Below are 53,084 nucleotides of genomic sequence, written 5' to 3'. Positions count from 1 at the left end.
ACCATTACGTTGTTTCTATCTTTATCTATAAATGTTACTATGGTGTGAACAGATATACTATTGGTTTTGATTGAAATAATACACCGAAGACGAGGTTATTAAGGAAAATAGTACATAGTGCTGCCTACAACATACTGCAACCTTGTACTAAATGTTTTTTGAGTCATTTATGTGAATTCAGGAAATCTACTATAGATTAAGTGCACTTAAATTGTGTAGCCTGATTTAAAGTGTATACTTTGTCTAATGTGAATTAATTCATGTTTTGTTGTCAATGTTTAGCTACCAGATCTATTGAAATGAGATCAGTGCTTGACTTGGACAGGAGCTCACCGGAGCTGAGTACCGGCACCTCAAATGTCTACTGTTTGAGCTCATGTTCCTCTTATAGAATATTAGCTCAACAGTATTGTGGTGCTCCTGCACCTAAATTGAAACAATATTTTTAGAGAATAAAGAAAGTGCCAGAACTGTCAAGACTAACTTTTGTATCCGTTTCTCTTTATTACTTCAGGCCAACTCAGATTAAGTCTGAGGGCGGAAACATCAACAGTGAGGACAAACCCAGCCTGCCTCTCTCCTTCCACACGGAGTCCAAGCATACAGTCACTGGGTCCTGATTGTGACCGCGAGGCCCAGTTTGCACCGCAGGATCCAGAGATGGCATCAGTGAAGCTGGAAGACTGCAGTCAAACACTGGAGCTGAATGTCAACATTAAAGATGAAGAAGAGGAGGAGAAGATTGGGAAATCTGTTTCTCATGGTAAGAGCAGGTTTTATCTCACTAAGTTTGTGCTATTCATTCCAAATTCCCACTGTGTATGAAAGTTGCAGTAGAAACTGTTTCATGATGAACTGTTTCAATGAGAAGGTAGATGTTATTTCATGCTACTGACACTTGCATGGTTTGACACCAGTATTGCCAGAATTCGTTTTACTCACTGGGCTATCTGGAGTGATCACTAAGTAATTGAAGTAGTGTTTAAAGTTATATGAAATGAGCCTGTGGAGTTACTAACCCTTGTGATAGTGAGTGGTAGGATGACACTCCCCATCTTACCCACTTTTAGAAAATATTTATTCCCCTTTTGTATTGCACAGCCTTCTGATATGAATACACACAGTGCATTCGGAAAGTATTCAGACCCCTTGGCTTTTTCCACATTTTGTTACGTTACAGCCTTATTCTAAAATTGATTAATAAAAAAATATTAATCAATGTTCCTCACAAAGGAAACAGTTTTTTTAGAAATGTTTGTACATGTATTAAAAATTCAAAACAGAAATACCTTTATTTACATAAGTATTCAGGCCCTTTGCTATGAGACTTGACATTGAGCTCAGGTGCATCCTGTTTCCATTAGATATGTTTCTACAGCTTGGTTGTTGTCAACCTGTGGTAAATTCAATTGATTGGACATGATTTAGAAAGGCACACACCTGTCTATATAAGGTCCCACATTTGTCAGTGCATGTCAGAGTAAAAACCAAGCCATGAGGTGGAAGGAATTGTCCGTAGAGCTCCATGAAAGGATTATGTTGAGGCACAGATCTGGGGAAGGAAACCAAAACATTTCCAAATAAAACGTGTAATATGCAGATAAAGCAGATACCTCTAAGAACTAGAGCCAATAAAAATCGAGGATTTACAGTTCCAATGATTCTAGAATATCACCGGTTTGGAAAAACTCACAAAACGGATCTCAAATATTATGAAACTCTGGGGCTTTCTTTTTCACTATATAAATAGATTATTCAAGAGTCAGACTTGATGTTAATTATTTTTACCAATGACCAAGTGAGGGGGAACTGACATACTTCCAGTGGAGAGCAATTGAACGTCTAGCTTGTAATAGCCAGAGGTCAAACATTTTCTTTTCGCTCCTATGTAAAGAGATATTCTCTGGGTAAAGATTTAGGAGGCATAGTTTAGGGATTAGTGGTATTGGGGTAGAGGTCATCTCAGAGATATAGCGCAGTACTGAGCTCCAAAACGTTTGTATCTCAGCACATTCCTCCAGGCAATGATACAAGGTGCCTAAATGCGTGTTACATTTAACACACAGGTCTGAGGTATTGGGGTCAAATTTGTGGGGCTTAACAAGGGTGATACATGTTCTCATTATCCAATTGTATTGCAACAATCTCAGGGGGATGTTTATTGTCTGTGTCTGAGCTCGAGAGCATATCATACCCCAATACACTGTACATATCCAAAAGTGGACCTAGAAGTTTGTCCTTAAATATATATTGGGAGCCCATCTGGACATGCTTAGGGGGCTTTCAATCTGGTACTCACTGACGTTTGATTAGTGTTCAATACATGACAAGATCCTGAGGGCCATTGTCCTGCCATTCATCCGCCGCCATCACCTCATGTTTCATCATGACAATGCACAGCCCCATGTCGCAAGACTCTGTACACAATTGAAAATGCTGAACATGTCCCAATTCCATGGCCTGCGTACTCACCAGACATGTCACCCTTTGAGCATGTTCGGGATGGTCTGGAGCGACGTGTACGACAGCTTATTCCAGTTCCCTCCTATATCCAGGAATTTCACACAGCCTTTGAAGAGGAGTGGGACAACATTCCAGATGCCACAATCAACAGCATGAATAACTCTATGTAAAGGAGATGTGTCCTGGAGGAGGCAGCGGCAGCTACCCACTTCTCCAGTGCTTCATTTGTAAATTGGGAGGTGATGGAACCAGAAGTGAATCCAAGAGGGTGGTGACCTGGGGGGCTCTGAGGTACCAGAACACATGAAATAAAATACCTTTTTAATAAAGCATTGCATGCATTATCATGGCTTTAGCGTACTGGCATAGAGCAGTGGTGTGGAGCCGCTTGCAGAATTTGCACACATGGAGTACATTTATTGTAGCCTGGAGTCCTGGAAAAATGTGGCCTTTTATAAACGGATTTCATGCAGTTCTACATAATTTTAGATGACTGGAGACTTTTGCAGAATCTTTTTTAATACCTCACAAATGACCAAAATGACAGACTGCTTTGACACTGACAAACTGAGACTCTGAGGTCAATAAAAATGACCGTGTCGCTAATCCATCAATAGCCTAGGGCAGGTGTGAGGAGAAACACATTGTACAATATGAGGAGGAAGTTATAGTCCTAACTTCTTGTCAATAGGGGGGGCCATTTCGACTTTGTAAAAATTTCGTTCCCAAATTAAACTGCCTCGTACTCAATTCTTGCTCGTACAATATGCATATTATTATTACTATTGGACAGAAAACACTCTAGTTTCTAAAACCGTTTGAATTATATCTGTGAGTAAAACAGAACTCGAGTTGGAGCAATCTTCCTGTCAGGAAGTGAGAAATCTGAAATTGGGAACTCTGTTCCTGGGTCAGTTAAATAATTTGCAATTATTCTATTGGTCGACAAGCACTGCATACGATTTCCCCTAGATGTCAGCAAGCGTTGAGAATTGAAATGGTGTTGCTAGGTAGATCTGAGGCAGTATAAATAGGCTTGGCACGAGGGGTGCACCCTTTTCATCGTTCGCCATGACGCAAGACAGACCTCAGGATGGCATTCTGAGAAGCTCACGTTATCGGCGTTAGATATATCCGGCTCTGATTTTATTCGATATAGGTGTTAGAAACATCATAACGTAGTTATTTTAAACCGAGTTATATCAGTTTATATGAGTATATTGCGATTTTCGGAATTTTCTTTGTCCTGCGTTTTGAAGAGTTGGGCATGTCTGGGCCACATAGCTAATGTTTGCTGCTAATTACACGGTTGAAGACGACATTCTACAGCCGAGCAACGATTATTATGGACAAAGGACACCTTGCCCAAGATTCTGATGGAAGCTCAACAAATAGTAAGAAGTCTTTATGCTGTTAATTCGTATTTATGTTGAAAAATGTTAAACAATAATTCCGCCATTAATTTCGGCACGGTCTCGCTGTAACGCACGCTGTATGTCGTAGTAACGTTAATTTTAAAAATCTAACACAGCGGTTGCATTAAGAACTAATGTATCTTTCATTTGCTGTCCAACCTGTATTTTTTTTGTCAAGTTTACGATTAGTTATTGATTAGATTAGGTGCCTCTCCAAGATGGCGCCGGACAGATTGCTTGAAGTTTGGCTACTATTGACATTGTATAACCACGATTTGTGCCGCTACATATGCACATTTTCGAACAAACCCTATATGCATTGTGTAATATGATGTTACAGGACTGTCATCTGATGAAGTTTATGAAGGTTAGTCAAAAATTATATATCTTTTGCTGGTTTGTTACGATCGCTAACCTTTGCTGCTGGTAAATGGCTTGTGTTTCTGGCTATTGTGGTAAGCTAATATAATGCTATATTGTGTTTTCGCTGTAAAACACTTAAAAAATCGGAAATATTGGCTGGATTCACAAGATGTTTGTCTTTCATTTGCTGTACACCATATATTTTTCAGAAATGTTTTATGATGAGTATTTAGGTATTTGACGTTGGTCTCTGTAATTATTCTGGCTGCTTCGGCGCTATTTCAGATTGCAGCTGCAATGTAGAACTGTGATTTATACCTGAAATATGCACATTTTTCTAACAAAACATATGCTATACAATAAATCTGTTATCAGACTCATCTGATGAAGTTGTTTCTTGGTTAGTGACTATTTATATCTTTATTTCGTCGAATTTGTGATAGCTACCTATGCAGGGGAAAAATGGTGGGGAAAAAAAGTTGTGTCTTTTGCTATGGTGGTTAGCTAATAGAAATACATATTGTGTCTTCCCTGTAAAACATTTTAAAAATCAGAAATGATGGCTGGATTCACAAGATGTGTATCTTTCATTTGGTGTCTTGGACTTGTGATTTCATGAACATTTTATTATATGATATCCCTGTGGCTTTAGGCTAGGCTATGCTAGTCAGCTTTTTTGATGGGGGGGATCCCGGATCCGGGTTTGTGACTCGTTAGAGGCTAAACAAGCTTTCCAGTTTCACTGACTCACCCAATAATGTGCAGCTCACTCACCAGCCAAAAGCTTCTCTCTCTTCCTTTACTTTGTAAAACTATGCTGTTCGCTCAATAGGCCTATTTGGAAGTTGATAACTTGGTAACAGACAGATTAGTATGTTCTATTCAGCAGGATCTATTTGCTTTACAACCTGTGTTTTCTAGCGATTTGTATTAGAAATATTGTAGGAAATAAATGATGAAGTGCAATGCTGGAGAGATGAGTTGCCGGCTCATGTCTATAACAGCACAGAGAGGGAGAGAGATCATAGAAAGTGAATCTCATTTTAGTTCTGTGAGAGATACAGGCGTGCTTCTCTCTCACCACAGTAATGGTCACGCCTTGGTCTAAATAGGCTACAATGTTGCATAAACCCGGGACGGCCCAACATGAATCAATTCTTAGAATATCAGGCACGTTTTCACATTACGTTTTTTAGGAGGCATGACAATTACAGAGGAATCCAAATGTAATTACTCTGATTGCTTTTATTAGGATTTTTACATTGCAAATAGTGGAAATTTATTTTTAAAGTACCGCTCTTCTCATATAATGGGGTAGGGACATAATAATTCCTGAAAGCACAGAGGGTTGCACCTTATTTTTTATAACTAAACCGGTCGTTTCCAATGGGAAGAGATGAGTCATAGTGGGCAGAGCCAAGCACAAGCTAGCGAGATCCTATTGGCACGTCCTAGCACACATCTGCATATTTCTATTAGGGAACGCCTCCTCTGTGAATATTTATTATGGATCCCCATTAGCTGCTGCTGTTTTTTTAAATCAAATTTTTCTGAATACTTGTGGAATAGAGTTCCATGTAGTCATGGCTCTATGTAGTACTGTGCGCCTCCCATAGTCTGTTCTGGGGCATAGCGGGCAGAGCCAAGCACAAGGTAACGAGATCCTATTAGTGTGTTCTAGCACACATCTGCATATTTCTGTTAGGGAACACCACCTCTGTGAAGCGCCCGTGTGCAATAACTCAAGTCACCTTTGCGTTCCTTCTAAACAAAGCAATTTATTTAAATAATATATAAAAAATAAACTTCTGCAAAGGGTAATGTCTACAAAACGTAGTCCACTCAGTTCATAACAGAATTTAGTTTGGCAGTGAGTGGAAACGCTAAGCGGATGCTTCACATTTATACATCCGGTGAAATATCTGTCTCATTGTTCTACCTGTGGATGCACTGTGGTAGTGGGGGAACAGGAAGTTCCAGACAGGCACGCACCAGTCTTCAGAATCAAGAAAGTGCAAGAACTGTTATGTTAATAAGATAACCCTTGTGTCCGTTTCTATGTATTACTACAGGTATGTAATAGCACGTTTAAACTTTTTAATTTCGAAAGAACATGTCATTCCATGCTAGGTAACATCCGTTAAGGTATTATCACGTTTGGTAAAGGGTTGTTATTTTTGTGTCAAACCGAGTGAACGTGATACACATAGATATTCACATAGCTAGACACTTTGGGTTTGTCTGAATGGATGTACATAATTTCCTCAAGGTCATTTAATAAAGAATCCATTTATTTGAGATTTCTGAGTTCGTTTAGCATGTTATTGGTTTTGTGTAAAATTCACGAGCTGGTAAAATGGCGGCGCCGACTCGGTCTGCGTCAACGAACTAAAATGCGCGTGCAGATAGACAATTTCACGGTCGCAATACAGTTTTGAAGCTTAAAACTTCTTAGGGCTGCAACAGCCAGTGAAAGTGCAGGGCGCCAAATTCAAACAACAGAAATCTCATAATTAAAATTCCTCAAACATACAAGTATTTTACACCATTTTAAAGATAAACTTGTTGTTAATCCCACCACAGTGTCCGATTTCAAAAAGGCTTTACAGCGAAAGCACCACAAACGATTATGTTAGGTCACTGCCAAAACACAGCCATTTTTCCAGCCAAAGACAGGAGTCACAATAAGCAGAAATAGAGAGAAGATTAATCACTAACCTTTGATGATCTTCATCAGATGACACTCATAGGACTTCATGTTACACAATACATGTATGTTTTGTACGGTAAAGTTCATATTTATATTAAAAAATCTCGGTATACATTGGCGCTTTATGTTCAGTAGTTCCAAAAAGTCTGGTGATTTTGCAGAGAGCCACATCAATTTCCAGAAATACTCATAATAAACTTTGATCAAAGATCAAGTGTAATACATGGACTTTTAGATCCACTTCTCCTTAATGCAACCGCTGTGTCAGATTTCAAAAAGGCAAACCATGCAATAATCTGAGGTCGGCGCTCAGAGCCCAATCAATCCATACAGGTACCCGCCATATTGTGCAGTCAACAGAAGTCAGAAATAACATTATAAATATTCACTTACCTTTAATGATCTTCATCAGAATGCACTCCCAGGAATTGTTCTGTAATATCCATAATTTATGTCCAAATAGCTACTTTTGTTAGCGCGTTTGGTAAACAAATCCAAAGTCACAAAGTGCGTTCACTAAAAGCAGACGAAATGTCAAAGAGTTCCGTAACAGTCAGTAGAAACATGTCAAACGATGTATTGAATCAATCTTTAGGATGTTTTTAACATAAATCTTCAATAATGTTCCAACCGGAGAATTCCTTTGTCTTCAGAAATGCGATAGAACAGAGCTCGCTCTCACATGAACGCACATGTTCAGGTCATCGTAGACCTTACTCAATCCCCTCTCATTCGGCCCCACTTCACAGTAGAAGCATCAGACAAGGTTCTAAAGACTGTTGACATCTAGTGTAAGCGTTATGAAGTGCAATATGACCACATTTCCACTGTATCTTGGTTAGGCAAAGAGTTGAAAAACTACAAACCTCAGATTTCCCACTTCCTGGTTGGATTTTTTCTCAGGTTTTTGCCTGCCATATGAGTTCTGTTATACTCACAGACATCATTCAACTGTTTTAGAAACTTCAGAGTGTTTTCTATCCAAATAGACTAATAATATGCATATATTAGCAACTGGGACTGAGGAGCAGGCAGTTTACTCTGGGCACCTTTTCATCCAAGCTAATCAAAACTGCCCCTGCAGCCATAAGAATGTAATGATTATCAGTTTTCTACATGTGTACTAATATTCAGACACATTAAGCTATTTCTATCTTTATCTATAAATGTTACTATGGTGTGAACAGAAATACTATTAGTTTTTTATTTGAAATGATAGTGAAGACAAGGTTATTCAGGAAAATAGTATAGTGCCATAAACATACTGTAACCTTGTACTAAACGCTTTGTTGTCATTTATGCATTTATGTGAATTTAATCTACTATAGATTAATTGCATTTACGTTGTGTAGCCTATTTTTGAAGTGTGTACTTTGTCTAATTTGAATTAATTAATGTTTTGTCAATTCTTAGCTACCTGATCTATTGAAATGAGATCAGTGCTTGACTTGGACAGGAGCTCAACGGAGCTGAGTACCAGTACCTCAAATTTCTACTGCTTCTGCTCGTTTCTTTTATAGAATATTAGCTCAAAAGTATTGTGGAGCTCCTGTACCTAAATATAAACAGTGCCGTCACCCAAAATGAGTATCGGCACCTATTTCAGTTCAAGTCGAGCACTAAATTCGATAATTGAACAAGAAGAAATATAATATATTTTTAGAGAATAAAGAAAGTGCCGGAACTGTAAAGATTAACTTTTGGTGTCTGTTTCTCATTGTTACTACAGGCAGACTATAATGAAGTATGAGAATAGTGAGGACAAACTTAGCCTGCCTTTCTCCTTCCACAGTGAGTCCAAACCTACAGTCACTGGGTCCTGATTGTGACAGTGGAGCCCAGTTTGCACTGCAGGATCCAGAGATGGCAGCAGTGAAGCTGGAAGACTGCAGTCAAACACTGGAGCTGGATGTCAACATTAAAGATGAAGAAGAGGAGGAGAAGATTGGGACATCTGTTTCTCATGGTAAGAGCAGGTTTTATCTCACTAAGTTTGTGTTATTCATTCCAACTTCCCACTGTGTATGAAAAATTGCAGTAGAACTGTTTCAATGAGAAGGTAGATGTTATTTCATGCTACTCAGACTTGCATGGTTTGACACCAGTATTGCCAACATGTGTTTTATTCACTGGTCTATCTGGAGTGATCAGAGAGCAGACTAAAGAAGTGAAGTAGGCAAACTGCAGTGTTTTTTTATTTATTTATGAAATGTGTCTGTGTAGTTACTGTCGTGGAAATATTGAATAAAATATTTCTCAGATACCGGAGCTTGTGAATTCAAATAGACTTTACTACAAAAGTAACAAAGCCGAGCAATTCCATGGAATAACTGATTCTCCATTCTCAGTACTCAGCTTTTATACAGTTTTACCCTTACATAACATTGTCACTACACTTTATCTAAATAATTAATACCTTCTAGCCTTGGCCTCCCCAATATTGCTGCCTTTCTTATTGGCTCAGACATTAGGGCATAGATTCTATTGGTTGCGTGACACACAGACATGCACACTCGTACTGCAGGTCTAATGGTGCCTATAACTGATTAGCTAATGTTCCTTTCCAAAGTTCTTCACAAGTTCAGGCCGATGTTGTCTATGTATGATTAACCCATGTGCATGTCCAGTAGCCTTCACAAGATCAGATATGGCCCAGACCAGTCTGTGTTGGTCTACCTTGCCTCATCCACACGGATTCTGCTTACGTTCTGTTTTTTACATGTCTAATGGTTAACTCGATGTTGATTCAGCTCTGTACATTCACATGGGCTCAGCCTTCATTCTGCTTACACATGTCTAATATTTAACCTCATATCGATTCTTTCTACTTCAAAGAGAACAGTATAGGTACTGAAAATCACCAGATGACTGGAAATTGTCTAACATTACTAACCCTTGTGATAGTGAGTGGAGGATGACACGCCCCCTTTTAGCTTTCAACTCTTACCCACTTAGAGTAGTTTTATTCCCCTTTTGTGTTGTTCAGCCTACTGATATGAATACATACACTACCGTTCAAAAGTTTGGGATCACTTAGAAATGTCCTTGTTTTGAAAGAAAATATAAAGTTTATCAGAAATACAGTGTAGACATATTGTTAATGTTGCAAATGACTATTGTAGCTGGAAACTGCTTTTTTTGGAAATTATTTTTTTTCATGGAATATCTACATAGGTGTACAGAGTAGAGGTCGACCGATTATGATTTTTCAATACCGATTATTGGAGGACCAAAAAAGGCCGATAACGATTAAAAAAAAAATAATAATAATAATACATAAAAATATATATAAAATAATTTTTTGTAATGACAATTACAACAATACTGAATTAACACTTATTTTAACTTAATATAGTACATAAATAAAATCAATTTAGCCTCAAATAAAATGAAACATGTTCAATTTGGTTTAAATAATGGAAAAACAAAGTGTTGGAGAAGAAAGTAAAAGTGCAATATGTGCCATGTAAAAAAGCTAACGTTTATGTTCCTTGCTTAGAACATGAGAACATATGAAAGCTGGTGGTTCCTTTTAACACGAGTCTTCAATATTCCCAGGTAAGAAGTTTTAGGTTGTAGGTATTATAGGAATTATAGGACTATTTCTCTCTATACCATTTGTATTTCATATACCTTTGACTATTGGATGTTCTTATAGGCACTTTAGTATTGCCAGTGTAACAGTATAGCTTCCGTCCCTCTCCTCGCTCCTACCTGGGCTCGAACCAGGAACACATCGACAACAGCAGTGTTACCCATGCAGAGCAAGGGGAACAACTACTCCAAGTCTCAGAGCGAGTGACGTTTGAAACGCTATTAGCGCGCACCCCGCTAACTAGCTAGCCATTTCACATCGGTTACACCAGCCTAATCTCGGGAGTTGATATGTTTGAAGTCATAAACAGCTCAATGCTTGAAGCATTGCAAAGAGCTGCTGGCAAACGCACGAAAGTGCTGTTTGAATGAATGCTTACGAGCCTGCTGGAGCCTACCATCGCTCAGTCAGACTGCTCTATCAAATCATAGACTTAATTATAACAAGTTAACACACAGAAATACGAGCCTTTGGTCATTTAAAATGGTCGAATCCGGAAACTATCATTTCGAAAACAAGACGTTTTTTCTTTCAGTGAAATACGGAACCGTTCCTTATTTTATCTAACGGATGGCATCCCTAAGTCTAAATATTGCTGTTACATTGTACAACCTTCAATGTTATGTCATAGTTATGTACAGTTCTGGCAAATTAATTACGGCCTTTGTTAGGAATAAATGGACTTCACACAGTTCTCAATGAGCCAGGCGGCCCAAACTGCTGCATATACCCTGACTGCTTGCACGGAACGCAAGAGAAGTGACACAATTTCACTAGTTATAAGAAATTCATGTTAGCAGGCAATATTAACTAAATATGCAGGTTAAAAAATCTATACTTGAGTATTGATTTTAAAGAAATGCATTGATTGATGGTTAGGTACACGACAGTGCTTTTTTTGCAAATGCGCTTGTTAAATTATCACCCGTTTGTCGAAGTAGGCTGTGATTCAATGAGAAATTAACAGGCACCGCATCGATTATATGCAACGCAGGACACACTAGATAAACTAGTAATATCATCAACCATGTGTTTTTAACTAGTGATTATGTGAAGATTGATTGTTTTTATAAGATAAGTTTAATGCTAGCTAGCAACTTACCTTGGCTTCTTGCTGCCCTCGCATAACAGGTAGTCAGCCTGCTACGCAGGCTCCTCGTGGAGTGCAATGTAAGGCAGGTGGTTAGAGCATTGGACTAGTAACCGGAAGGTTGCAAACATGAATCCCCGAGCTGACAAGGTAAAAATATGTCGTTCTGCCCCTGAACAAGGCAGTTAACCCACCGTTCCTAGGCCGTCATTGAAAATAAGAATGTGTTCTTAACTGACTTGCCTAGTTAAATATAGGTGTAAAAAAAAAAAAAAATACAGATTACCGATTGTTATGAAAACTTGAAATCGGCCCTAATTAATTGGCCATTGCGATTAATCGGTCGACCTCTAGTACAGAGGCCCATTATCAGCAACCATCACTCCTGTGTTCCAATGGAATGTTGTGTGAGCTGTCAAGGCAAGTGGTGGCTACTTTGAAGAATCTAAAATACAAGCTATTTTGATTTAACACTTTTTTTTGGTTACTACATGATTCCATATGTGTTATTCCATAGTTTTGATGTTTTCACTTATTATTCCATGTAGAAAATAGTAAAAAAATTAAGAAAACCCTTGAGTAGGTGTGTTCAAACGTTTAACTGGTACTGTATATCACACCAACTGACTGGTTCTTCTGATGTTCACTCAGGAGATCATGTTGAGACATTCTCTACATCCAGAAAGCAACAGCAGGAAGATCACAGAGCTAAGAGGTCTCACCACTGCCCACATTGTGAGGAGATTTTCCCAATTCTATCAAAGCTGAAAATACACCTAAAAATACATACAGGAGAGAATCTGCATTTCTGCACTGACTGTGGGAAGAATTTCACAACATCAAGGGCTATGACAGTTCATCAGAGAGTACACACAGGAGAGAAGCCTTACTCCTGCTCTGACTGTAGGAAGAGTTTCTCTCAATCGAGCCACCTAAAACAACATGAACATATACACACAGGAGAGAAGCCTTACTCCTGCTCTGTCTGTGGAAATAGTTTCTCTGTACGAGGACATCTAAAACAACATGAACGTATACACACAGGGGAGAAGCCTTACTCCTGCTCTGACTGCTGGAAGAGTTTCGCTCACTCAAGCCACCTAAAACAACATGAACGTATACACACAGGAGAGAAGCCTTACTCATGCTCTGTCTGTGGAAAATGCTTCACACAATCGTCTCAGCTAAAAGTTCACCAGAGAACACACACAGGAGAGAAGCCTTACTCCTGCTCTGAGTGTGGAAATAGTTTCTCTCACCTGGGCCACTTTAAAACACACAAACGTATACATACAGGAGAGAAGCCATACTCCTGCTCTGACTGTGGAAAATGCTTCACAACATCAACTGAGCTAAAAGTTCATCAGAGAACACACACCGGAGAGAAGCCTTGCTCCTGCTCTGACTGTGGAAAATGCTTCACAACATCAACTGAACTAAAAGTTCATCAGAGAACACACACAGGAGAGAAGCCTTACTTCTGCTCTGACTGTAGGGCGAGTTTCTCTCAATCGAGCCACCTAAAACGACATGAACGTATACACACAGGAGAGAAGCCTTACTACTGCTCTGACTGTGGAAAATGTTTTAAATCATCAGCTGAGCTAAATGGTCATCAGAGAACACACACAGGAGAGAAGCCTTTCTTCTGCTCTTACTGTGGCAAGAGCTTCTCCCGATTGGGCAATGTAAAAATACACCAACGTCTACACACTTGAGAGAAGACTTATCAGTTTTCTCAGACCAGCTGAGATTAGTCACTCCACTTAATTCTCATCTCATAAAATAATTGGCAATGTTGAATTGGATCAAATGAAGAAAGTGTAGAACACTCTATTGTAATCCTATTGTTTCTCACTGTGAGAGAACTGTGCAGAGGAAAGGGAGCGTCATAGAATGTTAGCCTCTCTTTACTGATCAGTGTACATCTTGTCAGTTTTGCTGTGTTTTTTTAGCCTGCGTCAATAGAGACACATACCAGCTCTACTGGTACTACCAGCAGTACTGCACCTGTCGACGGCACAAGCTGTTCTGCTTCCACGAGCACATCCAATGCTAATTCTACGTTTGTTGTTAGCCCAGCTAGCATGGACACTGACAGTTGTGATTCTGATGCAGCCGAAGAGCTACTGCCCCTTTACCCGGGAAAGCACCGAGCAACAGACGGATGTTGGACCATCGAAGAGGTGCAAATATGAGAACTACATTGATTTGGGGTTCACTTATATTGGGAATAGTGCCTTTCCTCATCCACAGTGTGTTTATATCTCACAACTCGATGAAACCTTCACTCTTGCGCAGACATTTAGAAACAAAACATGCCAATTTGAAAAATAAGCCACAGGAGTTTTTTGAGCGAGAGTTGAGACTACTTTCGAGTAGTAAGACATGTATAAAAGCAGCAGATACCATTAATAAGAAGGGGCTAGAAGGGTCTTATATGGTGAGCTACCGAGTGGCTAGGACAGGCAAGCTCCATACTATGGTGGAGTACTTAATTTTTCCTGCTTCCGCAGATATGGCTGGGACAATGCTGGTGGAAAATGCCCCAAAAAGTATACCGTTTCATGACGCATCAGTGACATGGCAGATGTTTTGAAACAATTACTGCTTCGCATACAAGCCAGTGAATTCAGCTGGATGAGTCAACAGACGTGGCGGGCCTGGCACAGCTCCTGGTATATGTCTGTTACGTTTTTGGCGGGTCAATTAAGGAAGACATCCTCTTCTGCAAACCACTGGAAACCAGAACAACAGGATATCTTTAAAAAGTACTGGACAACTTTGTGACATCAAATGGACTTTAGTGGTCAAGATGTGTTGGTATCTGTACTGATGGCGCGAAAGCCATGACAGGGAGACATAGTGGAGTGGTAACGCGCGTGCAAGCAGTTGCTCCCGACACTACTTGGGTACACTGCAGCATCCACCGAGAGGCTCTTGCTGCCAAGGGAATGCCTAACAGCTTGAAAGACGTTTTGGGCACTACAGTGAAAATTGTGAACTTTGTTAACATGGACAACACACAGGTCTTTTCATCATTGTATGATTTTTTTGTGTGCAAATGAACTCAAGCTTACGGACAAATGTAAAATGTGATCTAGCGACGCACCTGAGTGAGTTTGGTGTGCAAATACGCAGGTACTTTCCTGAAACGGATGACACAAACTGGAGTTGTTATCCCTTTCATGCCCTGCCTCCAGTCCACTTACCGATATCTGAACAAGAGAGCCTCATCAAAATTGCAACAAGCGGTTCTGTGAAAATTTCTGGATTGGGCTGCGCTCAGAGTATCCTGCCTTGGCAAATCGCGCTGTTAAGACACTGATGCCCTTTGCAACCACATACCTATGTGAGAGTGGATTTTTGGCCCTCACTAGTATACAAACTAAATACAGGCACAGACTGTGTGTGGAAAAGGATTTAAGACCGAGACTCTCTCCAATACAACCCAACATTGCAGAGTTATGTGCATCCTTTCAAGCACACCCTTCTCATTAACCTGTGGTGAGTTATTCACAATTTTCAATGAGCAAGTAAGGTTTTATATGTAAGATGGCTAAATAAAGAGCCAAATTGATTATTATTATTTGTGCCCTGGTCCTATAAGAGCTCTTTGTCACAACCAGGCTCGTGGGAAGTGACAAACTCACACTCATTCTTATGTTTAATAAATGTATAGTGTGTGTGTGTGTGACAGGCTTACAATATTTGAGAGCACGCTGACCCTGTTGCTAGAGGGGGTACGCAGCTGGAGGTTGAATGTTTGAAGGGTTACGGGACTATAAACATTTTGGGAACCACTGGTCTAGATAATCCCAGTTCCTGCTGTGTCATGCTGATGGGAAGACTAGGGTATGGAGAACCACGAGTGCATGCATCCATGCCGTGTGTCAGCATTGCAGGCTGGTGGTGATGGCATGGGGTGTGTTTTCATGGCACATATTGGGCCCCTTGATAAAAGTGGAGCAACGTTTTAATGCCACAGGATGTCTAAACATCATTGCCAATCAGGTGCATCCCTTTATGGCAGCAATGTATCCAGCTGCAAATTGATGTTTTCAGCAGGATTATGCCCCATGCCACAAGGCTTGTCCAGGAATGGTTCCATGGGAACCATGACAGGGAATTCAGTTTACTGCAGTGGCCTGCCAAGTCACCAGATCTCAATCCAATTGTGCATCTGTGGGAGGAGATGGAACGAGCTATTCGGAGTAGATATCCACTCCCAGCCAACCCGACCCAACTGTGGGAAGCATTGGAGTCATCATGGCCCAGCATCCCTGCGGGTTTCTTTCCACACCAGGTGGAGTCCATGGCCTGACGAATTGAGGCTGTTCTGAGGACAAAGGGGATTGCAACTCAATATTAAGATGGCGTTCCTAATGTTTTGTACAATCAGTGCAAAAGAAATGAATTCAGACCCCTGGACTTTTTCCACATTTTGTTACAAAAATTCCTCAATCTACACACAAAGCCCATAATGACAAATTTAAAACAGTTTTTGATTTTTTTGGTGCAAATAATAAATAAGTATTCATACCGTTTACTATGGAGACTCAATTGTTCTCAGGTGCATCCTGTTTCCATTAAGTATCCTTGTGATGTTTCAACAACTTGATTGGAGTCCACTTGGTAAATTCAATTCAAACAGGCACACACCAGTCTATATAAGGTCCCACAGTTGACAGTGCATGTCAGAGCATAGTGAAGCATGGTGGTGACAGCATCATGCTGTGGGTATGTTTTTCAACAGCAGGGACTGGGAGACTAGTCAGGATCGAGGGAAAAGTTGAACGGAGCAAAGTACAGAGAGATCTTTGATGAAAACCTGCTCCACAGTTCTCAGGACCTCACACTGGTCCACTTTCCAACAGGACAACGACCCTAAGCACACAGCTAAGACAATGTTTGCAAAAAAAAACTGGTTTTACATTGTAATTTTGGGGTGTTTTGTGTAGATTGATGAGGGGAAAAACGATTTAATACATTTTATAAAAATGCTGTAACGTAACAAAATGTGGAAAAAGTCAAGGGGGTTGAATACTTTTTGAATGCACTGTATCAGATCAGTTTTCAGCATTAGTTTCGGTGGATTATTTTTATATTACCAAACACATTTTGTTTAATGATAGACAGGCTATGAATTGACTAGTGTTTATTAAATTGTCTTTTAATGCTAGATTCATTGTTTTAGTCATTGATGATTTAATTTAGTAACTGGTGAAGTTAATTGATATGTTTGTACATTAATTTGTTCTGGGTAACATCTTCTCTTGTGTATAGTTTTAAATTAAACAAACTCTTTTAAATGATATGGTGTCTATATATGAACCAAATTTGATCACATTCTCACAAACAAATGGCCTACACAGTGTATATACAATTGTTGACATCCGATGGTCATTCTTATGGTGGGTTGCAAAATGCAGGATCCTTCCTAGTTGAACCCACCAGAGGGGGACTGTCATGACGGTCCTGTGAGAATCAGGTTACAGAGGATCACGGTTCTACAGAGAGATCTCTCCCTCCCGAAGACGGGGAGAAGTATAGAGGGATTGATGGGGGGGTTTATGACCTCACGTCCATCGTAAGGCAACAGCCCAACTCCATTCTGTTCTCTAATGTGAGAGACTGGAATGTCTGTTTGCCTTAGGAAGAGGTTACAGCCCAAAACTACAGAACATCAAATAAATGGACTTTGAGACATGTATATTTGATCAGCCAAATGGTGGAAACAATGATGGATGGAATATGAAAATGAATGTCTATTTTATGATGTTCTTAAAAGTTAGTTGAGGATGTTATAACGAAAACATTAACTTGAAGAGTTTTCATAATGTATATGTGATGTTGACATACTTTGTGTACAAAATATGCAGATGAAAGAGAATGTTTTGGTGATAAGAGTGATTTTAGTTGTCTAAACGAGATCATAGTAAATCCTAATACCTTGCATTGTAACTAGCTACGCCCCAGGGAACCCAGAGAGTGTGTCATAAAGATGGAAACGCCCCTTTCTAGGGTATAAAACATGCGTTAAGAATTTACATATCAGACTAAGTTGACCACACGCTGCAGCCAAGCCCGAAACGCAACACGAGGTTGAAGATAAAGTAAATCTCTGAACAATCAAGTTTGTGGTGGAGTAGCTATTCTAAGTACTGTATCTAGGAAGTTGAATTTAAGCAGGACCATCCGGCTATTCTTTTCAAGTTACCGGTTGTCTACACGGCCCTCTTACCCACGTCGGGAGCATCGACACGGTTGATTAGCCTCCTCAGAAGCCCACTCTCACAGAACGAGTGCAAGGAAACTGACAACTAAGAGAAAGGACATTGTGACATCGTTTGGAAAATCAGAGACTAACACCTGAAGACGAATGAACAAGGTGTTGGCCAAACCTTTCCCACTAAGCGGAACTCGACCCACAAAGAGATACCCAACGGAGACCTTCAACACGTAAATACATGCATTACACTTTTTACCCATAACATGGGCAGTTCAGGGCAAGGTGTTAGTGCTGAAACTAAGCATAGTTTACAAATATATCCAAGTGTTGAATTTCTCTCTTTCTCTCTCTCTGTCTCTCTCTCTGTCTGTCTCTCTGTCTCTCTCTCTGTCTGTCTGTGTGTAAAACTCCATCTTGTGTTGGTCCACTAGGGACCTGTTGCCATTGTATGAAGTTTTAACCAATAACCTAGACTGTTTTTGTATATTTATCTTATGTTATCATTTAACTGGTTAGTAAAAAAAATTATCAACTCAATTTGTGTGGTACGGAATAATTAGTGAGACCCGGGTTTGTGCAGATTTACTAATTATGCGACATTCAGAATGAGACAGAAATGAATTAATTGGTGACTGCTGGGAAATCTATATAATCTTTGAGTTAATTTGGGAAACGGTAACTCATTAAACAAACTTTTCCCGTGGTGCTTCAGGTTACTGAGTTAATTGTTACAGGATTTATTTAATCACGTAATAATAAACAGTTAATTATTCGATAATTAGCATGTCATCACATTAACAATAACGTCACGTCATATTGATGCCCCCGTGCGAGGAATCTAAGATAAAACTAGGCCTCACTGTTGAATTCAGTCCATAGGAATTGTGTAGCAAGTTACTCACACACCAATCAGGATTATTGTTGAGAATGGTGTGTGTGTGGTTTTTCTTTTTCACCCAGATACTAGTGTAGCGAGATTGACTCGTGTTGTATATCTGACACAAATCAGTGTGTAGGGGATTTACTGAATGCTATGAGCTAGGGCGTTTGTACCAGCCGATGCAGACATTCTGAGAAAAATACTAGTTGGGCCCAATGTAGTGTTATTTCTGTCTATCGCATTCAGGAGCGAGTAGACTTGGTCATAATTAATTTCTCGAGTGTGGACATAGGGCCAGCCGATTTTAAAATTTGAGTAGATATTGGCTTGACCAAGCTAGTAATTATCTCTGTCTCGCGTTTTCATTGGTGCGAGTAGACCAACGGTGTATTTGTGTTTTCCGCATGTTCCGGTTAATCGCAAAAAAATATTGCTGAAAGGTTGAACGTGAGACGTCACTTAGTAAACCCGTTCTCTTGTTGGAAGGGACTTTTGTTGTGCAGAGTCTCACTTTCCAGCACAAGTGAAGCTAAGCATTGCACCAAATGCTAAGCTAACAAGGGGGAGCAGCCATTTTTGTTTTCCCCTTTGTTCAGAGTGAAATTCCGCGCCGTGCGGAAATCCCATGTGATTTCAGCTTGTGCTATCAGTGACCTCTGGTGGTGAAGAATCGCCAGTAATTGTTTTTAAATTTTTCAGGTTACACTGTATGATATGATTTTCAACTTTCTACATAAACTTAGATTAAGCAGCGTTTTTAGGTTAATTTCAAGTTTAATTTTCAAATAGCCTAGACAGGTATGCTTCATCAATAACATTATTTAAATTGAACAATTACATTTGCGAGCTCATTAGAGCCAACTCCCACATTATTGATCTGGTATTGTTGGAAGTCCCGCCTTTGCTAGAATCCAGTGGGATTTCAGCTTTCAGGGATAAGTAGTGGTGATGAATAGCAAGTAATTACATATATTTTTTTAAATAATTTCTTGTGACAGCAACCATATGCTCAAATCAAATGTTATTGGGTCACATACACATGCTTAGCAGATGTTAATGCGAGTGTAGCGACATGCTTGTGCTTCACGTCCGACAGCTGCAGTAATATCTAACAAGTAATCTAACAATTCCACAACTAGCTAATACAGACAAATCTAAAGAGATGGAATAAGACTATGTACATATAAATATATGGATGAGCGGCATAGGCAAGATGCAATAGATGGTATAAGATACAGCATAAACATATGAGATGAGTATTGTAAGATATGTAAACATTATTAAAGTGGCATTATTTAAAGTGACTAGTGATCCATTTATTAAAAGCACGATGTTGGTGAGGGCCTTCAATATGTCCACATATCTGTATCTCAGGGCGGCAAGGGACTCCTATCTAGATGACCAGCGGGTGGGACACAATCGTTTTAGAGTTACATTTTCTGATGCAAAATCAAATATACCACTCAACACTGACCATCTCTTCATGTTATACCCGAAGAAGGTGTAAAACAGTTCAACAGTATCATACTGTTAAACTGTTTAATCTCTGGCACATGTTTGATAGTCGTTGAGAGCCAGGTTAAGATTATGCTCTGCGCAATGCACATAAACAGCAAGCGGCTCCTTTTTGGATATTCTGGCCTGCACACCCGAATACACCCCACTCATGTTAGCAGCTCCATCATACCCCTGCCCACGACATGTTGAAATATCCAGCCCCTTATCCTCTATGCTGCCGAAGGTTTTTATGTTGAAGTCTCCAGAAATCCCCAAAACAACTCTGTGATGGTCAGATCTGTGGCGACATTATTTGCATCCCTTATCATTCTCTCATAGCGATTAACTTGGCTTAACTGGTTTACTTTGGATACATCCGGTGTGGTGTCCATAATAATAGAAGAAAATGGGGCTTCCTGCATCTCTCCCTGAATGTCACACTTCACTCGCTCGGCTAAGATATAAATCAGCTCATTTTGGATTTGAGGACTGAGATGGTTAACGGATCCTGCGGGGCGTTCTAAAAGTTATTTCAGAACTGGGTCGTAAAATGACAGCAGTTCAATTATACTGAGACAATTCCCACTGTTGACCTGTTACAGCTTTTCACAGTGCCCCAGCTGAACGCCAAATTACATGATGCAAGTGTGAGAGTTACATTAACTATGCGCTCCAACACCTGTCGCCAGAAATTTGCTGCGTTACGCACGCCTCTCTCCATTTCTGCGTCAATAGTGTCATTGAGCTTCCATTGCTCATATACCAAACAGGCACCCATGTGAATCTGGGATGTCTCATGACATGCTATTTTGGGTGTTAGATGGCGCCAATCTCTCACTCCATTCACCCACGCATCAGAGAAGAAAGGGGCTCTCTGATCTCTGAACAGCCAGCAAGACTCACAATACGTACAATCTATCTTGGCCGAATAACATAGCCATGTACGTGGTCATTTGATTCCAGCCTTGGTTGTAGTGGTGTAATACGACTCGGAAAAACACCGCCTTTGGATCCACATTTGTTGCATAATGCCCCTGTCAGTTGGATAGGTAAAAAGGTTGTCTGTCCCACTTCCACCTGTTTCCTCAGCCACCACGATTTTAGCCTCGCCCTGCTCCTCTTCCTCCCCGCCCGGCCTGGGGATAGCTTGTCCGGCCTGGCTTATGCTCAGGGTCGTATCCGCCGATACCTGACAACCTGTATCCTCCTCTGTCAAAGTTGCTTCTTCTGGTATGATGGAACAGCTCGGCCTTGGCTCACTTGACACGCTAAAAGCTGCTGCTGGCGATGATAAACCTACATCCTCTTCTGCTCCCACTACATTGCTTGTGTTAGCAATGGCTTCACTTGAACTGCATTTGAAAAAGGAATCTAATTTAACTACTTTGATACCTCCTTTGCTTTCTCATTTCTGGCCTTGCTCTTTTGCGTTCCCCTTTTGTGTTGATACATTGCTGATTTTTAAATCCGTAATTTTCTATTCTCGGCATTCTCTCTTTATTTTTATTTTGCCCGTTGTCTCTTGATAGCTAGCTCAACTGTTGCTTTAAACAATGACAGAAACAACAACGCTTTGGACAGTATTTGCACAATGAATCCCAGAATGCATTTCATTATCTTAACATGGTATTGAATAATATGATTTATTTAGCAAATTAATTAGATTTATTGTCATCAATACACTAAAATATCATGCTGACATGTAGTGACAAAAAACATTTTGTTGGTGAAACCATCAGTGGGATCATTTATCATATAGCCTAAATTTAAAGAAAGATCTACTTGTTAAATCATCGGTGTGATGGACTCGCGTCAACAATTAATAATTGGCCATGGTAGGGTGGAATTAAAATTACATAGGGGGCCTGTGGCTCCGCAGATCCGGGCCCGTCACCGGGCTCATGTACGACGTGGGCCCTGGTGCAACCGCACCGGCTGAAGCTACGCCACTGGGTGGTATACAGAAGATTTGGTAAAATACCAAGTCCATATTATGGCAAAAACAGCTCAAATAAACCATTTGTTACAGAATTTTAGTCCAGCATAATGATTGAACTTTCCTTTCAGCACCATGGAGTGAATCCTTACCACCGCTGCACCTGGCTATCAGCCACAGTAGCCTCGTCTGGCAGTTAATTCGGCCTCATTTACTTCCTTTTTAAAAAACATAGCTGATATGGCTGACTTGCTTAAACAAATATGGTTTCTACTGAAATTAATGTTAGATAACAATAAAATATGTACATGCTAAAATTGCCACTGTAAAGCACATAGGGTGTGTTCACTACTTAGGCCCACCTTCCTATCTGCATCAGACTTCAGCTTCATGTCTGGGGTGGAACATCTACTTCTGAACGTACCATGCTTAGATTCATAATGACATCTCAGATTGAACTCTTTGCAAACAGCGAGAGTCTCATTACAAACAAGACACACTGGTTTGAAATTGGAGAAGTACGATGAATATGGGTGATCAAATCCAATTTTATGTCACATGCGCCGAATACAACAGGTGTAGACATTATAGTGAAATGCTTACTTATGTAACGGATGTGAAATGGCTAGCTAGTTAGCGGTGGTGCGCGCTAATAGCCTTTCACTCAGTGACGTCACTTGCTCTGAGACCTTGAAGTAGTGGTTCCCCTTGCTCTGCAAGGGCCGCGGCTTTTGTGGAGCGATGGGTAACGATGCTTCGTGGGTGACTGTTGTTGATGTGTGCAGAGGGTCCCTGGTTCGCGCCCGGGTCGGGGCGAGGGGACGGACTAAAGTTAAACTGTTACATTGGTGCCGTGACCCGGATCACTGGTTGCTGCAGAAAAGGAGGAGGTCGAAAGTCAAGGTAATTGAGGTAATATGTACATGTAGGTGGCGTTATTAAAGTGACTATGCATAGATAATAACAGAGAGGTAGCAGCAGCATAAAAGAGAGGGGGCCCGGAGAGGGGGCAATGCAAATAGTCTGGGTAGCCATTTGATTAGCTGTTCAGGAGTCTTATGACTTGGGCGTAGAAGCTGTTTAGAAGCCTTTTGGACCTTGACTTGGTGTAACAGTATAACTTTAAACCGTCCCCTCGCACCGACACGGGCGCGAACCAGGGACCCTCTGCACACATCAACAACTGACACCCACGAAGCGTCGTTACCCATCGCTCCACAAAAGCCGCGGCCCTTGCAGAGTAAGGGGCAACACTACTTCTAGGTTTCAGAGCAAGTGACGTAACTGATTGAAACGCTACTAGCGCGTACCCGCTAACTAGCTAGCCATTTCACATCCGTTACACTGGCGCTCCGGTACTGCTTGCCGTGCAGTAGCAGAGAGAACAGTCTATGACTAGGGTGGCTGGAGTATGTGGTGGAAAATCGTCTAGAAATATAACACTTACAAGAACTTGTGAATTCAATAAAGGCTTTTAATACAAAATATCATAAGCCGTGCTGGTCCGCGGAACAACCAACTTCCCTGAGCACTGGCTCTGCCTTTATACACATACAGCATATGAGTCCATCCCACATGCAAATGAAGTTACTTCCCTCAGTCCATCTGCCACCATTATCTTTTAGTTTAAGCTTCCTGTTTGTTCACGCCCAATAACGCCCATATCTGCTTTCGGTTAGGTTATAATGGTGGCGGGACCCTTTCATGTCCTAAAAATAATATATGTCCAGCTGTCCTATGGGTCTATGTCTTTGGCCTTTGTACTTATGTTTAGCTTGGTGTGCTCTTTGGTATGTTGCCCTTATTAGGACTAGTAGATTGTGTGTCCCTCTGACATTGGTATGTCCAGCTTATCCTAAGCACTTATGGCCTTGGCCATTATACTTATGTTTGTTCCGCTCCATCTAATCTTTGGTATGCTGCCCTTTCCAGAATAGCAAATGCACTTAAGTGTCGCCTTCTCCTCCTGTGGTCTGATGTACACATGTCCTTGCTACTTTTAGTATTACATCTGTCCCTATATGTAACATTAACTCCCACAAGTCTTTGACCATTTTTAGGGCCTTCCTCTGACACCGCCTGATATAGAGGTCCTGGATGGCGTGAAGCTTGGCCCTAGTGATGTACTGGGCCATACGCACAACCCTCTGTAGTGCCTTTGTGTCTCAGGGTTCGATTTTTAAGATAAAATGCTAATTTAGATTTGTTTATTTCACATCCATTAAGTAGATACTAAAATAACCTTCAACTCTTTTTTTTCAGCTTACTTTTTTTCTTCAGCATGTCATGTCTGTTTTTGTTCTGTCTCACATGACTTTTGACATTCTTCTTTGTATTACACTTTAAAAAAAAGTCTTGATAATTACAAAATATTTAATGCACCTGTTTAAAAAGAGTCAAATACATGGAAACTATATACATACTAGATGTGCATAAGCCATTTGATACTTTCTTTACACAAAATACAGTCGTCTCTTAGTATTGTGTCATTAACACCACAACAAGCAAATTACATGACAATAACCTTTTTTTCAAAAGTTTGTACTTGGTTACCATGGATATGAATAGTGACAGTGGAGCACATGGATGTCATGGAGTCTATTTGGTCATTACCAAATAGGCTATAATTTCATCAAATTATGTTATTTTTTGAAATTATGTTTTAATTATGTGTATTTCGGGTACATTGTATGCTAGCTGTTCAACTGGAGTTAGCATGCTAGAATCCCTGCTATTTATGACCAAATATCGTAAAATTGTCACCACATAATGAACTGTGATGGTAAAGGCGGAATGTGGTGGTAAAGACAGAATGTATTAGTTCATACATTTTTATTTGCCGTAAGACCTGAAAAGACAAACAAATGACATATATGATCATGGTTCAGTTGAAATTGAACACTAAATAAGACCATTACATGTTGTATTATGTTAGGATGGTTGAGTGATTTTGATGTCTATTCATGTGACTTACTATGGTTATTACTGGGTTAGGGTTAAATATCAACATTTAGACATGACAACTCACTACCGAGTTACTGGGTTATTACAGGCTGACTAAACCGCTCGCGTGCGCGCACCCCGCTAATGTGGGAGTTAATGTAATGTATGCTGAGAAAACATAGGAACAATAATTACATTAACAGGAAGTAGAGATGATGTCATCTAGTGTATTTGTTGCTTCTGTGCAATACAACATGCCAATGATTACATTAAGTTAATGTACATGACTACATTAGCTGAGGTCATAATTACATTTGTTACATCTGGACATACTAATGACAGGAGTAAGCGGAGAGAGGATGGTAGCAAAAATGACCAACATATGAAACATGGAGTATACAAACATTAGCTATATTTGGATCAAAACAGACGGACAATTTTGGGCGAAATAAAGTCCATGATGGATGGACCTGATATAGCTGAAAATTCACCGTCCGTGGACGTCGCCACTGATGCCATGGCAAAGCCACGGTGAAATTCCCCTTTAACCTGTAGTTGTTGCCTTTTTTCAATGCAGGATTCTACATGCAGGAGTTAGTCCGTAGCGTGGTGTCTGGTTTGGGGTAGGGAAATATGGCGAAGCGAAAGTGCTGTTCGAGTCTGATGGCTCCAAGTTGAGTGAAGTTGGTAAGAATTGAATGGAAGACGGAGACAACGAAAAATGGAGCAAACAGACCAAAAGTTGTAAATGAACATCGGTTTCTTATGGAGCGCGATTCATCAACAATTATGTATTGTTAGGAGATCATCTGAGGTCAGGAAGATGGTAAAGGAGGCATTAGGAAAGGTAGAGTCAGTCAGAGTGACCAGTAGTGGTTTTGGTTTGATGCGTCTCAGAAGAGCTGAAGGAGAGAGCATTGTTTTTCGGAGCAGGGCACCGATAAAATGTGTTATATCTGGAGTTTCGTTGGAAGAGTGAAGAGTGTCTGCCTACTCATGTGATGCTGCGATATGTAAGATACGCAGTGAGAGCGATTGTGAATAAACCACTGCAGTTATGAAATTGATAAAAGAATGGCCATGTTTCAAAGTGTGTGCCCACTGAATATTTTTGGTATTTATTAGGATCCCCATTAACCACTGCAAAAGTATCAGAATTGTTCACTTCTCTCATTGACTTCTCAAACCCCGGCTTGGTCCGCTTCACAAGTTCTCTGAAGTCTCGCGTTGTTTGCGTCTCTGGGTTTAGAAACTGGTAGTGGGGGAACAGGAAGTTCCGCGCGGGCGCACATCATTCTTCACAATAAAGGATACGCCAGAATTGTGCAGTCGAGATGACAACTTCTGTGTCCGTTTCAAATGTATTACTACTGGTATGTAATAGCACGTTTTAATATCGAAAGAACATGTCATAACATGCTAGGTAACAAATACGTCAAGTTATCACGTTTGGTAAAAAAAAAATGGTCCAAACCGCGTGAGTGAACGTGATCACTTTATTTTTTATTTTTACAAGTGACATAGATACTCTGGGTTAGTCTGAGTGGATGTATATCATTTCGTCAAGGTAATTTCATAAAGGATCAAATAATTTGAGATTTCTGGGTTCGTTTTACATGTCGTTGTTGGTTTTGTGTAACGTTAAAATTCACGAGCTGGTAAAATGGCGGCTCCCACTTGGTCTGCATCAACGGACTTCAGTCCAGGCAGTGAGGGTGCCGCAGAGAGAGACCATTTTACGGTTGCACTACCATTTTGGAGCTAAATGTAATGATTAGCAGTTTTCAACATGTGTACTAATATTGAAACATTCAGTTGTTTCTGTCTATCTATAAATGTTACTATGGTGTGAACGGAAATACTATTGGTTTTTGATTGAAATAATACAGTGAAGACAAGTTTATTCAGGAAAATAGTACATAGTGATGCCTAAAACATACTGCAACCTTGTACTAAATGTTTTTTTGAGTCATTTATGTGAATTCAGAAATCTACTATAGATTAAGTTCTGTAGCCTAATTTAAAGTGTATACTTTGTCTAATGTGAATGAATTCATGTTTTGTTGTCAATGCTTAGCTATCAGATCTATTGAAATTAGATCAGTGCTTGAATTGGGCAGAAGCTCACCGGAGCTGAGTACCAGCACCTCAAATTTCTACTGCTTGAGCTCATGTTCCTCTTATAGAGAATAAAGAAAGTGCCAGAACTGTCAAGAGTAACTTTTGTATCCGTTTCTATTTATTACTACAGACCGACTCAGATTAAGCCTGAGGCTGGTAACATCAACAGTGAGGACAAACCCAACCTGCCTCTTATTGGGAATTTTCCAGTAAATGTGTGCACATTATACATCTTAGAGTAGTCAGCAGAATAAGTGCACTCTATATGTGTGTCTAGGTCATTAGGCACCATTAAACATGCACCTGTCTTGAGAGTGGGTGTGTCTGTTTATTTTTGTACCATTGCTATGAATGGAATCTATGTTCTAATGTGAAACCAAGCTAAAGTTAGTGCAAGGCAAAAAGATAAGGGTGGCTAAATGCCAGAGGGGATGAATCATTAACATAAAGAGGAGTCACTTATATGTGTGACGTAAGGAGGAAAACTATAAAAAAAAAAAAAAAAAAAAGTGTATGCCAAGGCTGGAAAGACACTTGCTTCATGAACCAGCTCGGGTTCTATTACTTTGTAATAAAGTCTTTTTGAACTCACAGGCTCCGGTATTTCCACGACACTCTCCTTCCACACTGAGTCAAAACCTACAGTCACTGGGTCCTGATTGTGACAGTGGAGCCCATTTTGAACTGCAGGATCAAGAGATAGCATCAGTGAAGCTGGAGGACTGCAGTCAAACACTGGAACTGAATGCCAAAATTAAAACAGAAAATCTGTTTCTCATGGTAAGAGCACGTTCTAAGTTTGTGTGTGTTTTTCATTCCAACTTCCCACTGTGTATGAAAAGTTGCTGTAGAACTGTTTCATGATGAACTGTTTCAATGAGAAGGTAGATGTTATTTCATGCTACTGACTAGGGATACACAATATATCGGTGAACATATCAGATGTCTAGTTTAACGCTGATGTGCAAAACCGATGTCAAAGCTGATGTAAATACCTACCTATATAACGTAGGTACAGGACGTAATGAACTTGCGTAAAATTTTGCGACACAGCATTCCTATCCCTAGCCCACCATGTCTGCTGTGTGGATCGAGCATTTATTTGAAAGAGTAAGAACATTTCAGCTGAGACAACTCAAAGGCAAAATCCATTAAAGCCAAGAAATGGAATCCATTGCCCTTGACAATCAACCGTTCTCTGTCGTGGGTGATGTTGGCTTTCGCCGACTGGTCAAGTACCGGTACACACTAACGTAATCTCACCCCATTCCGTACAAATGTGCGCAACCGCAACATTCAAACGAGGCTGCAAAGAAAACTAATGGGACTGTACGGCATGACAGGTCACGATGTAACAGAGGGTCAGTTTTTTTCAGCTTTTCTCCAATACTATAAGGCCATTACCATGTCGATCAACGCTTAAATAGAAACGTAGTAGAAACGTAGTTCACACCCCAGATTTTGAAGTCAACACAGTCACAACACTGTGTTGACTTCAAAATCTGGGGTGTGAACTACGTTTCTATTTAAGCGTTGATCGACATGGTAATGGCTCTATAGTACTGGAGAAAAGCTGAAAAAACTGACCCTCTGTTACATCGTGACGTGTCATTCCGTAACGTACAGCACGCGTAAAGCAACTATTTCTGTCTTACAATCTCTCTCCAGCAGGTGTAGCACTTCTCTCGTCATTTAAAAACAAGAAATGGACAGTGACGGGGGTAAGGGGGGATACCTAGTCATTTTTTTGCGTCATCATTGCATGCGATCATCAATCTCGAAGCCGCTGTTTACTTCTAAGATCACTTTAGCACCGCCCTAAAAACCCTATTCAAATTCGACACAAACCTTCAAATTGTGCTTTACAATGGTATTGACATTACAGTTGATCTGGAAGTATTACGTTTTTGGGGCGCTAAAATAAGGGCAATTGTACGGACCAAGGCGATGTACGAGTTTATGTTAGCACCAATACAACCAGCCTGAAAACAATAGCTAGGTTGCCACTTGTTGTTCGCCTATTGAAATTGAACTTCAGTTCATGAAAATAAACAGTTAGCCAGCTACTTAACCCTGTTGCCCAAAGCTTCCGTTATAAGCAGCCAACTAGCTTCATCTGGCTAGTGACGCTCGACCGGACCAGGTTATGTGCTGTGAAGCTAGCCACAATAAGGATTAGCACAAAAGTGGAATTTGCTGTTTGTTTTCAAAATAAAAGTATGTCATTGACAGTGATGCAAATGAATACAAATAGTAGAATTATGCCCTACCTTTACTTTGAAGGCTAACTGCAAATTTCACTATTGTGGTTAATTTTTATTGTGGCTAGTTTCACATAGATGGGTCCGACCACCATTAATCAAATAAGAACTGTCTTATAAATTAGGGTTAATTTAGATGATGACACCTAGCTAAATAGTTAGCTACCTGACTATAGCTACTGAAACAGATAATGTCAGTTTGCGATGTTTTTGGGGAAGAACATTGTTTGCATCCATGAGTTAGCTAGCTTTTTTTATGACCAGCATCATAGCATACGTATTGATGAATCGTTGACATATGAAATTCGAGTGATTGTGTAATCAATGTGTAATAACTACGTAAAAAATTTATGGCCGCGTAAAATTATTATGTGACGGGCAGTCATATTCAGGTCCTGATTGGTCAACAAGCTTATTTTTTGACACGCAAAGACCCAAACGGCGTTCTATAGAAATCCTGGTTGAGAATGAAACGACTGAACAAATGATCAAGGAAACAGCACAGCAAGTAAGTGAGGAAATAGGTTTTGATTATGTTTTATTGGTAATGGGGACGTATGGAAATGCCAACAAAATAACTTTTTGGTGTGTTTCTGTAACCTTTTATTTAACTAGGCAAGTCAGTTAATAACAAATTCTAATTTACAATGATGGCCTACCCCGGCCAAACCCGGGCGACGCTAGGCCAGTTGTGCGCCGCCCAATCATGGCCGGATGTGATTCAGCCAGGATTTGAACCAGGGACTGTAGTGACGCCTCTTGCAATGAGATGCTGTGCCTTAGACTGCTGTGTCCATGTGTGTGTTTGTGTGTGTGTTAACTATTTAACTGTACTAAAATGCATAAAAGGCCGCAAAAAATGTCAATATCGGGTATCGGTAGCTGTTTTTTTTTTTTGTCAATGAAAATATCGGATATCGGTATGGGCCAAAAATGTCATATCGGTGCATCACTACTACTGACACTTGCATGGTTTGACACCAGTATTGTCAGCATTTGTTTTATTCACTTGGCTATCTGGAGTGTTCAGAGAGTAGACTAAAGAAGTGAAGGAGACAAACTGCCAGTGTTTTAAAGTTATATGAAATGAGTCTGTGTAGTTACTAACCCTTGTGATAGTGAGTGGAGGATGATATAGGTCATAATGTTCTTGACTTATGAGATACTTTTAGAATAGTTTTATTCCCCTTTTGCATTAGAGTGTTGGGCCAGTAACCGAAAGGTTGCTGGATTGAATCCCAGAGCTGACAAGGTAAAAATGTCATTCTGCCCCTGAGCAAGGCAGTTAAGCCACTGTTCCCGGGGCACCGAAGACGTGAATGTCGATTATGGCAGCCCCCTGCACCTCTCTGATTCAGAGGGGTTGGGTTAAATGTGGAAGACACATTTCAGTTGAAAGCATTCAGTTGTACAACTGACTAGTTATCCCCCTCTCCCATTCGGAAAGTATTTAGACCCCTTGACTTTTTCCACGTTTTGTTACGTTACAGCCTTATTCTAAAATGTATTAAATAAATAAGAGAGATATTTCTACTACTTGATTGTTGTCAACCTGTGGTAAATTCAATTGATTGGACATGATTTGGAAAGGCACACACCTGTCTATATAAGGTCCCACATTTGACAGTGCATGTCAGAGCAAAAACCAAGTCATGAGGTCGACGGAATTGTCCGTAGAGCTTCATGAAAGGAAAAATTCACGAACTGGTAAAATGGCGGTGCCCACTCGATCTGCATCAACAGACTTCAGTGCAGGCAGTGTGGGTGCAGCAGAGAGAGACAATTTTTACAGTTGCAGTACTATTTTGAAGCTAAATGTAATGATTATCGGTTCTCTACATCTGTAATAACATTCAGACACAATTGTCCGTAGAGCTCCATGAAAGGATTATGGCGAGGCACAGATCTGGGGGAGGGTGCCAAAACATTTCTGCAGTGTTTATTTTATTTATTTTTGAACCTTTATTTAACTAGGCAAATTGGTTAAGAACAAATTATTTTTTACAATGACGGCCTAACCCGGACTACACTGGGCCAATTGTGCGCCACTAGTTTCGGGATTAGTGGTATTGGGGTAAAGGTCATCTCAGAGATATAGTACAGTACTGAGCTCCAAAACCTTTGTATTTCAGCACATTCCCACAGGCAATGATACAAATCAACTTTTATTTGTCACATACACATGGTTAGCAGATGTTAATGCGAGTGTAGCGAAATGCTTGTGCTTCTAGTTCCGACAATGCAGTAATATCCAACGAGTAATCTAACCTAACAATTTCACAACAACTACCTTATACACACAAGTGTAAAGGAATGAAAGAATATGTACATAAAAATATATGAATGAGTGATGGTACAGAACGGCATAGGCAAGATACAGTAGATGGTATCGAGTACAGTATATACATATGAGATGAGTAATGTAGGGTATGTAAACATATAAAAGTGGCATTGTTTAAAGTGGCTAGTGACATGTATTACATCAAGATGGCAAGATGCAGTAGATGGTATAGAGTACAGTATATACATATGAGATGAGTAATGTAGGGTATGTAAACATTATATGAAGTGGCATTGTTTAAAGTGGCTAGTGATACATTTTTTACATCAATATTTTACATTATTTAAGTGGTTGGAGTTGAGTCAGTATGTTGGCAGCAGCCACTCAATGTTAGTGATGGCTTTTTAACCTTTCTAGCCCCGGCGTTCCGCTAGCGGAACTCCTCCCACATTCCACTGAAAAGGCAGAGCGCGAAATTCAAAAAATATTTTTTAGAAATATTTAACTTTCACACATTAACCTCTAACACCTCCCAAACCCGGATCCGGGAGCACCCCCCACCACCCCCCACTGACTAGCATAGCTAGCATAGCGTCACAAGTAAATAGTAGCATCTAAATATCATTAAATCACAAGTCCAAGACACCAAATGAAAGATACAGATCTTGTGAATAAAGCCATCATTTCTGATTTTTTAAATGTTTTACAGGGAAGACACAATATGTAAATCTATTAGCTAACCACGTTAGCAAAAGACACCATTTTTCTTACTCCACTATTTTTTCACTCCATCACCAGCTATCACCAATTCGACCAAATAAAGATATAAATAGCCACTAACCAAGAAAAAACTTCATCAGATGACAGTCTGATAACATATTTATTGTATAGCATAGGTTTTGTTAGAAAAATGTGCATATTTCAGGTATAAATCATAGTTTGCCATTGCAGCCACCATCACAAATCTCCCCAAAGCGACTAGAATTACTACAGAGAGCAACGTGTATTACCTAATTACTAATCATAAAACATTTCTTAAAAATACACAGCTCACAGCAATGGAAAGACACAGATCTTGTGAATTCAGACAATATTTCAGATTTTCTAAGTGTTTTACAGCGAAAACACAATAAATCGTTATATTAGCATACCACATGTGCAAACGTTACCCGAGCATTGATTCAAGGCAAAAAGAGCGATAGCATTATCACCACCAAAATGTATTAATTTTTTCACTAACCTTTTCAGAATTCTTCTGATGACACTCCTGTAACATCATATTACAACATACATATAGAGTTTGTTCGAAAATGTGCATATTTAGCCACAAAAAACCGTGGTTATACAATGAGAATAGTAGCAAAACTGGCCTGAAAATGTCGGGCGCCATATTGGACAGTGATCTAGTCTAATGAATAAATATTCATAAACTTGACAAAAAAATACAGGCTGGACAGCTATTGAAAGACAAATTAGTTCTTAATGCAATCGCTGAATTACATTTTTTAAATTATCCTTACTGTGCAATACCGGGTGCGCCAAAGCGAAGCTACCCCAAAGAAAATGGCGGAATATGCGTTTAACATTTTTCTACAGAACAACGATTTATCATCATAAATAGTTCTTACTATGAGCTGATCTTCCATCAGAATCTTGGGCAATGTATCCTTTCTCCGGTCTAATCGTCTTTTGGTCGAAAGATGTCCTCTTGTCCCGTCGAAATGGCCACTAACGTTCGGCATGTACTAGAAAAGTGCCCAGCTCTTGGAAGTGCGTCACAAAGAAATGCCAGAAAATCGCACTAAACGGATATAAATTGCTATAAAACGGTTTAAATTAACTACCTTATGATGTTTTTAACACCTATAACGAGTAAAAACATGACCGGCGATATATTACTGGCTAAACCAAAGCTTGGAAAGAGGCCAGTCCGACGTCCATCGTGCGTCGAGCGCATTGAAGAAAAGAAAGCTCCTTCCGCCTTTCTGTCTTTTATAAAGTCCCTGATTGCGCAATCGACTCCATTCAAATTGTCACCACTTACTGACATCTAGAGGAAGGCGTAGGCAGTGTTTGTAGCCCCATAGGATTCACAGGGACTTAAAAACTGAACTGGGAACAGGGACCAAGATTTCTGAAATCTCACTCCCTGGCAGGAAAAGTGCTGTAGAATGAGTTCTGTTCCACTCAGAGACATAATTCCAACGGTTATAGAAACTAGAGAGTGTTTTCTATCCAATAATAATAATAATATGCATATTGTACGAGCAAGAATTGAGTACTAGGCAGTTTAATCTGGAGACCAATTTATGCTAAGTCGAAACAGCACCCCCTATATTCGCAAGAAGTTAACAAGTCCAATACAGCTAATGAAAGATACACATCTTGTGAATCCAGCCAACATGTCAGATTTTTTAAATGTTTTACAGGGAAAACACAATATATATTTATGTTAGCTCACCAACAAATAGAAAAAAGCACAGACATTTTTCACAGCACAGGTAGCATGCACAAAATCAACCAAACTAACCTAGAACAAACCAAAGAAACCAAGAAACAACTTCATCAGATGACAGTCTTATAACATGTTATACAATAAATCTATGTTTTGTTCGAAAAATGTGCATATTTCAGGTATAAATCATAGTTTACATTGCGGCTACAATCAGAAATTGCACCGAAAGCAGCCAGAATAATTAGACACCAACGTGACATACCGAAATACTCATCATAAAACATTTCTGAAAAATACATGGTGTATAGCAAATGAAAGACAAAGATCTTGTGAATACAGCCAATATTTACGATTTTTTAAGTGTTTTACAGCGAAAACACAATATAGCATTATATTAGCTTACTACAATAGCCTACCACACTACCGCATTCATTCATCAAGGCACGTTAGCGATAGCAATAGGCACTTTAGCGTTAGCGAATAAACCAGCAAAAGATATTAAATTTCACTAACCTTCATAAACCTTCCTCAGATGACAGTCCTATAACATCAGGTTATACATACACTTATGTTTTGTTCGAAAAGTGCATATTTAGAGCTGAAATCCGTGGTTATACAATGTGCTAACGTAGCATATTTTTCCCAGAATGTGCGGATATTTCTATTAGACTCTCACCTATTCTGACCAAATAGCTATTCATAAACATTACAAAAAAATACATGTTGTATAGGAAACGATAGATCCATTAGTTCTTAATGCAATCGCAGTGTTAGAATTCTAAAAATATCTTCATTACGACATAAGACTTAGTTATGGCAAGGGAATAACCAAAACCTGAGCGCAAAGCTACTAGTACACAGTTCGACAGATATATGAAATAGCATCACAAAATGGTTCCTACTTTTGCTGATCTTCCATCAGAATGTTGTACAAGGGGTCCTTTGTCCAGAACCGTCGTTGTTTGGATTCAGAACGTCCTCTTTCCCTCTTGAATTAGCAAGCACACTGGCCATGCGGCGCTAACCTCTCCTTCGTGAACAAACGCAAACGACGCAACACGCCTAACGTCCCGAATAAATTTCAATAGTCTAATAAAACTATATTGAAAAAACATACTTTACGATGATATTGTGACATGTATCAAATAAAATCAAAGCCGGAGATAGTATTCACCCATAACGACAGCTTTCCAGTAGGCAATAACAGGTCCCATCACGCGCCTTGCAGAGAACAGAAAATGGGGGACACGTCGTTCCAAGAGGGTTTATTCAACCTCAGACCGAGATAATCAACTCCTTTCTCCTCTCACTTCTTCTTGACATCTAGGGGAAGGTGTATGACGTGCACGTATAGTCATACGTATCATGCCCATTTATAGGCAGACACTTGAACACAGCATCGATTTCAGACTTTCCACTTCCTGGTCAGAAAGTGTGCTGCCAAATGAGTTGTGTTTTACCCACAGACAAAATTCAAACGGTTTTAGAAACTAGAGTGTTTTCTATCCAATAGTAATAATAATATGCATATTGTACGAGCAAGAATTGAGTACGAGGCCGTTTAAATTGGGTACGATTTTCCCCCAAAGTGAAAACAGCGCCCTCTGGTCCTCATCAGGTTAACAGTCTGATGGCCTTGAGATAGAAGCTGTTTTTCAGTCTCTCGGTCCCTGCTTTGATGCACCTGTACTGACCTTCTGGATGATAGCTGGGTGAACAGGCAGTGGCTCGGGTGGTTGTTGTCCTTGATGATCTTTATGGCCTTCCTGTCACATCGGGTGGTGTAGGTGTGCTGGAGGGCAGGTAGTTTGCCCCCGGTGATGCGTTGTGCAGACCTCACTACCCTCTTGAGAGCCTTACGGTTATGGGCGGAGCAGTTGCCGTACCAGGCGGTGATACAGCCCGACAGGATGCTCTCGTTTGTGCATCTGTAAAAGTTTGTGAGTGCTTTTGGTGACAAGCCAAATTTGTTCAGCCTCCTGAGGTTGAAGAGGCGCTGCTGCGCCTTCTTTACCACGCTGTCTGTGTGGGTGGGCCAATTCAGTTTGTCCTGATGTTTACGCCGAGGAACTTAACTTTCTACCCTCTCCACTACTGTCCCGTCGATGTGATAGGGGGGTGCTCCCTCTGCTGTTTCCTGAAGTCAACGATCATCTCCTTTGTTTTGTTGACATTGAGTGTGAGGTTATTTTCCTGACACCACACTCCGAGGGCCCTCCTCCCTGTAGGCCGTCTCGTCGTTGTTGGTAATCAAGCCTGCCACTGTAGTGTCGTCTGTAAACTTGATGATTGAGTTGGAGGCGTGCATGGCCATGCAGTCGTGGGTGAACAGGGAGTACAGGAGTAGGCTCAGAACGCACCCTTGTGGGGCCCCAGTGTTGAGGATCAGCGGGGTGGAGATGTTGTTACCTACCCTCACCACCTGGGGGCGGCCCGTCAGGAAGTCCAGGACCCAGTTGCACAGGGCGGGGTCGAGACCTAGGGTCTCGAGCTTGATGACGAGTTTGGAGGGTACTATGGTGTTAATAAATGCTGAGCTGTAGTCGATGAACAGTATTCTCACATAGGTATTCCTCTTGTCCAGATGGGTTAGGGCAGTGTGCAGTGTGGTTGCGATTGCGTCGTCTGTGGACCTATTGGGGCGGTAAGCAAATTGGAGTGGGTCTAGGGTGTCAGGTAGGGTGGAGGTGATATGGTCCTTGACTAGTCTCTCAAAGCACTTCATGATGATGGAAGTGAGTGCTACGGGGCGGTAGTCGTTTTGCTCAGTTACCTGGTTACCAATGGTGGCCCTCTTGAAGCATGTGGGAACAGAAGACTGGGATAAGGATTGATTGAATATGTCCGTAAACACACCAGCCAGCTGGTCTGCGCATGCTCTGAGGAAGCGGCTGGGGATGCCGTCTGGGCCTACAGCCTTGCGAGGGTTAACACGTTTAAATGCTTTACTCACTTCGGCTGCAATGAAGGAGAGCCCGCAGGTTTTGGTAGCGGGCCGTGTCAGTGGCACTGTATTGTCCTCAAAGCGAGCAAAGAAGTTGTTTAGTCTGTCTGGGAGCAAGACATCCTGGTCCGCGACGGGGCTAGTTTTCTTTTTGTAATCTGTGATTGACTGTAGACCCTGCCACATAACTCTCGTGTCTGAGCCGTTGAATTGCGACTCTCCTTTGTCTCTATACTGAGTTTTCTACATGTGTACTAATATTCAGACACCTTCAGTTGCTTCTATCTTTATCTATAAATGTTACTATGGTGTGAACGGGAAACACAATTGGTTTTTGATTAAAATAATACAGTGAAGACAGGGTTAAAACTAAACTTGTACTAAATGTTTTTTTGCTATTTATGTGAATTTGGGAAATCTACTTCAGTTTAAGTGCACTTACTTTGTGTAGACTAATTTTAAAATGTGTACTTTGTGTAATATGAATTAATGAATGTTTTGTTGTCAATGCTTAGCTACCTGATCCATTGAAATGAGATCAGTGCTTGACTTGGACAGGAGCTCACTGGAGCTGAGAACCGGCACTTCAAATGTCTACTGTTTGAGCTCATGTTCCTGTCAAGGCTTTGGGTAACTGGGGAAAAGGAGTCAGGCGCAGGAGAGTTGAGATGCGTGGACAAGGTATTTAATACACGAAAAAACACCAAAAACACCAACGGTCCGTGAAATATACCGGTACAATGAATAAACGGGGTTCATACAAAGCTCGGCAATAAAATACCAGCCGTCAGATACAGTCATCAACATAGAACAAACACGCACACATACATGTGTGAAACAGCGGGTTAAATACTGAATCTGTAATGGGGGAATTGAAACCAGGTGTGAAAAAACCAAAGACAAAACAAATGGAAAATGAAAAGTGGATCGGCGATGGATAGAATACCGGTGACGTCGACCGCCGAGCGCCGCCCGAACAAGGAGAAGGACCGACTTCGGCGGAAGTCATGACAGTACCCCCCCTTGAGCCGCGCGCTGTCACCGGCCTCGGGGACGATCCGGAGGACGAGGCGTAGGGCGACCCGGATGGAGACGGTGGAACTCCTGCAGCATCGACGGGTCCAATACGTCCTCCACCCAGCATCTCTCCTCTGGACCGTACCCCTTCCACTCCACGAGGTACTGAAGGCCCCTCGCTTGACGCCTCGAGTCCAGTATGGCTCGAACTGCATACACCGGGGCCCCCTCGATGTCCAAAGGGGGCGGAGGAACCTCCCACACCTCAGACTCCTGGAGTGGACCAGCCACCACCGGCCTGAGGAGAGACACATGGAACGAGGGGTTAATATGGTAATCGGGGGGAAGCTGTAACCTGTAACAAACCTTGTTCAGTCTCCTCAGGACTTTGAATGGCCCCACAAACCGCGGGCCCAGCTTCCGGCAGGGCAGGTGGAGGGGCAGGTGGAGGGTCGAGAGGGGCATGTGGAGGACGCTTCACTGCCGTGGCGGTCTGCGCCAGTCTTCTGACGCCTCCCGGCCCACTGCACATGAGCGGCGTCCCATGTCTCCTCCGAGCGCCTAAACCAGTCGTCCACCGCAGGAGCCTCGATCTGGCTCTGATGCCAAGGTGCCAGAACCGGCTGGTACCCCAGTACGCACTGGAAGGGGGAGAGGTTAGTGGATGAGTGGCGGAGCGAGTTTTGGGCCGTCTCTGCCCAAGGTATGAACGCCGCCCACTCCCCCGGCCGGTCCTGGCAATAGGACCGCAGAAACCTACCCACATCCTGGTTCACTCTCTCCACCTGCCCGTTACTCTCGGGGTGAAAACCTGAGGTAAGGCTGACCGAGACCCCCAGACGTTCCATGAACGCCCTCCAGACCCTTGATGTGAACTGGGGACCTCGATCAGATACTATGTCCTCAGGCACCCCGTGGTGCCGGAAGACGTGTGTGAACAGGGCCTCCGCAGTCTGTAGGGCCGTAGGGAGACCGGGCAAAGGGAGGAGACGGCAGGACTTAGAAAACCGATCCACCAGGGCCAGGATCGTGGTGTTCCCCTGTGAGGGAGGAAGATCCGTTAGGAAGTCCACCGACAGGTGTGACCACGGCCGTTGTGGAATGGGTAAGGGTTGTAACTTCCCTCTGGGCAGGTGCCTAGGAGCCTTGCACTGGGCGCACACCGAGCAGGAGGAAGCATAAACCCTCACGTCCTTAGCCAAGGTGGACCACCAGTACTTCCCACTGAGACAACGCACTGTCCGGCCGATACCCGGATGACCAGAGGAGGGTGACGTGTGGGCCCAATAGATCAAACGGTCGCGGACAGCAGACGGAACGTACAGATGCCCAGCTGGACACTGGGGGGAGTGGGCTCTGCACGTAACGCCCGCTCGATGTCCGCGTCCAGCTCCCATACTACCGGTGCCACCAGGCAAGAGGCCGCGAGTATGGGAGTGTTATCCATGGACCGCTCCTCCGTGTCATACATCCGGGACAGTGCGTCTGCCTTAGCGTTCTGGGAACCTGGTCTGTAGGACAGGGTGAAAACAAAACGGGTAAAGAACATGGCCCACCTTGCCTGGCGAGGGTTCAGTCTCCTCGCCGCCCGGATGTACTCCAGATTGCGGTGGTCAGTCCAGATGAGAAAAGGGTGTTTAGCCCCCTCAAGCCAATGTCTCCACGCCTTCAAGGTCTTGACAACAGCCAACAGCTTCCTGTCCCCCACGTCGCTCCGCTGGGCTGAGCTTCTTCGAAAAGAAGGCACAGGGGCGGCGCTTTGGTGGCGTTCCTGAGAGCTGAGAGAGCACGGGTCCTAACCCAGCCTTGGACCCGCGTCCACCTCCACTATGAACGCCAAAGAGGGATCCGGATGAGCCAGCACGGGAGCCGAGGTAAACAGAGCCCTCAGGTGACCAAAAGCCCTGTCCGCCTCAGCCGACCACTGCAAACGCACCGGTCCCCCCTTCAGCAGTGAGGTAATGGGAGCTGCTACCTGACCAAAGCCACGGATGAACCTCCGGTAGTAGTTGGCAAACCCTAGAAACCGCTGCACTTTCTTTACCGTGGTGGGAGTCGGCCAATTACGCACAGCTGAAATGCGGTCACTCTCCATCTCCACCCCTGATGTGGAAATGCGATACCCTAGGAAGGAGACGGCCTGCTGGAAGAACAGGCATTTCTCAGCCTTGACGTTCCGTTCATGCTCCAATAGTCGTCCAAGTACCCTGCGCACCAAGGACACATACTCGCCGCATGTAGCGGAGTATATCAGAATGTCATCGATATACACCACTACACCCTGCCCGTGCAGGTTCCTCGTCTACAAAGGATTGGAAGACTGATGGAGCATTCATCAACCCGTATGGCATGACAAGGTACTCATAATGGCCTGATGTGGTACTAAACGCCATCTTCCACTCTTCTCCCTCCCGGATACGCACCAGGTTGTAAGCGCTCCTGAGATCCAATTTTGTGAAGAAGTGTGCCCCGTGCATTGACTCGATCGCACTGGCTATGAGAGGCAGCGGGTAACTACCTCGCAGTGATTTGGTTAATGCCTCGATAGTCAATACACGGGCGCAGACCTCTATCCTTCTTCTTCACAAAAAATAAAGTCGAGGAGGCAGGTGAAGTGGAGGGCCGAATGTACCCCTGCCCCAGAGATTCGGAAACATTTGTTTCCATAGCCGCCGTCTCCTCTTGCGACAGGGGATACACGTGACTCCTGGGAAGTGCTGCGTCTACCAGGAGATTTATCGCACAATTCCAATGCTTTGGGTGAGCCTGGTGCCGACTCACCTGGGGTGAAACGAGAGTGCCCTGCCTGCTGCCTCGACTCCCAGAGGAACCTCCCCAGCACCTACCGGCAGTTTGACCTCTCCGGCCACAGATGGTGCATGGAATGGCCCCGCCTCCGGTCGCCCTAAGTGCAGCACCTCCCAGCTCCATGGGCGTCGGAGCGGTGGTGATGGGGGATGGAATTGACAGACCCCGATCTGGATGTCCGCGGGTAGCCAGCACGTTATCCAGCCGGATGGACAGGTCCACCAGCTGGTTGAATGTGAGAGTGGTGTCCCTGCAGGCCAACTCCCGACGGACGTCCTCGCGCAAACTGCACCGGTAGTGATCGATCAGGGCCCTGTCGTTCCATCACGAACTCCTGTGCGCTCCTCGTCCCCTGCCTCAGGTGTACGAGACGTTCATGTGAAATCCCGAAGTGGAGGCCCACTCCAGGGCCTTCCCTGAGAGGCAGGAGACGAGGGCGGCCACGCTCTCACAGCCTGAGGGAGCCAGGTGGACGGTTGCCAGGTAGAGCTCTAGCTGGAGCAAGAACCCCTGACATCCCGCCGCCGTACCATCATACTCCCTCGGGAGGGCGAGCCGAATCCCACTGGGACCAGGTGAAGGAGGGGTGATTATAGGTGAAACTGGTGGTGCTGGTGGAGACGCTGGAGGAACTCCTCCTCTCTTCCATCGCTCCATGGTTTGCAGCACGCGGTCCATGGCGCTGCCGAGATGCTGGAGAATTTTAGAGTGCTGCTGGACTCGCTCCTCGACCCCTACTGCAGGGGCACCTGCTCCTGCTGACTCCATTTGAGGTGTGTGTTTCTGTCAAGGCTTTGGGTAACTGGTGAAAAGGAGTCAGGCGCAGGAGTGTTGAGATGCGTGGACAAGGTATTTAAAAAAAAAAAAAAAAAAAAAAACACCAGTATAGAAACAATAGAATGGAGCGTTGTGTGAAATATACCGGTACCACGAATAAACAGGCGTAGATACAAAGCCCAGCAACAAAATACCAGCCGTCAGATATAGCCATCAACATAGAACAAACACGCACACATACATGTGGGAAACAGAGGTTAAATACTGAACATGTAATGGATCGGCGATGGCTAGAAGACCGGTGACGTCGACCGCCGAGCGCCGCCCGAACAAGGAGAGGGACCGACTTCGGCGGAAGTCTTGACAGTTCCTCTTATAGAATATTAGCTCAACAGTATTGTGGAGCTCCTGTGCCTAAATATAAACAGTACCGGCACCTATTTCAGTCCAAGTCAAGCACTGAATTAGGTAATTGAACATATAACATATTTTTAGAGAATAAAGAAAGTGCCAGAACTGTCAAGACAATAACTTTTTGTGTCTGTTTCTCATTGTTACTACAGGACTAGAATTAAGTCTGAGGCCGGTAACATCAACAGTAACGACAAACCCAGCCTGCCTCTCTCCTTCCACACTGAGTCCAAACCCACAGTCACTGGGTCCTGATTGTGACAGTGGGGCCCAGTTTGCACTGCAGGATCCAGAGATGGCATCTGTGAAGCTGGAAGACTGCAGTCAAACACTGGAGCTGAATGTCAACATTAAAGATGAAGAAGAGGAGGAGAAGATTGGGAAATCTGTTAATCATGGTAAGAGCAGGTTCTATCTAGCTAAGTTTGTTGTTCATTCCAACTTCCCACTGTGCATGAAAAGTTGCAGTAGAACTGTTTCAATGAGAAGGTAGATGTTATTTCATGCTACTGACACTTGCATGGTTTGACACCAGTATTGCCAGCATTTGTTTTATTAACTGAGCTATCTGGAGTGATCAGAGAGTAGACTAAAGAAGTGAAGTAGACAAACTGCCAGTGTTTTAAAGTTCTATGAAGTGAGTCTGTGTAGTTACTAACCCTTGTGATCGTGAGTGGAGGATGACACGCCCCTTTTTAGCTTTCATCTCTTACCCACTTTTAGATTAGTTTTATTCCCCTGTATTGTACAGCCTACTGATATGAATACATATGTCACCCGGTACAGACAGAAGAGGACCGGCCACCCCTTTGAGCCTGGTTCCTCTCTGTTTCTTCCAAGGTTCCTGCTTTCTAGGGAGTTTTTCGTGGCCACTGTGCTTCTACACCTGCATTGCTTGCTCTTTGGGGATTTTGGGTTGGTTTCTGTAAAGGACTTTGTTACAACTTTTGTAAAAAGAGCTTCATAAAATACATTTGATTGACATGTATATCACACCAATTGACTGGTTGTTCTGATATTGTTCACACAGGAGACCATGTTGAGACATTCTCTACATCCAGAGAGCATCAGCAGGAAGATCACAGAGCAAAGAGGTCTCACCACTGCCCACATTGTGAGGAGATTTTCCCATTTCTATCAAAGCTAAAAATACACCTAAAAATACACACAGGAGAAAAGCTTTACTCCTGCTCTGAATGTGGAAAATGCTTCAAAACATCAACTGCGCTAAAAGTTCATCTTGGAACACACAGAGGAGAGAAGCGTTTCTCCCGCTCTGACTGTGGAAAGAGTTTTACTCGACCAAGCCACCTAAAACAACATGAACATATACACACAGGAGAGAAGCCTTACTCCTGCTCTGACTGCGGGGCGAGTTTCTCTCGCCGGAACACCTTAAATCGTCATGAACATATACACACAGGAGAGAAGCCTTACTCCTGCTCTGACTGTGGGGTGAGTTTCTCTCGACTGGGCACCTTAAAAAAACATGAACGTACACACAAAGGAGGGAAGCCTTACTCCTGCTCTGACTGTGGAAAGAGTTTCTCTCAACTGGGTACCTTAAAACAACATGGACGTACACACAAAGGAGAGAAGCCTTACTCCTGCTCTGACTGTGGAAAGAGTTTCTCTCGACCAAGCCACCTAAAACAACATGAACGTATACACACAGGAGAAAAGCTTTACTCCTGCTCTGAATGTGGAAAATGCTTCAAAACATCAACTGACCTAAAAGCTCATCAGAGAACACACACAGGAGAGAAGCCTTACTCCTGCTCTGACTGCGGGGCGAGTTTCTCTCATCGGAACACCTTAAAACGTCATGAACATATACACACAGGAGAGAAGCCTTACTCCTGCTCTGACTGTGGAAGGAGTTTCTCTCAACTGTGCCACCTAAAAATACATGAACGTTTACACACAGGAGAGAAGCCTTACTTCTGCTCTGACTGTGGAAAGAATTTCTCTCAACGGGGCACCTTAAAACACCATGAACGTATACACAAAGGAGAGAAGCCTTACTCCTGCTCTGACTGTGGGGCGAGTTTCTCTCGACTGGGCACCTTAAAAAAACATGAACGTATACACACAGGAGAGAAGCCTTACTTCTGCTCTGACTGTGGAAAGAGTTTCTCTCAACTGGGTACCTTAAAACAACATGAACGTATACACACAGGAGAGAAGCCTTACTCCTGCTCTGACTGTGGTAAGAGTTTCTCTCGACTGGACACCTTACAAAAACATAAACGTATACACACAGGAGAGAAGCCTTACTCCTGCTATGACTGTGGGGCGAGTTTCTCTCGTCCGGACACCTTAAAACAACATGATTGTATACACACAGGAGAGAAGCCTTACTCCTGCTCTGACTGTGTAAAATGCTTCAAAACATCAACTGACCTAAAAGTTCATCAGAGAACACACACAGGAGAGAAGCCTTACTCCTGCTCTGACTGTGGAAAGAGTTTCTCTCACCTGGGCACCTTAAAACAACATGAACGTATACACAAAAGAGAGAAGCCTTACTCCTTTTCTGACTGTGGGGCAAGTTTCTCTCTTCCAGACACCTTAAAATGATCTGAACATATACACACACTGGAGAGAAGACGTACTCCTGCTCTGACTGTGGAAAGAGTTTCTCTTGAGTGTGCCATTTAAAAAGACACTAAGGGAAACACAAGAGAGGAGCCTTACCACTGATCTGACTGTAGAAAATGTTAAAACACCAGCTGAGCTTAAAGGTCATTAGAGAAAAGACAAAGGAGAGAAGCCTTACTTCTGCTCTCAATGTGGCAAGAGTTTTTCCCAATTGGGCAATGTAAAAACACACCAACGGATACACACTTGAGAGTGCAGTGATAAGGCTTCTGACTGTGGTAAGAGATTCTACAGATTGGGCCATTTAAAAAGACATCAATGTATACATAAAGGAGAGAAGCCTCATCAGTTCTCTCAGACCAGCTAAGATTAGACACTCCACTTAATTCTCATGTCATTAAATAATTGGCAACGATGAATTGGATCAAATGAAGAAAGTGTAGAACACTATTGTAATCCTATAGTTTCTCACTGTGAGAGAACTGTGCAGAGGAAAGGGAGCGTTACAGAATGTTAGCCTCTCTTTACTGATCAGTGTGCACCTTGTCAGTTTTGGTGTGAGAGAGAATAAAGTAGACGGCACACGTCAAACGTTTGATTTATGACCCTATGTCCGGATGACGTGTGCATGCCCATATTTGGGCATCCGGTCAGGACATCCTGGCGGGAAGTGATCGCGTGGTTATGCCCATATATGGGCATCCTGTTCCTGTTCTCACGCCTTAGTGAGTGCGACAATATTTATATAATGCCTTTGAAGTTGTCATGATGATTGATGTCTAGGGACCTCTTTGAACTGGGGGGGATGAACATTTAAAATAGTTTGACCCCCCCACCCCCTGTTTTATTGACCTTAGGGTTGTTGTCTATGAAACACGAATGTCCTGGGGTATTGGGGTTGGCAGACGCCTTATAAATAAAGCCCAGAACAAGATATGCGGCCCCAGAACACTAAACAAGATTTTAAAAATCAGCGTGGATTTTGTGATCAGTGGCAAAGCAGTGATGACTGTAACAACGGAAGCAGGACCTCGGTTGAAACATAGAGAAAGGGCCAAGTATCAAGCCGGTTTCTAAGTGTGTATAGAACCCAAATACTGCCCGCAACTGCTCTGAAAGATCAAGTGCTGATGTCTAATGGACATCAATGAGGGTATCGGTTTGATTACCTGGCCTGTAGAGTGAACCTCTATACGGTAGGAGAAGAATATACAGATCAGACTTTAGGAGTGGACTACAGGCTTGAAGACTGGATGGTTTTTCGCAAGGTTGTGTGTCCCGAACTGAGCCTTATCACCAAGGGTTATAGCTTGTTCACGGGCTACGAGACCCGTTGGGAAGGTGCCCCTGACTCCTCAGGAAGAATATTTCACAGGGTGAAAATACAAAGAAAGAATGGACTTCCATGTGGCTACGTGGAGTTCTATATCAGCAACGAGGAAACCCGCAACCAAAACATTCGTGATGGTGGCCTGACTGGGGATTTTAGGTTGCGCATGCTTATTCCTTTTAAAATTTGGGATCTAATGGAATTGAAAATGTTACAGCTGTTGGACGCTCTCTTTGTACAGAGCCAACAGCGGCAGAGCATTGTTCATGTAAAGAAGTGCATATTATATACGAATCCTGAGGATTATGATTCAAAGGAGCCCCAAGAAGGTACATCCTCAGAAGGGACAGCCTCCGAAGAAAACTAAGTACGCGGCTGCGTTAACCACGCCCTGATACCCAAAGGACTGGTTCAACAATAAAAGGAGTGCCCTTAAAGCCTCCAGTTCTTCATTTCATCATACACCATGGATATTCATACAACATACCAGGACTCCGATACGACATGGGGGCCAGACCCTAAGGACTCTATGCCTCGCAGCCCGACATTCTACTCCCCCCTGGCGAGACCCACGACACCCCCTACATTTACACAGCCTGAGGATGTGTTTGATGGGGTAGTCAGTACTATTTTTGTGGACACCATCAAGGCCTCTGTAGCCACACTTTTAGACGTGGTGATTGGAGAATATATAAGAGAAAAATGCATCGGTTGTGAGATCAATCAACCCAGCCAGCGCCGTCATCCGTGCCTATACGACCCGCCAAGATACTACTTCTTCAACCATTTTGAGGAGCTGGTGAAAAGACTGTGGTCCTGCAGGTTTATACCATCGCTGGTCAGAGCCCTGAAGTCTATGGGTCTTGTGCCGTCTATCCCCAGAGTTTACGGGGTAACCGAGGCATTCCTACATGAACTGAAGGAGGCAATCTACGTCCACGAGAAACTCAAAGAAATCCGACACACCCTGGTGGACGACAATAAATACCGGGAAGCTGTGGTGGCTGATGTGATGACTTTCTGGCTCAATAAACCCCAAGAGACCGAGTGACATTTTGTTATTTAGTTGTAAAGCAATGGGTAACTATGTGTCTACGATGTTAGAGAGAATAAATAAATAAAAATATTTTGAGAGAACTTACAAATGTTATGCATCAGATTATTGAAAATAAAGTGAACAATGTATCGTTCTACACAACACACAATGCCTGGGTTAATGAAGAGCGTGTGCTGAAAATGGAACAAATCATGAATTATGTACGACATACGGGCGAGAGTCTGCAATGGACACAACTGGTATCACGTCTTGTGGATGATTCTGAAGAATTAGAAACAACTTTGTCTAAGATTTTACTTTATTTGTTTGAAACACTATTTAATTGTAACGTGTATCATATTTGTTGTTTATATGCTTATATATCGGACATGTGTGTTTAAAAAAATTCAGCGACACAAGCCTGTAAATCTAAACCAAATATACAGGGTGTTGCATGCTGTGATCGTTGAGAAAACTGGGACATGTATCCTGCAAAGAATCCTGAATTGTCTGTATACGTAATAATACTTGATGCATAAAATAAAAATTCTAAAATGAAAGTGAAATGTTGTCGTTATTTGAAAGTGGCTCATTAACGTTATTGTACCTCAGCGAGGCAAGAAGGATGGCGGAGCAGATGTTGAAAAACATTTATTATAATCCCTCTAACCCCGGGTCTTATGGGGGTAAAGAGCATTTCCAGAGAGCTATAGCCGAAGAAACAGGTAGCCTGTTAAGCGATGCTAAAGTGAATGAGTGGTTATCAGAGCAGGATGCCTATACTCTCCATAAACCTGTAAGAAAACAATTTCCAAGAAATATAGTTTTTTCTACGCATCCCTTGTCCCAATTTCAGGCGGATCTATGTGACATGCAGGCCCTTGCAGATAAAAATGATGGAAATCGCTACATGCTAACGGTTATAGATATTTTCTCTAAAATAGCATTTGTAAGGGGCTTAAAAAATAAGAGCGGGGCAGAGGTGACCCGGGCCTTTGACTCTATCTTGAAGGAAGGAGGAGCCCCCAAGAAAGTGCAGACTGATGGTGGAAAATCATTTTTTAATAATACTTTTCAGAAACTCATGAAGCACAATATCGTACATTTTGCTACAGGCTCGGATTTGAAAGCTTCAGTTGTTGAACGCTTTAACAGAACTCTGAAGGAGCGGATGTGGCGATATTTTACAGCTCACAACACGCATAGATATATCGATATAGTTCAAGATTTAGTGAAGGGATACAACAGCAGCTACCATAAGAGTATACATATGAAGCCCTCCGAGGTCTCTTCTGAAGACTCTTTTCAAGTCTTTAAAAATCTGTATAGTTTGTTCCCCCTTCGTCGTAAGAAAAAAAAATAATTCAATTCATAGTGGAGGACTTGGTGCGTATATCCAAGCTGAGGGGTGTTTTTGACTAAAAATATGAGCAAGGTTACAGCGATGAGTTTTTCACCGTTACCGAGTGTCTGCCACGCATACCCCCGGTCTACAAGTTAAAAGATTATGACGGGGAGCTTATAGAGGGATCTTTTTATGAGAAGGAATTACAGAAGGTACAGTTGGGTAAAGACAAAGCCTTTCACGTGGAGGAGATTCTAGATCAAAAGAGAGAAAAGGGTCAAAAATGGGTGCTGGTCCGCTGGAAAAACTGTCCCCAAAAGTTCAACAGTTGGGTATTAGAGCACGATATGGTGGAGGCATCGGGGGTTAACTTAAACCCTCATGCATGATGAATACCCCATCATTCGCGTGTACACAGGAGTGCATCATGGAACAGACCGGCTTCTACCTGACTTTCCCCACTAATGCGTCTGCACATATATATCGTAATAATCAGAGTTCGAATTATACTACCAATTTTCCAAGGCCTATAGAGTTATCAGAGGCCTGGGAAGTAGGTCTCAGCGAGATTACATACCCCCATAGTTGGTATAATATCAAAGATAAGGACCGTGATTTTTATTGCAAAAAGTTATCGGAACCTGCAAAACTTATTAAGCTTAAAAAAGGATTCTATAGAACCGTCGACAGGATCGTCTCAGAGTTGAATGAACTCCTAACCCTGAACAATATGGAAATATTCCTGATCTACAACCCTATACATAAACGGGTACAAATCTCAGGGGATGCTGAGGGGGTATAAAGACCAGCGGTAATTTAGCCTACATGTTGGGGATGGGTCCCAATAAATGGACGTATGTGAAAGATAAATTATTCCCATTCCCTGCGGATATACATGCAGGATTTTACAACATATTTGTGTAAACCGACATCATATCCTATCAAAGGGTCGGAGACAGCTGTGTGCCCCTCCTGAGAACAGTTCATATAGACGGAAAGGATGGGGACATAGTCACTGTCACCTACGACAAGCCACACTACGTACCTGTAAGCAAGAAATATATTGAAAACATTCTGGTTGAGCTTAAAACGGATCAGAACGAAAACATCGAATTTACTTATGGTAAAACGATTGTAATACTCCACTTTAGACCCTCCAAAACCTCTCTACATATATAATATTTGTATTATATATATTTATAAACATAATACAAATACATTTTAAAAGGGTTATGGACCATCAACATCTCGACCCTAACCGCTATGTCTCATACTATGTTGGTCAAGTGGGTAATGGACTACCCGGCTATTATGGATCCCCGACCATGTACGGTTCGGGGATAGGAGGTATATTTCGTAACCTCTTTAGGATGGTTTTACCGTTTATGAAGAGAGGCTTCAGCATAGCCAAACCACATTTAAAATCAGCGGCTAAAAATATAGTAAGTGAGGTTGTAGCCAATGCTATGACCAGAAGGGCGTCACCAGATGCCCAGCATCAAGAAGGCTCGGGGCTTATGATGTTGTCTCGAAGACCAAAAAAGAGACCTCTGGGTATAAGGCGCAGGCTTGCCACTAAAAAGCGGAGGTTAACAGTTAAAAGAAGCTCAGTAAGTCAAAGACATGGTAAAGTGAGGAGGTCTGGACCAAAAACGACAAAAAGAATACTCGGAAGTATTTTCTAAAAGAACAAGCAACATGGCTCTTTTACACCGCATGTCCTCTGAAGCTATAAAGACAGAGCTCGATCTTTTCATGGCCCCCTTAACCCAACATTCAATAGAGAGGTCCAGTTATGTGGAGATAGCCCCACTCTCTGTCATTACCGACAACGGTCCTATAGAATTTTTCATACCAGGCCACGGTGACAACTATCTGGACTTCAACAACACCTTGGTGCATTTGCGTCTAAAAGTGACCAAAAGAGATGGCACTAATATTGCAGGCGATGCCAAAGTGAGTCTCATTAATTACCCAGTGGCCACCATCTTCTCCCAAGTGGATGTGACTTTGGGTGAACGCCTAATCAGTCAAAGCAGTGCCACATAACCTTATAGGGCCATCATGGAGTGTTTACTCAACTACTCCGAAGACACTCTCAAGACACAATTCAGCGCCGGGCTGTTTAGCAAGGATACTGCAGGAGGCTCTATGGAATCGACAGACCCTCCCACTGGTGCAAACAAAGGACTGGAGGCACGCGCTCGCTACTGCACCGAATCTCGAGAGTTTCATTTGCTAGGGCCTATACACTCTGACATTTTCTTTCAAGAACGTTTACTCTTAAATTCGGTTGATTTAAAAGTAAAATTAACCAGGGCCAAGGATGAGTTTTGCCTGATGTCTGCCCAGGACGGGGACTTTAGTTTAAAAGTGTTGGGGGCAACGCTTTTTATTAAAAAAGTGTCTGTATCTCCGGCAGTTCGTCTGGGTCACTCACAGGCTTTGATGAAAGGAAATGCCCTTTACCCTCTCCAAAGAATTACCATGAAAACCTTTAGCATACCTGTGGGCAGTAGAATCTGCAGTCAAGAAAACCTATTTCTAGGCCCTTTACCTCGATACGTGGTTATAGGTCTGGTTGATCACGCCTCTAATACGGGCAGCTTAGATAAAAAAATTCAACACTTCAATGCAGAGTATGTAGCTCTCTGTCAGGAAGGACGTCAGGTCCCTGCTAAGGCTTTCCAACAGCAATTTAATAACCGGATATCTGTGCGAGAATTTTACAATCTATTCCTGGCTACAGGGCGGCATCTAAAAGATCTCTCTTTACCTATTGACAGAAATGATTTTGCAGAGGGTTACACATTGTATGCTTTCAATTTATCACCTGATGATGACACCTCAGGAAATCTGTCTGTGGTGTCCCAAGGTAACCTCAGGCTGGTAATGCGTTTCCGTACACCTTTAGCCTGTACAGTTAGCATGATTGTTTATGCATGCTCTGATTCAATCTTGGAAGTGAATGCCCGAAGACAGGTCTTAGTGGATTATTATTAAGGATTGTTGAGCAAAGACATGAATACCCAAGAGTTGGAAGAGCTCATGAGCCGATTGATTGGAAAACAATTTTGTGGAGTGTTGGCTTGTGATGAATTACCTATTGAGAAATGGCCGGAGCGGCCTGCCATGTTTATTGTCAATACCCATCCTAAACACATGCCGGGTGAACATTGGCTCGCTATGACATTAGAAGAGGAAGGAGGAAGAAAAATCTAAACTTTTTTTGATTCCTACGGCTTTCCCCCCCTGTTTTTCGCATTTCCCCAAATCTATTAAAGAATTTTTGACCAAAAACGGATCAAAGATCTAGTACAGCATCAAACAAGTGCAAGATAACCTTTCCACTACATGCGGTCAACACTACGTATTTTACCTATGCCAAAGAGCCCGGGGAGTTTCTTTTGAAGATGTTATGTGTCTTTATAAGGATGATTTAAGAAGTAATGATAACGTTGTAGCTTGTTTTGTTAGAAAATATCAAAAGTGTTCAAATGTGTGTCCTTTAAGACCGTGTAATCAAGGCGTATGCTCACGTCAAATGTTTCAAGAATGCCACAAATGTTAAATTGCTTATTTTTTCAAATAAAATGTATTGAATTTAATCATAGTCATTCAAAAGTCATTCAAAAGTCTAACCACCCAGAGAGATCGGGATTAGGAAATGGTCCTGAGACGTTCAGGGGGGTAAATGAGTTATAATCATCCTTTTCATATGGGGGCGGGGTTGTTGGGGCATCTTTAGGGGTGCTGTATCTCGTTGAAGGTTTTTGTTTTAAAGCTTGAATCTGTTGACGTAGCTTATAGTTGGGTACACCCGAGAGGGAAATGTTGAGGATTGCCAGGGCCTTAAGAAACTGACGCCAACCGGGAGGTCTTCTGTCATCAGCAACCTTGTGGGCAGCCGTGGTACTTTTAAGCAAGTCAAGCATATGTGAACCCCTGACTGTTGTATGCTATGTCTTTTCTTTTGAAGACTGGCCCTTTTATTGGCAAAGCGTTTGATCGCGGTCTTTTGTCTCTTTAATTTTTTCAATTGGGTCAGGGTGAGTGGAATGCATCGTTTGAGAAGATTCAAAGCAATCTCACATAGGGATAATATCAGATCTGAAAAACAGCGACCCAAGATGGCCTTCCGTTCTTGGTAGCGTCCTCATAGCTCTCCATAAAGTAGGATTTCCTTCCCGGGTACATCTGCTGAGCTAGAGTGCTAATTTGCAGTTTGTCTCTAGGATTTTTGAACAAAACCATGTAATTGGCGTTCAAGCTAATGGTACGGCTATTTTTACCTTGGTGAAACACATTCTGCACCAAGTAAAGCACGGACAGGTTTCTATGATGAGTATATTTGCTACCTGCAAATAGCATATCGTCCAAAACCAGCAGATTGTTTTTATGAGGAGGGAGAAGTTCATCATCAGACAGAGATTCAGGTATTCCTTCAACAAACTTGATTTTTATTGTCTTCAATAATTCAGCATACAGAGGTGGTGTTGACCTATTGCAAAGCATAGCTTATTACCAGGATTGTGAACGTTTATGAGGTAGGCCCTTTTATTGCTTATGATTT

At 42.2% G+C, this 53,084-nt stretch overlaps 2 protein-coding genes and 1 long non-coding RNA gene across 3 annotated transcripts; all 3 read left to right on the top strand.

Annotated features, from left to right (window-relative positions):
• Positions 1-750: 750 nt before the first annotated feature.
• On the top strand, positions 751-13,766 carry LOC120033652 (gastrula zinc finger protein XlCGF17.1-like; the record flags this gene model as incomplete). The annotated part of the gene is made up of 2 exons (XM_038980086.1): positions 751-763; positions 12,288-13,766. Coding segments are annotated over 2 exons (1,080 nt in total), but the record flags the coding sequence as incomplete, so codon positions are not given.
• A 9,771-nt stretch (positions 13,767-23,537) lies between these two features.
• LOC120033661 lies at positions 23,538-42,418 on the top strand. The gene is made up of 3 exons (XR_005473976.1): positions 23,538-26,497; positions 27,840-28,025; positions 42,352-42,418. It is a non-coding gene; the product is annotated as an uncharacterized LOC120033661 (long non-coding RNA).
• A 906-nt stretch (positions 42,419-43,324) lies between these two features.
• LOC120033641 (zinc finger protein 420-like) lies at positions 43,325-45,194 on the top strand (the record flags this gene model as incomplete). The annotated part of the gene is made up of 1 exon (XM_038980076.1): positions 43,325-45,194. A coding segment is annotated over one exon (1,455 nt), but the record flags the coding sequence as incomplete, so codon positions are not given.
• Positions 45,195-53,084: the final 7,890 nt, after the last annotated feature.

Source organism: Salvelinus namaycush, chromosome 40, assembly GCF_016432855.1.
Source record: "Salvelinus namaycush isolate Seneca chromosome 40, SaNama_1.0, whole genome shotgun sequence".
In the NCBI taxonomy this organism is placed as follows: Eukaryota; Metazoa; Chordata; class Actinopteri; order Salmoniformes; family Salmonidae; genus Salvelinus; species Salvelinus namaycush.
This window is presented reverse-complemented; position numbering and strand designations above follow the sequence as displayed.